The 72,089-nt window shown below is 27.8% G+C and overlaps 2 protein-coding genes across 2 annotated transcripts in view; one reads left to right on the forward strand and one right to left on the reverse strand.

Annotated features, from left to right (window-relative positions):
* The first annotated feature begins 5,429 nt into the window (after nt 1-5,429).
* LOC100162572 (potassium channel subfamily K member 1) lies at nt 5,430-46,759 on the forward strand. The gene is made up of 5 exons (XM_001943866.5): nt 5,430-5,712; nt 43,642-43,782; nt 45,763-46,161; nt 46,260-46,495; nt 46,599-46,759. The coding sequence occupies exons 1-4, from the start codon at nt 5,541-5,543 to the stop codon at nt 46,487-46,489; spliced, it is 942 nt and encodes a 313-aa protein (XP_001943901.2). The 5' UTR covers nt 5,430-5,540; the 3' UTR covers nt 46,490-46,495; nt 46,599-46,759.
* A 7,661-nt stretch (nt 46,760-54,420) lies between these two features.
* Nucleotides 54,421-72,089, reverse strand: part of LOC100160545 (prostaglandin D2 receptor) — a 29,654-nt gene continuing 11,985 nt past the window's right edge. Inside the window, exons 2-5 of the mRNA XM_001943922.5 lie at nt 63,008-63,191; nt 62,071-62,288; nt 57,898-58,118; nt 54,421-54,680 (exon numbers count right to left, since the gene is read on the reverse strand). Of these exons, the coding sequence (XP_001943957.2) occupies nt 54,644-54,680; nt 57,898-58,118; nt 62,071-62,288; nt 63,008-63,191 (660 nt within the window). The 3' untranslated portion in view covers nt 54,421-54,643. The remainder of the gene's footprint in view (nt 54,681-57,897; nt 58,119-62,070; nt 62,289-63,007; nt 63,192-72,089) is intronic.

A 72,089-nucleotide genomic window follows, 5' to 3' on the forward strand; every position in this document is an offset into this window, starting at 1 on the left:
TGTTTTTTAGTGGATAAAGTATAATATAAGCCCTATTACCCATACTGTAGTATGAAATTATCTATTGATCAATTTAAAAAAAAAATGTTGTACATATTTTAGAATCCAGACACATACTTTACTTTTATTTAAATAAACATCGTTGATTTATAAATGATGACAAGTAATTAATTAATAAATATTTATTTGTCGGAGAATCTTGCATATTTGTCATCAAAATTGAATATATTAGTAGCAGACGTGTTTTGCAAAATGTTCTTAATGAATTTTGTCAAATTAAATTACATAATAATAACTATATCATCTTAGACATATTAGTTTATACAAGTTGAACTTTCTACCAAATTCAAACCGGACAATATTTCATTCTTCGTATTTTTAAAATATTGTAAAATATTACCATTTAATATTTTATTAGATTACCTATTTATATTTTATACAACAGATCTATAAAACAAACACGAGTCTTTAGAAATATTCATTAAGAAATTGATTCTATTATTCTTCGGTATAATATATTCATAATATGCATATTAATTCTGATGAGTTTATGTATACTAATTTAAGCAGCTAATATTTATAAATGTAAAACAAGATATAGTTAAGAAATTATATATTCTAGACATTTTTTTTGTATATGAAAATATTGTGTTTTTGTGTTTCATATATTAATACCATTGTGTGTAAAATTGCAAATTATATTAAATATTACACTTCAAATATATAAATAATATATAAAACAAATAATTTTAATATATGCTTGTCTTATCTAAACGGTTTCATAATTTGTTATGAAGAGAGGTATAATAATAAGTATTAAATAGTTTTTAAATCTTAAACTTAATATAATATGCTATATGGACATATGGTACATATTATATAATATTAGAATGGAATTCATAGACTATTATATAGTTATTACCATAACCATTAAAAAAAAATTAGGTATGTTTAAATAATATAAATTACCATTTCATGAAAGTTGATCAATTGTGTTAATGCATCGTATTATGTATATGAATTACTTTTAGAATGTACACATGGTTAATTATCCAAGTTTATGAAAAATTATAAAATATGTTTACTGAAACAGTCGATTTTATTTTTCATATAGTTATATTTTAATAACAATTAGGTATGTAAAAAAAAATTACAGCTGTTTTATTTTTGTTTTGTATTAATAAATCATACATTTTGACGGAGGTCGAAGAATGAAAATTCTAAACAGCGTAATATCATGGATTCAACAATAACAATAGCAGTAGATAATAGCAGAATAAAATATTAAACGCAAAGGTTTAAGTCCACATTGTATTAGTTGTGAACATCAAAAAGATAATGTCATGTCATCGCATGAAATGTTTTGTATTATTGCAAGAAGAATAGTCTAAAAACAAGTTATTCCACTCAAAGAAAACAAGATTCCATAAAACACGTTGCCAAGTAAAATGTAATGGCTTGTAAAGCGTTAATTCATGATTAAATTCCATGATTATAATTGTAATTAAATAATTTTTAATCTTTTAAAAATAAAGCAACAATAGATATAGGTACAATTAAGTAGGTATGGATGAATAATTTTAACCATATTACCATTGTACCATATTGCCAAATTTTAATGGTACAATGATTATTGCAGCTTTTACCACAGTTCATTATAGTAATCAGTGTTTAAAATAGTCAGTGACTATATAAGATTAAAACCCAATCACGAGGGGGGGGGGGTTGTTTACTTACTATTTGATATTTATATTATAAATCTAATAATTTAACGGATGACGACATCATATTGTAATAATATTAGAAGTTTGGTAAAATGTACCCAGTAACTTAGAAGTTATACACTGCAATCAGTGGGTAAATGCAGACAAAATAAACGTTAAAGATTAAAACCAAGTATAAGGGCTAATCCTGTACTTGGAGAGTCGTGCTGTTTCTCGACAAAATTAATTGGTGAGATGCTGACAAGATGACAACTTTTGATCCCTTATAGATATCAGATACTTAGTATAATATACATATTATAGTGATATTATGTTTGTTAATATCAGTTTACTTTGTAAACAATTATTAATTTAAGTACTGCATCAAACTTCCGCTGACCACGCTAAAGTATATTCTTATAGAAGTGTGATTAATATGGTCTAAAGGAAAAATAACTATTTGTCAGTAAAATATAAAATTGAAATGATATAATTTGTGTAAGTATATATACTAATATAGAACGAGTTGGAAATATATCGGGAGTATGTTTCAGATATTACTCTCTCATAATTGACTCGAGTTATGGTATAGTACTGAATTTTATAATTATTAAGCTTTTTTTTTTAATATTTGAAATATATACTATATACTATAGTGCGTGTTCCTGCACTCTGCAGTCTGCAGGGATGTGAAATTATAATAAATCAAATGTGGAAATTGATACTGAATAAATTATTATATACATCATACAAGTCCCAAGTCACGACGGAGTGTGCGAATAAATTGATCGTCACTAATACGTTTTTTGTTCGGAAATAAAAAAAAAAAGAAAATATATATACTTAAGCACGAAACGATGACGACGAATAACTGAGTATTATCGGTTAACATATTATATAATATAATATTTTTCTCTTTCCACTTTCGGCGGGTGAAAGACACGAGTACACGACGGAAAAGCGCGCCGTAATAATCTCGTCGCCACCCGAGTAAAGGCAACAGCTAATAGATACGAATTTAACGAGTTCTCGACCGTCGCCGTTTTCCACGAGCATCATATAATATGATACCTACAACTGCAGTGCGTAGAATAAGAGCTTTTCCGGAGTTCGGAAAACCCGTTGTACCGCCGCATTGGTGTAGACACTGCGCACACGCAACTACGCGTCACCAGACCTACAAAAGTACACACAATATGAATATCTACGTGCAAAGTACTATAGGCATGTACATATATTTACATAAGTGGAGTGACTACTTCGTGAAAAAGTGACCATTTTGTGAAATATTTTCGAAGTGTAAAATATCCGTTTCCATTTCATGAAATGGTCATCTTTTCATGAAAAGATCGATTTCACGAAGTGGCTACGACATAATATACAGAGTGGGCCACGGGAATAGGGACAAGAATAGACGGGTTTTTCTCAACGTTGAATGTGAGTAGGAAGGTCTAGATAAGCTCATTCGATCCGCCAGATAATGCGTTTTATTAACTGTCGTAGTTGTTCGAAAACTATCGACCCACCTCATATAATTGTTTTCCCATGGGGAACAGTACTGCGACATCCGGCGCTGAAGTGAAGTCTAAATGCGCGCTGCACCTTAACTACCGAATCATTGTTTTTCACAAACGCGTAGTACGGTGCAGTTTGTGTAGGCTGCGAAAAATTTGGTGCTCCCAACTAAACCAATTTTACTAAACCGTTGTGAATTTTTTTTTTTGATATTTGATTTGTGTTAATAATTTTGTTGTACAAACATCTTATACATTTTTCGATCGAATAAAAAAAAACCCATAATTATCCGATTTGCATTATAATATTTTTAACATACTGGACGTAATATTATATAAACGAAAAGTAAAACGATGAACATTAAATTAAGGTACATAATGAGGGTTTTGTTTATTGTAAGTTTTAAAATGTATAGATACGTCCAACTGGCCACAGTGGCCTGACTGATGTAGGTACACAATTTTCAATTAAATGACAGTATCGGTACGAAAAATTCACGGTTTTCGCTACCGATAAAATCTAATATATCAATCTATCAGTACTTGCTGAACTCTTGTATATACTTGATCAAAAAAAAATATATAATTTATATTTTCCACCGAAAAAAAATATTGTGTAAATAAAATATCGTGTGTGGTGCCCCTAATTAATGCTCATAATTAAATCCACGGTCAATTGTGCTTCCTGCATTTTATGTAATTTGTGCCACCACTAAAATTAATTTTAGTAATTGTGTCATTTTTTAAAGTTGTAATTATTCGTGCAACATACAAGTAGATTAAACGTATATTAATTACGTGATCTGCTCAATCTTATACCTAGAAAATTGTGATTTTCTTCATTTTTCACCTAATCAAAATTGTTATTTGCCAACTTTAAAAATAAGATGCATAGTATTTTTTTTTTTTATTAATATTTTTTTTAAAAGATAATTTTAATAGATACATTTCAAGAAATTTAAAAAAAAAAAAAAAAAATGTTAACTAATAATTAGTTATTGTAGGTTACTCTGTGTATAAAATAAATGCGAGTTACATAATATTTAAGTTAATAATAAAACGTGTAAAAAGCAGGAATATTATAATTATTCATTATCTAATTGTTCATGTTACAAATAGACCATGTTGTTTATTCACGTTTAATGCCGATGTGCTGTAACTGACGCGACGAGCTCGGTAAATTTATCAGATAAATTTCTACAATTGAAATTGAACGTGTGGCGCAGATTATGTCGTTTGCCATTTCGTTTTCTGTCACGGAGCGCAGTTACCAAAATTAAATTAATATTTAGATGCGGTGCAGATTATACATTATATAACCATAAGTGCTTAGTTGTACCACCTGTCGGTTGAGCTAGATACAAGTACGAACTTTGGCGCAAATTATCATCCCTCCAAACTCTCGCAGTATAGGCTGTATAGCCAGCCACCTATAATCTATACATCTACACCATTATAATATTATATTTTTATAGTTCAATAATATTAATATCATAACAGCGACGGATACGAAAGACACGTACCCACCTACGATGATGGCTTCTGTTATATTCACAAACAGCTGACCCGCACTTAATAATTGTACCACCTGTCGCGGTCGGTGGCGCTAAATACAAGTACGAATATTAGCGCAAAACATCATCCCTCCAGACTCCCGCAGTACCTATATATAGGCAGTAGCCAACCACCTATGATCTATGCAGGTATATCTACACAATTATAATATTAGAATTTATATAGTTCAATAATATTAATATCATAACAGCGACGGACACGGAGGACACGTACCCACCTACGATGTTGGCTACTCTTATATTTATTTCAAACAGCTGGCCCGCCGACAGAGAGATCGTTCACAAATACGTGGCGCGCAATACCTACATAATGTACATCCGCACATAAAGATGCCCTCAGGAAGGTTCCGTAATTTCGTTGGCGCCATCGGACGGTGGATTGGCTGCGAGGCGTTACTTTTGGCGAATGGCGGTCGGACTATATATAATATAGGTGTATAACTATATATATATATGTATATTATATATATATACACGTGAAGAGCGGGAAAGGGTAGTGGGCCGTGTGCGTGTGTGAGTGTAGGGTGGAGGGTGTCTCGGGCGCGTGGGGGTATATACTATTATTATTATTATTATTACACACCAAAGGGCTGCTCTGCCGCCGCCGGCGTCCTCGGGGCGCGACGTCGCGCCGCCCGGCAGTCAGTCACCGGCCGACCGTGTTGCGATGACGAGACCGCCGCGCCAGTGGAGCGCGCCACGCGCCGCCCGGCACTAGCGCGGACCGCCGCACGCGTCGTGCGGTCGCCATGTGGTCGCCGGCCACCGTACGCCTGTTGGTGTTCATCGGCTTTTACGTGTCGTTCTTGGCCATTGGAGCATTCGTGTTCTCTGCCATCGAGGCGCCGGAGGAAGCTGCTCGGGTCAGGGAGCTCAAGGACCTCCGGCAAGATTTTCTCGACGGGCACACGTGTGTCGGAGGTATATACATCTCGCAGATCTACCTATTTTTCAAGACCCCCATGGGGGGGGGGGGGTTGTTGGGTCTAGAGTACCTGGTTGTGTTAGAGGCCCGTTGAAATGAATTTGTAATTTTTGAAATTTTTTAATGTTGTCAGGAATATTCATTTTTTATATTAAATAAAAATATTTTGTGATATAAATGTATATAATATATTAAGTAGAAATCGTGTATGGGACACTCGTATTGCTCGTAATTGGTTGTATTTTATTGGAAGTTATGTATAGAACCGACAAAAACGGTTAGTACAGGGGCTCATAATTTCATGTGGAGGCCTGTTTATATATACATTTTATATTACTTTTTAATTAGGAACAGTGCAATCTGTAAGTACAATGTACAAATGACGTTTGTACATAAAATAAGAAAAAATAAATTGGCTAAATTTTATAAAGACCACGGGTCTTGGGTACAGAAGAAGCCATTCACTGATGGTACTTCATGAAGTGAAGTAGTGGGAGTTAGTCAATCAGTTGGTCAAGACACAATAATGTTCATTTTAGGCGCGTTCTGGGGCCACCTTGAATTGTGGGAACGGACAGTTTTGGGTTGCGATAGTTGTGAAGATTAGAATGAAGATGTATTTAATATTTCTTGGCAGAGTTTCGTACTACTGGGATAAAAAAATCTCTATGGATAGTATATAATTTGAAACAGTACGGATCTTTGGTCATTTGACAAAGACATGGTTTGCAATGTTTGGATTTCAATAATGTTGGTGGATTTAGCAGATTCCCGTAGCTTAATACCATGAGTCCATATTGGTTTATATAGGAGAAGTTTATTTTTGAGATAAACGTGTTTAGTTGTGAGAAGAAGAAGTAGTTGGCGAGAACGGTTTTAAGGTAGCGCGTTCAATATGGATATGGATTTCCGTGGTTATAGTCTACGGTTTAAGTGCAGTAAACGAACGTTTTATATAAACATAATATATTAAAATATTATTATCATATTGTATACAATATACATATTACGCACTTAAACATATCGTTCGTATATTCATGTTGATTGCCATGATTATGTATGTACCGCAGCTACCAGTTCACATGGATAATAATAATGTTATACGTTACAATTGTTTGCAGTTTTGTAAATGATATGGTTATGTGTTAGCTCTATGACATATGCTATTATCTAGTGGTGCCATTTGAGTTTTTTATTAAGGGGTGTCAAAGTTTTTTGACGCCAATTTTTTTCTTCGTCGAGCCACTTATTCTTCATCATAATAATATAGTAAATCACACGTACTTATTTCATGTTCGTGCGGAGTATGTACGCGGGAGTCGAAGGGTTATATATTTCGTAATTTAACGAACTAAACACATTTGAAGGTCGGGAAGCTGGAAATAGATTTTGTCATGCATACCAATATAGATGTATACATTATATACATCCATATAAATAATAAATATACATTACCTCCACACATATAATGTTATACCTATATTATATAGGGACGCATTATGGTTTTCATAATATATTTTAACTTTTACGTATCGGACATCAGCGCGTTTACATATTTTACGGCACGCCAATAAGATGTGGAAAAGTACATGCCAGAGTACACCCTGCCCCCCACCCACCCCAAAATGGAGCCCTCTCCATTATGTATGTAGGTAATATTATACTTTGGAACGTTCTGAAAGCGAACGTCCGACGGACCCATATTATGTACATCGTACAACTTTCGGTTATTATACTTATTACAAGAGAGTATAAGTATGTCTCTATAGGCGCCGTTGAGAACTACTGTGTAAACTAATCATTTATTTTTAATAATTTATTTAATATATTATGTTTATTACGTATACACATTATATTCTAATTATATTCTTGTTAATTGTATTTTGTTTTCTGTAATTATTAATATAATATATAATGTTTGGGTCCCTCAGGTTTATTTGAATAATTATGTGAATCATTATTTTATCAATTGCAATAATTGTTTATTCTGTTTTGCCAGATTTTTTTAAACGGATCGTGATAAAAAAAAAAATGGTTATTATTCACGTTTCCGGTGTTGAAACTGAACAAAATTCGTATTGACGGATTCAAAAGAATGTATCATATAACAATATAATTATTGACTTTGACCGTTACAAGAGGTTGTATCGTTTTTTAATATCATATTAGCACGATATATTGCGTGTACCTATATATTGTATACCGCGGGTGATTATTTTATCAAACAACACTCATTATTTCAAAAAGTGTAAATTTTTTTGAAAATATTTTTTTATATAGTTTCAAGTCACTTATAAGACAACGTTTTTGTTAAAAAGTTATATTTTTAAATATTTTTTATCCTTATAGTCTTTTAATTTTTTTACTTTTTTGAAAGACAATATAGGTTTTTAGTTTTATATTCCAAAGCAGAATATTTTTTTTAGTATTTTGATACATGAAAATCGAATTCGGGGTGAGTAGTTAATGAGTTATAAGTATTTAAAGTTTAGTTGAGCGAAGTGGTTTGGTACGGGGTTACCCCGCGAAATGTTTGTCCACTTCTCAACTCATCAAAACTTTGAATATTTATAACTCATAAACAACTCACCCCAAATTCGATTTTCATGTATCAAAATAATAAGAAAAATATTCTGCCTTGGAGTATAAAATTAAAACCCTATGTTGTCATTCAGAAAAGTAAAAAAATTAAGACTAAGGATAAAATGTTGTTTTATAAGTGACTTGAAACTATGCAAAAAATATTTTCAAAAAAATGTAAAAATAATCACTCGGTTACATTGGAATTTTTATTTTTTAAAGACACCCTCGGAATCAGTGGCAATTGGAAGGTAGTGACTAGTGGTTCACAGATATTATCATTATCATTTACATATAGATTACATGAAATACTATTGTCACCGCATTAACAAAATATACACATATTATTACACGATATTAACGACTCCGGTGATCAGTAAGTTAAGAGATACTAGGTATATAACACATACACATTATGGTATCCTATAATATATGATGTACCTACTAATGTAATATCCGTCGTAAATATATCATCGTATGTAACATGTTATGTGTCCGGATTGTCAAGTTGTACGTGATAGACTACGTTATGTGGTACGTGTATATAATAATCAGCCTTCGGCAACAATTTGGACTGTTGAGAAAAAATAGTGTATTATACGGTATTAGTGTTTGATAGGATATTGCTATAATGCGTGTAGGCGGATGTGTCGGACAAATTGTTGGTTTTAAATGCATAATAGCGCGATCGTACGATAGATTTTGAATCGTTTTTTGATAAAATGTCTGTGTGATAAAAAAGTAGACATCTTTAGAAAATGTACAATGGGGTTTTTTTTTAAGAAAATCTTGAAAAACCACTTGTAGGTTTTATAATATGTTTAATATTATCCAACCTTTTGTCTATTACAATTCATTTACATAGTAAATATTAGCTGGGTAATATTATTAATAATTATAAAAATGAGTAACTTTTTGTTCATAAATTAATGTTCTTAACGCTTCATTTCAACTATATTATATAGTCATTGTAGATTTAAAGTTTTTCTAAAAAAAAGAAATTTCAACACCACACGATACTCCTAATATGGCCTTAATAATAGTTTAAAAATTCAAGTCTCTATTTGAAAATTATAATATGGTCTTTACTAATTTATTTACTTTTTAATATATATTTTTGTATATAATCTAATCTTTTCTTAGTGAAATTTTGGTTGTTGACCATTAAGTTTATTACGAAAGTAATTTTATTATCTAATTTGGAATATATAGTAATTAGTATTGTAGAATAAAAACTCTCGCTAATGTAGTGTACTTTTTTTTTGATACTTGTAACTTGAAGGTTACCATACTACACAAGTACAGTACGGTTCTAAGTTCTAACTATATTCAACAACTTGATTATAGAGCTATATATCTTAGTATACTACATCTTAATTAACTTAACAAAGTTAATAGCTTCAAGTTACGTATAAAATAATATCTTGATATTTTGTTACCTAACTGTGTAGTGTGCATTATGTAATCCATATGCAAATCACTTCCGGTGACACCTGCTACCTAGGGTGTTTTAAAATAAAATAAAAATGCATATGTTCAAAACGTAACTGTGACTCTTACTTTATCTCAGTAAGAGTTATCAAGATTCAAAATTATTTTTTTTTGTAGAGATAATAATATAGTTTAACACGATGAACAATACAACAAAATAATGAAACGTAATGCTCAAATCCTACTTACAATAATAATATAAATATAATACGTATAATCTCTTGTCTAGAAAAATATCTTTCAATAAATTATATCAGGGTATAAGATAAAACTAAATATATAAATATTGAATTCGTTAAAGTTTTGTAAAGTTTTACAATACCTATTTATCATTGTTAATAACCTAGTGCTATGTTGGTGTAGTACGACCATACACAGTTAAATTTAAGTCAAAAGCATTTAAACTTTGCCATAATGCAGGGTTAAATATTAAATATAATACATTTTGAGTTAAGTATCCCTTTATTACGATTGACATTACTTATTCTTAGTCAAAAACAATATTTATACCAGCTACGTATATTAATAACTTGGTTTTTCTTATAGGTACTGTATATTTTAAATACTTGATCCATATAACATGAAAAAGCATGTAATAAATTATAATAAATACATCAAAGTGCTCAAAATAAATAAATGCGTAGTGGCTGATTCGTGAATATTACGCAATTTAAAAACATTCAAAGATAACAATAATATTCATTAGTATATTTTGAAAGTAAAGGATAATTTTGATTAAATATAAGTAAAAATTTGTAATTGTATGTAGTGCGTTGTTAACACTTAATGATATAGATTATTTATATTTGTACATAAATAAACAATGATAGTCATCAACTGATGTTTGAACGTATTTTAAAACAACAAAATATGAAGGTTGACACTCTATGACATAAATTTCTAGTAACTTACAAATGCAATGAAATATTAACAAATCTTTAGGTATTTATTTTTTTTCTTATAAAATGTATAATATACTATTTAAATTAGATATAAACGAATCATTATATGTAACAGGTAGGTTATAGGTATCTAATTGCAATAATATTTGTGTAATTTTCATAAATTACAATAAACTGTAATCAAAAAGCATGTTAATAAAATCTTATTGATTACATTAGAGCAAACGATTTATTTAACAATTATTGTTCTCTTGATGGTTTGCATAAATAATCACCTAACATATTTTAATGAATAAATAGTGAGCTAATTGTCCTTTAAACGTGATTTAGAAGCACATGGTTTTTCAATTAAATTTTAGTGAACCATTAAATTTATTAATTTTTTATTTTAACACTAGGCCTGGTGTACATTTGACCTCTATTTGTGTGTATAATCACTGCCATAGTTGTTTGAACTGAAACATTTAATTCGAAAATAGGTATTGAAAGTAAAATTTTAAATTAATTTTTAATTTGTTCATACAAATAGAAATTATTGCTTATAGACTTATACTTTTAATTACCTACCTATAAAATTGCATCCACCCGGAATAGATACATACAATTTGCTATACGTTATATTTATCTTATTTATACAAACTAATTTATATCGTATATTGGTACATATTGTGAGCAGTGTTCGGATTAGATAAGTATTTTTTTTTAATGGTTATACATTTTGGTATATTTTAGTTGGGCACTATTAGTTGGGTATTATTTATAAACCATAAACTTTGTCTGAGAATCTGTATAAATATTTAAAAATTTAGTACAATTTCGCGATTTTTATCAATAAAAAATGTATCTAGATGAATTTATTTAGATTAGTAAAAAAATTATCTAAGATGAACGTTTAGATACCTTGTAACTATTTATCTAGATAAGATAAAAGATGAACAAATAATTATCTAGATATTCATCTAGATAAGTCCGAACACTGCTTGTGAGACACTCAGACACCGGATGAAATGATGATTGTGACGATTGTAGTGTAAAGGATTTGCCTATCTATAACTCCATGTTAAAAATATTGAAATGGATTAAAAAAAACAACATAATAAGTTATAGATTTCGCTAAATGACCTTAATTATGGCATGAACGATAAGAGGAAAAAACCCGTCAAAAGCGTGCAATGAGACTTGGTGAATGTAAGTCAGATTTCTTATATAAGAACACTATCTTTAATTATAAAAGGAGAACAATAGATACTAGTTGGAAATAATTATTATATTTAAAGACGCCATATTTGAGGAAATGACCAGTTCATTTATTATGCTAAAAATATTTTTTTTTAATAAATGTTAGGTTTGTTTGTATAAAACATACCTATATATTTCACGTCATATAAAATAAAAATGCGCACGTTTTAATAAATAAACAACATTATGTAAATATTTTGTAGGAATATTTTTCATATTTCCTGTGAAAAAAATCGATATATTTAAAACAATAAATAATAAATACGCATAGCTGGTTATGGTTAATTATGAATTCTTGCAATAATACTCATATCAATGTCAATATAAACGTAATACTTATATTATACCTACTAACAAATTACATTGAAAGAATTTGTAAAGATAGAAAAAAATTCTATCAAATAAGTTTTATTTCTGATTATTTTTTAAAACTGTGCAGGAACAAATTATTCAATGTATTTGATTTGCATTTGGTACCTGTTGTACTACGTCTGATAAAATTATTTATAATTTTATATTATACTCATTTTATTTACCAAATATTATTTGCCATAAAATATTGCATATTAAGCAATAATAAAAGATATTAGGTAGGTATTCGTTATAATATCATGTAATGTTATACGCCAAGTGCAAGTAAAACATTATTATTATTATTATTATTATTATTATTATTTTTTGTCAAATTATAGTAGTATGGAAATCACGTATGAAATCGACTTAATTTTTCAATAAATCATTTAGGTTTAATAAAAATTAATATTTTTGCTATACTGCGCTAATTGAATATACCTAATATTGTATACCTATCCCCAAGACATTTAGCTTGATTGATTTTCATAATAGACCAATATATTTTATCTCAAATCTTTAAACAACAATACAAAAAATAAGCATTTAAGATAAATGTTAGTGAAAAAGGAAAAATACATAAACCTTCATTTATGTTTTCAAATAGTCAAAAATGAATAAAATAAGAAAAAGTAATTTCATATATTTATTTTGTGTAATATGAATCAACTTTGTAGTTGAAAGAGATTCGTTTTAGACAAGAAAAACGGAAAAAAAATCCTATAAAATACGAACTTTTATTATCAACTATCAAAATTAAATGTACATTTTACTATAAATTCAGCTGTAACAGTAGTATTTATATGATAATTTTTTTAACGATCGTATTTTAAACTATAATATGATGATTTTTATATTTTTTTTTTATGAAAAATGTTAGTTTAAATTTAATCGAATTATAATATTATATTGAACAATTTCTTCTATTCTCTTATTTTATATTCTGAATGGAAATAATATGAAGTCTTGGTTCTACAATGATGTGTTGTTTTTTTTTTGTGTTTGGAAACATAAAAAGCAGAAATAATAATGCTTCACTCTAATCTACAATATTGTATATGGTTTTTGTTAAAGAATTGTGAGGTAAAAAGTAAAAATTCCTGGTACTTTTTTCAATAATTGGAAAAATGTATTAACAAACATCGGAAAACAGGTATATTTTATGCACACCAGTTTTCCGACAAAGTCTTATTTGTTCTTCTGTGCAATTCAAAAAGAAATAGCTAAACTTGAAATTTTCACAAAAATATTTATATTAGTTTTGGCTCTTTTGAGCTATTCAAAGACATTCAAAATATTTAACTTCTTTCGGTATAAGTATATTGATCGAATTGGTATTTTTAGGTCAAAAATATACAAAATTGAATAGATATGTACAAGATTCATCAGTTGTTATTCTTAAGTAGTTAATATTTTTTTATTATAGTCGTCTGTATCTTAAACGTTGACCAATAATAATATTATATGAGCTTTATTTTAGTGTGATTCAGATACTATCATGCTTGAAATATAAGCCTTTCTCCGGTTCAAAATAGTTATCTAATATAGTAATTAGTAATATCATACTATGTCGTTGATACTTTACTGAAGTATTTCAAAACCTTTTATAATAAGTCTTGGCATAAATAATTCATCTGAAACGTAAATATATACAATTAAGATGTTTATAAATATATATAATATATATTAAAGTGGAAATAGTTTTGTCAATGTAACATACACGCGACGACTTCGGAGCAATTTGTTTTTAAACTTTTTCATTATACATTTCTACCGAAAAAAATTCATAACACGTAGCATAGAATGTTGACAAAAGAATAGTTCATTAGATATGTCTAAGAAGCCTTTTGTTAAAGGTAAGAATTATATCAAAGTTAAAACTCATTTTCTACAATACATTTCCTGACTTATTGTGTTTAAGTACATATTTTTCAAACATAATTCTTGCATTTCACAGAAAATATTAAACAATATTAAAATATTTGAATTATCAAATTAGTTTAATTTATTTAAAACTGTTTGTTTTCCGATATAAAATGCAAGGAAGTTGAAACTTATTAAAGGAATATATTTATTTATTTTGTATTCAATATTAACTACATTAGATGTATAATATCATTAAAAAATAATATATAATTCTTTATTTATAACTTTATAAAGTATAAACATTAAATATTTATGAATTAATATGATTAATGTAATGGTTTTATTAGCTCAATTAGTTGTATGATGCTTTATTATTCTGTGACCACTATACTGACCACGCTTATATAATAGTTCTAAATTTGATTAGGAAGGAGGTTATTTGGGATGCTAGGTTTTTTTAGGTTTTCGTTTAGTTTGATCTGGTATTCACTATTATCTGTAATTGATTTTGCTACCTGAGATAAAATTAGGATATTATTTATATTACGTGGGTGTGAGGCGCAGATGTAAGGCGAGGTTGACACAATATTAGTATTACGATACTATTTAATTCATTTAAGTTTTCATTTTTGCAAGGTGGTTGACGGTTGTTGTTTTCGAAGTTACTACAGGTTTTCGAAAATTTGATATCCACGGTAGTTGGTGGGGGTGATAACCATTAAATAATGAATATTTTTCGGGAAGATCACGATGAATTTTGGTACAGGTGTCAATTCTGTGTTTTTTGCCGCATTGGACGCATCTGGGTTGTTATTGCAGTATGCTCTAATGTGGCTATAGTTTTGGAAGTTTAGACATTGATATCCAAATGATGTGGTTCTTTGTTGATTCGATTTTTATTTTGGTATAGCATAAATATTAAAGCTCGAATATATTATCTCTCTTCTTTGTTGTTTAGTGCTGGTTCTAAATCCAAAAAAAAAAATATATATAGTTGTAGAGATGTTTTGGAGGTTCTTTGACGAGCGTTCGTACATCATAATGATTCTCGCCAAGAAAACTTTTTGTTCAAATTCCTCTTTATACTTAGGTAAAATCGAGTTGCGTGATGAGATGTAAATTTTTGACAACAATTCGATATGATTTATTTTTGTTTAATTGGTACGTAAAAATGTCGGCTTTTGATTCTTTTAAAAACTTTATGATTGCTCTATCTGCATTTGGTGGTGAGATAGTATTTAGTTTAGGTAGGTCAGTAGAGCTTTTACATATTTTATCAGTTGGTTCTATTTTATTTTTATTTTTTTGCCAAAACTTTTGGTACTTAATCTAGTATTTTGGTTTTGACGAATATTGAAGGGGAAGTTTTGTGATGGTTTCGTCATCCGTGTTGGTTTCTATTTCTAAATCGTCATTACGTGATAAACTTTCAAATCTATTACGACAAGAAAATTGTGCGTGCGCAGCAGTTTTAATTGATTTATATAATGGAGATAATCCTGCTAAATTTAGACGCTAATGACGTGATTTGGACATGACGACACCAGTCCAGTTGAGATCGAAGATTTCGTTTATATCTGAATCATTAGTAGGGTTTCTTCCTAGATTATTGTATGGTGTTTTGATTTATAAATTTAATAGACGGCACTAATGGCTTTTGTTTAACGGACGTTGAGTTTGGTTGGGAATTTTAGCGGATGTTTATTGTAGATATCGATGTTCGTGTTCGTGTGTTATTTTCATTAATTTCAAAATTTTGTTTTCGGGGAGTGGTTGAGCACGAATTGCTTTTAAGTTTTAGGGCAGTAATAAACTCACAAAAACCTGTTACATGTAATATATTCTGAATACATATAGGAGTATAATATAACTTTGAAAAAAAACGATCAGTTTTAAGTTCATTTTTTCTCCAAAATAGCAAGAGCGTGACAAAACCATTTATTGACTGTTGAATTAGTAAATTGACATATAATTTTAAAAGTTAATACATTTTGTTATTTATCATAATCATGATTTGCTTGTATAGCTTATACTATTTTTTAACCGTATTTTAAGTTTAACAATATGAATATTAATAATTTTTGTAAAATTTTAATATTACAGTACCTACAGTTGTTTATAAGGATTTAAAGTTTATAAGAGTGAAGAAGTAAATCAAAATGATATGCCGTACCACATCACTCACTCATATTGTATAAACTTTAAATGCCTGTAGTGAAATAGTTAGGTTCAGTATTCGATATTTTAAATCAAAACTTTTTGAAACATATTCTACTTTTAAATATATATATATAAAAAAAAAACAATTTTCCATTGTAAAAAATCGTAAAACTTACTAAACCTCGAGAGTAAAAAATTGATTTTTTTTTCGATTATATTTTGTGTTTAAATTATATTATTTACTTAAAAACAAATTTTTTTTCAGAAACGCGGAGTATGATAGTTTTTAAAAGTTGCACTTTTAATTTTACATATAGAATGTAATTTAATTTGAATTAAAAATATAATTAGTAATATCTTTCAGGTACCTATAAATCATACTTATTAATTATGAACTTTATTTGAACACTTCATTTCTAAATTATTTTATTTTCAATGTAAATATAATACTAGTATTTTGATCTGTAAAATAAAATGTGAAGTCTAGTTGGAATAACATGTGGTTTAATTTTATATTATAATTTATCATAATATTGTTGTGATATGATACAATTCAACAACCATCATAATCATAAAAACAAAATATGGAGTATTAACTAATACTTAAGTGCTGATAACAAATTTGCTGTATTAAGTTTTTGATATCATAAATAAGACGCACTAGAAGTAATAGGTATTGTAATTTGTCGTAGGTATACAAAGTAAATTATATTATTATATATTATAGGTATTGGGTATATTATATATTTATATTAGGTATTGGGTATAGATATAATATAATATAATTTTACTAAATTAAATTAAATTATTATTTTTATATATTTTAAATTAATTTTTTGTACGATTAAAGTTTGGTTGAATGTCTATAAGTGTTTTAGCTTGAACGACCACCTCAACATCTACAAAATATTATCATTCTTCTGGTGATGCTAGGGAATAGGTATGTTACATGGATTCCCAAAAGACACCACCTCTGGTGAAGTAATCAAAAGTGAAGACGGTGTGAGTATGTTTTGCTACCGTAAATTTAATTACACAACAAAATGAAACTGTAAGCCATCGCAATAGAAGAAAACCTAAAACCTTAAACCAAAAATAAATTCTCGACACTTAAGTATTGCGTTTAATAAAATATTTTCTACGAGGATTCAACCACAAGTGTTGATTTCTTCGACGTTTTTAGCGTTAGAATCGAATGTTAAAAGTTAATAATTTTCACACAAAAATATTTTAAAAACAAACAGACAGATAAAAGACCTCATGTTAGACACTCGCATTGCTTCATTTATCTCTGCTCAATACGTAGCTTCGTTTTTAATAATACATTTAAAAGTAACAATAAATCGCATTTAAAAATGAACTTTGAGCAAAGTTTGGTTGAAACTATGCCTGCTTACATTTTTTTTATTGACGTTTATCTGTAGTTCTTTTTAACACTTAAAATACAACATTACTAAAAATTAAATTATGTAAGTACTATGCTATCTGGTGTTAATAGAACAGAAAACTTTTACAAACAAATTACAAATATATTTATCGCTTGCTCAGTATCAAAAAAACAATGAAACATTTTTATTTTACCAATCATATCCGGGTATAATATATTAATGGAACTGTATCCAAGTTTTAATTGAACTGTAGAACTTGTTGAGAACGTTTTTTAATTTTTACAATTTTTAAGTGCCAAAGTTTTGTTATTAAAATTGAAGTTCGAATTTGTTTATATTTATTACATTTAAAAAACTTCTGATTTTAGAATTACAACAAAGTAAATATTTAAATAAAACTGCAAAGTTTTGATCACTAAACATTTTTCAATGCCTTTGATAAAAAATAGTACCTGATAAAATATTTAACTCCAAAGATCGTAAAATATGTATTTTTCTTTTCTTTGATGTAGATAGGTGTAATATTAATGTTTACGATTAAGATTCAAGATAAGCATTAATATTAATAAATAATATTAATTGGGCGCTACCCATAAATTTGCTGTCTCCGTCTTAAACACGTAAGACATACCAAATTTTCATTCCCTAGTTTCAATAGGGAGACGGAAAAGTTTGATTATAGGTCAATTCACTATCTCACTCTAATATCAAAACTATAAAACCATACTCTAATTGAAACCAGTGAATACAAATTTGCAAGTCGTACGTGTGTAAGATGGACATAACAAATGCAAGTGTAGCGTCCTCTTAAATTTTAGTGTGCTGACGATTTTTAATTTTAAAACAAAACACCCTCACATTTTATAATTTTTAAAATATCATTACAATTCAATCAAGTTGAAGTCATTAAAATCTATAATAGTTATTATGATGAACATAATATTATTATATTTATCCAGATGTTTTTTTGGGAGTTGTGACGATTGAATTTAATAAATAAAATTACAATTGTAGTTAGGTATGCCGTTATTTAAAATTTAAGCTATTTGCAATATGCACAGATATGTTTTAAATTCCTTTGAGTAAGTTGGATAATCTTCAAAATTAAATATTATAATCTTATTGTAAACTTACAATTTGTCGGTAAATTATTTTATTAGTATGCCTATTAATATCTTAATATAACTTAAGAATTGGATATTTTAGTTGTAATTAATATTTCATAAAGTTAATATTATAAATTATAATGCAATCGTAGATCTTTACACATTTAACATACCTATAGGTTAAAAATGTATGTGTTAAAAAATCATGTTATTAATTATTCTTAGCTTATGATCAACTTATGTATTTTGGGTTGGGGTATAGTTTATTGCCAAATTGCAAAAGGCTACCTCTAGTATAATAACTTTATATTCGATTCTGTTTTTAGGTTATACACTTGAAACCACATAAAATATATTATACATTTTGAATGAAAGAGGGACTAAGAAAGGAATCGTAGAAAAATGGTTAAAGCGAAAGATAAGTCGATAAGGTTAACGGTGGTAGTGAGTAGAAGGTATTTCTCGTGGGAATTGATGACTTATAAAAAGTGAAATAAAATATGGGAATAGAGAGAGAAAAGATATTTTTGTTAGGACATGGAGTAAACATTACAAATCGTTGTAGCACATTGCAATCCAAAATCCTAAAGCTTCAAGCGTCGAATATAAAGTGAGATGAGTCTGTAAGCACATATGAGCACAGTGGCGTATCCAGGGGAGGGGCTGAGGGGGCTGCAGCCCCCCCCCCCGAAATGTTAAAAATTATTTTAATGGTCTACGATAGTAGCTCAAAAAGTCTTAAATTGTATTTAAAATATTTAAAAATGTACAATATGTATTAACACTTTTCAGCTATCTATTTGTGCTAGTACGTATTTAATGTGTAAAAGTGTAAAAGTTGATCAGCACCTCCCGAAAAAAAATCCTGGCTACGCCACTGTATGAGCATTTTCAGATCATTTGACTATTTTAACAAAGAATCGACACTTTATCAATTGAACTAGAAATAAGTTCAACGATGATGATCAAAATTAATTTGACTTACTGTGAACTTATGTTATCATTTGTTAAATCAAAGGGTAGTAGGTACCTACTTGAATTAAATAACTATAATATGCATGTACATCACTTGAATAACGTTCAGCTGTGAGACTTAAATTATAAATTTGCTAATACATATTATATAATATTATACAATGCATCTGTCAACGATAAACGTTTAATAAATTCGTTCATAAACGAAATATTTTGAACGCATAACTTTTAATTTGATTTCATGGTTTTTTTTTACTGCATATAAAGGACTTATTACTAGGTATCCAATTTTTTGAAATGTTTAACATTTTTTTTTTTTACTTATGAACATAGAAATTAATAATTTTTCTATTATTAATTTGTCTCTTGAGTCTTGTATAGAATAAAAAACCTTGATTCAAATTCAAGGTCGTGGGCTCGAATAATTTGTTTTAACTTTATTGTTGAATATACCTTCAACTGTAGGTACATGATATACACAAATAATGAATATGTAACAAACAAACATTACCAAAAGAACATTTTTGTATCGACATATTATATTAATTATTTCATCTCTCAGATATAGTAGTTTATTACACGGTGTATTCAAGTAAAAAAAAAGGTGGGTAAGTGGATGTCGCTCTACTGTACAGTAGGTTACAAGTGAGTCATTGTATAATGGATAGTATTAAATTTGAATTCAATGATATAATATCACTGTATGAGAAAAACGATTCTGAGCGGAGACGGTATGTTAGTCTAGGTATAAGGTATCTTATATACTTATCTATGGTATTAAAAAAAAAATTGATCAATAATAGGTATCTATAATAAATTCCAAATTAATCATATCACAATATCCATTAGGTACTTATAACGCGTTATACATCAACAAAAAATCGAGGTACTATCATAGATATATAATAGTATACTTTAGAAGTTTCAATAATAGACAATCACAACAAAATAACTAAAATAGTTATTCCAGGTTTTTTAATATGTGATTTCGTCCAAATTTGAGCTTAAAATGACTATAAAAATAAATTGTGCTTATGTATTTTTTTTAGATTTTTTTGGTAACAGAATTAACTACTTAGATGGAATCTTGTTTTACATTTTTTATCCTTAGATATAAAAAATTGAACATTTTAATAAATTTTTTACCTACGAAATAATTTATTAAATTTTAAATTTGATACATTTGTCAAAATTCGATCTTAAAATGCTTATAAAAAAAAATTGTGCCGATGTATTTTTAATATTTTTCAACTGCTACTGTAACAATATATCAGGAACCTTGCATTAAATTCTCACGCTTTTTTACCCAACAAACAAAATTTTATTGATATTTATAGAAAAAAAAACTAAACAAATTGAAAACTGACAATGTCCGTAAACAGCTCAAAAAAAGTCAAAATATTTTCAAAATTGTATGGTGTATAAAAAATGAAAATATTAACATTCAGTGAAATTTTAAAATATCTACAGTCATTCGTTTTTTAATTACAATCAAATAAGAAAATCGTCACATGAGAAATCGAGTGAATATCAAATGTTGTAAAAATATGAATTTCAAACGATCATAAAAATTTAATTTGACTTTCTTATAGATATTTTTTGTTTGATAAAGGTAGATAATCTTATAAGGAATCTTGTATTACATTTTAAAATCTTAGATTTAAAAATAAAAAATTTTACGAATTCTTAACTCAAAATAATTTGCTAATTTTCGTGATTTTTCCATATTTTGTCGATTTTTGAACTTTAAATGCTTATAAAAAAAAACTGTGACTAAGGATTTTTAATATTTTTCATCTGCTTTTGAAACAATATACTAGGAGCCTTTTATTAAATTGTCAAGCTTTTTTAATCAACAAATAACATTTTACTAATATTTTAGAAAAAAAACTAAAAAAAATGAAAACTGACAATGTCCGTAAAGAGCTCAAAATAAGTCAAAAAAAATTTTGAAAATGTTATGGTGTATAGAAAATGCTAATATAAACATTCAGTCAAAATTGCATGTATCTACGGTCATTTTTTTTAAAGTTACACCAAAAACCAAATTCAATTTTGTGAATAATCGATTTTGCGTAAAAATTCCCGTTTTTCCTTAATTTTTCTTTGGTTTTTCTTGGCGCTTTTGAAAATTACTGGGAATTTTAAATTTTGACCTCCCCAACGCACCAACGATATTCACTTTCCAATCGAACAAGATACTGAAGTGGAAAATCAAAGCATTATTTCGACTACTTATCGTGTTCACAGACACAAAAAAAATAAAAAACAAACATCATTGTAAAAACAATACATTCATCGTTCCACTCATAATCTAATATAATATGTAATAATATTATTGTTAAAAATATTTAGAGGTATTTAATATATTTTATTTATACCGAGTTTATCATAAATTACATCTAAAATGCAAAACTAGTTTTTATGATTTTAAACTTCGAATTACATAATTTTAAAAATATTGTTTATAATAATTATTAATACCAAAATACATGTAATTTATATTGAAAACTAAAATAAATGAAACAATTTAAAAGTAATATAACTATACACAGTGTCTATGAATAACATTTTCTGCAAAGTTTATAATATTTTAATACGTTTTTATGGAAAAGAAGTTTAAACTTACGCTATTAAATACTAAAAACAAATTATTATAAATAAAGGTTATTATTTTTTATCAAATTCAAAAACGTTATTGGTTTGAAAGTACGACATTCTTAGACTGCAGCTAAGAGATTAAGTTTTTTAAATCATTATAATTTTTTGTAAGATGTAAAAGAGATAATTATGCGGAAATCTTCTCTAAACTTTAGATAAGATTCTCATTAAATTAAACCATAACAATAACTGTTTAATGAAAAAAAAAAATATTATATTAAAACAAACTCTTTTTTTTATTGTTTTAATAGTGTAAGGTAAGAGACAAATTTTAATTCTGTCTAAAATAATAGTGAACATTGGTCAATTAGACGATGAGGATTAAACACAAATGGATCATTAATTTGAAAAGGTCTACCTTAGAAATATTTTTTTTGGCTTAAAATAATAATGAAAAAAAAAACTATATTCAACGACATTAAACCAAAAATGCCAACTTCATTAGTCGATATACATAGATATTTTAGTGATTATAGGTGAGTTTGGCTAACCCGACCTGTACAATGATCACTTTTGCAAGTTATTTCCCCGATAAAAGTGTCTATCCAAACATAGTTATTTTCATTCATCAATTTTTGTATGTTTGATGATTTTGTTTCTTAATTTTTCATAATAATTTATACATATATTTCGTTCTATAAAATAAAATACATATTATAGAAAGTATTTAGTATGTGTAGAAAAATTATTAATATTGCATATTTAAATTCCAAGTGGCATAAATCAAATCAAAAGATTATACGAAAATAATAATACTATAGGTAGGCACTTCAATAAATTATTATAAATTCAATTCAATAAATGGTTATACATAAATTTATCTACCACCAATATGGGCTTTTGACACAACTGAACTGAAATTACCTTATCATCGTATTATATATTTCGAAAGAAGGTAAACTATTTCCTCAGGACATAGCATTCACTAAGAAATATGACTCCATCTCGGAAAGTACAAAAGCACAAATGTCACAACTTTTGTCAAAAACCTACATAAGCGATTCACAAAAATGGCTGTTGGTTACGTTGGGTTCCAGGGAAATTGTTATATTTTATTCTATCGAATATTGGGCAATTTGTTTTTCAAAAAAATTTGATTTCAAATAAAATGTAGATTATCAATGACAGTTTGTTACGGTATAGGTTTTTAGGAATCAAATAATTCAATTGTTCAAGGTACATCTGCAGAATACTGGTATTCAAAAATGTTTATATAAAATAATATATCATTGAATTAAAGCCGCAAACATTTTAGTCAAATTTAAATTTCGCATTTTTCAAAATCTAATCTTCTCTATTATATAAAAATAACTCAAACGACTAGGTAGCATACTTGCATTGGTATTTATTTAAATTTAAAATTGCTGCTGGATAGAATTTTTACGAATGTTTACCCATGAATTTACGATGTTGTAACAGTGACCACGGTATATATATAAATTTGAAATCCAAAAGCGTGCCAAATTGCGCCTCTTACTCTGCAATACCTACAGACAACTCAAGCATAGAGGAACTTAAAAAGTAAATTTGTTTGTATTAGATTTTTCTATTATTTCTTCTTTTCATCTGGAAAAAGACATAATGTTTTATTTTATTATTTTATGTGTAGGTGTTAAGAAACTTGATGTGTGTAATGTACCTATGTCCTAAACAAAATATAATTGGTGGTTCAGGTTCCTATGACATTTATATTGCATTATTTTAAAAATGTATTATTATTATTTTAAGATTAAACTATATTTTGTTACGTACCTATATAATTATAACACGTAATTTAAATTTCAGATCGCTAGAGTTATAATAAGAAAAAGAATGGTGACAAAAATGATAAATGTTCAAGTAATTATTTATAAATTAGAAGTACCTTCTAACGAACCCTAAAGGACCCTCATCCACCATCGGTTGCGACGACGTATAATACCTACACAATTACATTTTTTAAGTAACAAAAACTATTTAAGTTTACACGCATGTAGGAATGCTTTATTTTATCTTTGCCATTTTGTGTCACTTTAAGATATATGCCTATATTTCACTACCACCGTGTTCCGCGTGTAAGTAAACCGTGTGGTTAACAAATTATCGTAATAATATAGAGACCTACCAAATTGTTGTAAATACTTGGTAACTACTTTACCATGTGGCTAGGCAGTTATTAGACGTGGTTTATTAATGAATGAAGGATGATTAGGTGGTGAAATCATTTTACCTTAATAGGAGTATAATATAATTTAACTTGGTGAGAAAAAAGAACATTTAGAAACACGCGACGTCTAGTGTCTCGGTGGTAGTGGAATTGAAGTACCTACCTATACTTACCTTAAGAAATTAAGTCTAAAAAACTTTTATTTATTTAAAACGATTCAAATTAATGTTACACTATGTGCGGTGCATTATAATCCTTCACTAAAAAAAAAAAATGAGTATTTTGGAATAAAGTAGGTATATTTTTAGTCGTTATTTTACGACTATACACTGAAATTCAGTACAATTCAATTTTTATAATTTATAGTTTGTTATTTTTTTTTTTTGTGTTGAAAAACTTTTGTTACCTATACAAAAAAAAAGCATTCCGCGCCATGTTACGGTTATTCAAATTTCGATACATATTATTATTATTTCAAGTTTTATTTTTTGTTGCTATTTTGATTCATTTATTCTCGTTATGTACGTTTCGTTACACCACTACCAGATAAATATTATGCTTTTACCACAGTCTACCCGCTGATCTGGTAATAAAACTCGCGCAAACATAACTTACCGTGTAATTTCTTCACATACCACTTGAAAATATGCGGCGTTTCAAAATCACCGGAGCGTTTAGCTAATCGTATAACGAGCGTTATACCTGCACGAATTTGAGGTACCAAAACTACCAACGTAGGTATAATTTTCTGTTCGGTGTTTACTCTGTGCGTTTGAAGTGATAACAATACGTGTCGCCAATACATATTATCGCGATGAAGAGGTTGTAAAGTGCAAATAAAGTTGACCCGGCGGCTATACTTATACTTATCTATCGGAAAGAACCTAGGTGCATTGTATTTTTGCACAGCACGCCGTGATAAAACAATTTTTTTATCGGTGCATTTATAATTGTACTTTTAATGTCACGGACAACTCATTAAAATCCGACATTATCGAATAATTCGTATTATAATAATGCATCTTTGTTGCGAAGAATAGAATAAAACAAATTGAATGTACGCGACCTTCGACGATGTTCAAATGTAAAGTCTTACACGTCATGCAATAGTTATGGGGTACGAAATTTGAAATCTATCGGTCGTATATGTAAATATATTGAATAGAAAATCAAAAAACGTCTCCTATGTCGAAAACCATTAAATAAAAAGTCAAAAATAACCGAGTTTGACAACCACCACTGTGATGTCAAGGGTTTACACTTAGATTATAGTTTCTGATTCGTAATATAAAAACATGTTTTGTTGGAAAAATGCATATAAATATATTATATATGTTTTTAAAAAACACAATTATGCGAATGAATAAATTTAAATTGCCATAATGTTGTCAATCACGTCTTCGTTATAACGATCAAAACTTTCTGACATTATAATTGCTTACAAATTAAACACACAAAAAATTCTCTCAATATATTTTATTTCTATTTTATTTCATAAATCATAAACCTGTATAATATGTTTTATAAATTATTATTAATGTTAATCACAATTTAAAATCATGGGTTTTATTACCTACCTTTTAATTTTATTTCCATAAACTATTCAAAACTGTCTGATGAATGAATTAACATATTCTATAGTCGAATAAACATTACTTTAAATCATATTATCAATTGGTTATTTTATATATATATATATATATATATATATATGTATATAAGATAATATACTATAATAATTGTAATAAATAATCCAAATATGAAATAAAAACTTACACTTAAATATATTTTATTTTGTCGCATATTTCCCTCGCGGGACGCATCAATTTTATTCCTACAATCTTGCGAATATACTATATAGTATAATATACAAAATTTGACTAGGTACCAAAATGGCTGCAGTAGTAGGTAGCAAAAATGTTTAAAATATATTTATTTTGTTTTTCATTTGATTATAAAAATGACAGAAACCTTACAGTTGAATCAATTTTCAAGGAAAAAATTACCATAGTACTATTGGATGGATGATATCGAAAAAAGAAAAACCAAAATTTTTCTTTTGATGTCAAAGATCAGTAAAATGTATTTATAATATTATATGAGGGTAATACTATTAAATTAATAGGTATATATTTTAAATAATTATTATCTGTGATTTTATATTTTTTAATGATAAAATATTTCAAATATTTTCATGTATAATAATACAATGAATAATATTATTATTCAAGAATACATATATATAACTATGCTGATACCATTAGGCAAAATATTTTGAATTAGTATAATAATTATTATAATCGTACCTACATATTAAAATATTATGTAATGTTATTAACGCAGAATTAATTTTTGTAATTTTGGTACACGTTTAATTAAATTTGACAATTTAATTAGATATAATATCACGTGATATAACAAAATACGCTTATTCAAATTTACGTTCAACATTTTAATTCATTCCAACTAATCATGCTACATTAGGTATTCATGTATTCGAATGGTTTTACGGTGAAGATCCCTAACTGCAATAGGTGTTTATTACCTGGCCTCGGATTTATATCTACGGGTAAATTGATTCTAGAAGCTTATATTATCTTGGATGATATTTCATTGCTATCGAACTTTTTCCTTTTGGCAGGAGTTTTCATCATATTTTATGCGTATCAGAGATGTTATATTGGATTTGGGTGGATAACAAGTGTTTGTCCAAACAATATGCTCAACAATACGTTCGTACCCTTAATTCTCGTGAGCACCATGGTTCAAGTATGAAATTTAATCAAAATTATGATTTATTTTTGCACCTCATAGTAAATCATTAAAATAATAAAATCAAAGAAATGTTTACAGCATTTATAATCGAAGTTATTATTTTAAATCTTTTGTAATCGCGAAAATTAGGAGAGGGGATACGTTTTTAGTTCTGCAACCTTCTATCTATCAAAGTAACCCCTTAAGTTTCGGAATCTTGGCTGATAATGTAATTCATAAAGTATAGTCACAATAATACACCGTAACTGTAAAATGTAATTAAGGTCGAATTTCCATTAAGATCCGAACTCCATAGCAACATCATGTATCACAAAGACCAATTAATTTTCCTTAAATATAACACGATATTAGATTTCGACGGGACTGATGTCTAATTCCATTCAATTAACAATTTTAAATTGATTCTAAAAGCAATAATTTTTTTTGAGTTATTAGCAAATAATAAATTGTACTGTTGAAAATTCATAAAACTTTCAATTTTGGTAAGGTAGTTAGGTTTGAAAATGTAATATAAAGTTCCGCATAAATTGCTCTTACATCAACTCAAGAATATCGAAAGTACATATTATGCACAATGTTTGTTTTTAGATATTATTTCAAGTTAAACTTTTTCAACAGATATTGAAACGAAAAATAACCATTTTAGTTATTTTTTTGTAATTCAAAAAATATCATCGTAGGGACTTTTTACCATTACGTAGGTACATAAACTATAATATTATACTAAACTGTAGTATACACCATACTTCAAAACATTATTAGGCATTTAAAACTTATATTTAACTATAAACACTTGTAGGTAGTCGGTTATAATTAATCAGTTTGATTTTATTTTATTATATATTTACTGCGTAGCCGTTGTTTTTATTAATATAATTCAAAATATTAATTTATAAGGCGAAACAAAAACAACAATTCATACGAACCTACTTTATTTCAAAAATATAAAGGATTAAAGGATTATACATGTTGATTACACAAGTTTTCGTTTAGGGTACTCAAAAGAATACGTGACGTATTAAAAAAGAATTCCTCGCGGCTTCGCCAAGTTTTGACCCCGACTGTTAATAGAGCCAATTTCTGTTTTATGTCTGTAATGTTCCTAAGAGACTAATCCCAGGTGTTCTATGTAGTTGGTGGGAAAAAAAAACATTCATCATAAATTATAATATAATACAAAAGACTCATTTATTCCATTTGTTTGGTTTGCCATGTGCCCATATTATTTACGAACCATATAATAATATATAATGCAAACGTGGTGTAGGTATACTATTCCGTATTTCAATACATACATATCATGATAAACAATGTGCCACTCCAATACCGCTGATTAAACTTAGATATTCAAATCCCACTGTATATACTTTAAATAGAATGACAAATGACTTGTAATAGATAGTAAATATAAATAAATTATACGCTGCCACGAAATCATCATTGAAATCTCACTGTTATTATTATGTTGTGTTTTGATTATTCCTCGCACGGTGAAATATTTACATAGAGTAGTGAAAAATCAAGTTAAATAATAAATATGCAAAATATTTTTTTTATTAAATGGGCTGATTAATAGGAACGTTACACCCTTCGCTCGGTCTCAGTCTTAATAACGCGCAATACACGTCAAATTGAACGTTCGGAAGAATGTGTTCTACTCTATTCTATTTTATTTTTATTTTTTAATATTAGAGTTAATTGACCAAATTTAAAGGTGATAAATTATCTAGGGCACCTTTCAATAAATTCCACGATGACAGAATTAAATACGTATTTTAAATTTGAATATAATATGTTACGTCACCTACTTATCTATACTCAGGAATTTTTGTTAAAACATACAATTTTATGCTGGAAAATTTTCATTTATACTTAGATCCTGTAATACTTAATTAAATTAGTAATACGAATTAAACGGCAGCCGAAACTTAAATTTTCCAAAATGTAAGCACTTAAAAATTAGAATAAGATAACGAATTGTAAGTAATAGTTCGACAGGAGTGAAGATTTTTCTTATAGATAAGTTTTAATTGTTTTTCTCACTCAAATCTCAAAATGATAATAAATTAAGGTAAAACTGTTAAAAAGATATGTAATACACAAATAGTATAATATTGCAATGTTTGTCAAGCCTTATCAACTCTAGATTAAATTCCTCTAAATCCCATGATTTATTTGTTTAAATTTTTAATTATCTCAAGTCATCGACAATAACTGATTTCATTGATTGTATTCTTTATAAAAGATTTAATTGCAAATTCTTATCCCTAAATTTGTTCTTGAAATATCTTAAAAAGTTTCAACAATGATTTCAGGACCTACCTACTTAATGTTAATCTAACCAACAAAATGAATTACCCAATATATATATGTTATGTAAAATATAAGCTAAGTTGAGGTTATTTGTTTATAGAATCCTCTTAATATATAGTATTATATTAAAATAAAAACTAAAATAGTAATAGGTATTCATGTAGACAAAAAAACGATCAAAAAAAAAAAAAACATTGAACAAAATCAATATGAAATAAATAGATACCAAATATTTGAAAATATTATACATAATGAATAAATCTCATGGCAAAGTATTCGTATTTAATTGCGTTTTCCCGTAATTAATTGCCCTGTTACACTCGATAATAATAAACTTTAAACACCATCTATGTTTTCAATGTACCAATAATAATATGCTGTATTCATTATACAAGATACTTATATCTTTATAGTGGGTGTAATAAATATTGCAACATAAAAATTTGCAATTAATTAAATACATCAATCAAAAGAAAAATTATCAAGATAGATATACTACCTATATAATATAGGGATTCAAATTATGAAATCTGATATTGAAAAAAAAAATATATGGCACTATGCTTAAAAATAATACTTGAAGTTTTATTTGTTACTATAGTAGACCTTATTATAACTGGCAAAGGAATAATAACATTTTCATAATATTGTTTTACACACTCATAAAAATAACCGTATAAGAAATAAATACATTGCATAATATATATCAACTGTCTGCAAGACAAAACTAGATACCTACACAATTTTATTTTGCATCTAAATATATATTTTGCATTTTTGCTTTTTATACATAATATTTCTTCTATTTTTTAAGCTTTTTTTTTGCATATTTCATGAATTTAAAAAAACTAACATTTTTATATTATTAATTTATGGAAATCGTTAAAAATTAATTTAAACTTTTAAGTGTGTCTTGTTAAGTTTTGAACTTTTGAAGTGCGCGTTATATGCATGTATATATTGTGATATCTTAGAGCTGAAAGTCATCTTGCTGCCATAACAATTATCTAATCATCAAGCATTTAAGTTAACCCCAGTTTTGAGTCAACAATAAAATAAATTTATCCTGTTTTAAATCGTGGGATGAAACAATGAGAAATTGTGCGTTTGAAGTTGCAATTGTTTTTTTTTGTGGAATGGTGACAAAAATGTTAGCTTGGGAGGAGGAATTTAAACCAAAGTGGTAAGCATGCGTTGACAGTCAGTTATGACGGAATTCATTAGTTCAATTACTTGAATTCATATCAAAATATATTATAATATTATCACCACAAACAAAATTTAACATTCATTTGGTTAACATTTGGTTAGAACTTTCGATAATTAAAAGCATAAAATGTTAAATGAAAATTAATTAACAGTATTATACAGCGTATATAGGTATAGGTAGGTATACACGTCAAATTAATTACTTAAATAATTTTAATAAAAGTTTTATTAAGATCGATTGGAATTAAACATCTTACTGAAAAGTTTTTACAGTCCAAGTTTTATCTGTTTTAATTTATCGTACCTTCTTTTTAAAAAAAAAAAAAGAAAATCGTACACCAAAATGTGTAATTAAATTAGTTTAGGACGCCTAACCAATAAACATTTTATATTTTTTCTCATTTCAACCGCAAGAATGGTTATTGCGTTATTTCTCACTGTAACCAAGCGGTCCAATAAAATTAGGGTTTACCGAGTTTAGCGAAACAATTTCGGCACCGCTATTATGACGATATCGTTTCGGCAAGTTGATATTTGAGCAATATATATATATTATAATGTATAGAGTTGAGTACAGTACTGATTGGTGATTCAACAGATGGAATTATAGACTTTGATTAATAAGCTGATTGATAGCAACAAACATAGGGTTATACAGAATAGTAATGATGGTTTGTTATACAATGTGCCAGTTAGTACCTACTTACAATGCGCATGATGTTACGTTGAATATAATATATTAGTTTCCTTAACGTGTATATATTTATTTTTATCCAAATAATATACCCACTTAATTATCATTTTGTATCGAATTAAATCTTCATGGCTTATATAGATAATGGATAACGAAATGAATATATTTTTTGAGGGCATTTTTTCAATTCAAAATATTTAATTTTCCATTAAATAAGCAAGAAATTAATTTACATATTATTTAAAATATTAATTAATAAAATTGCAGTTGAAATTAAATTTATGCTAATATTTTTTTAGACAACGGAATGATTAACAACTAAAAAAGTGAACGGTTATTATATTAAGGCAGAATTACGACCGCCGCGATGTATCTTAAAATCATAATATATTTTGTATATAAGTATTGATTCTATTCTAATATCTTACTCATTTAACAACCTGAAAGTTATAAATAAACAAAATAATATATTATAATTGTGTTTATTAGCTTGAAAAAGGATTTTTAAAAGTCTTCAATATTTCGAGTACATTTTGTGTCTCATAACAATTTTAAATAATTTTAAATCATAACTGTGTTCATTAAATATGAATGTGAATAGTAAATCTATATTAATTTTCATAAACACTGTATAAACATAATATTATGTAAGAAACGCAATTATTAATGGAATTTTACATAGGCAGGTACTATATTATATTTAATCTAATATTTGTTTCAGGCATTAAAAACTTTATTTAAAAAAAGCTCACAATACTGAGAGCATAATAAAAGATTTAGATTAAAATTTTAAAAATGTATATATTCATAATGAAAGCTACTACCTATGATGTTGTTTTTTATCGCTCAAAGGTTCAACACTATACTACTGTACTTTATTACTATATTATAGTCAATAACTACTAAATAAAATGAAAATCAACTATATTGATTTGTATTCAAACCATTAAACACCAACTAAAAACTGAGTTTAAAGATAATAGTCTATTTGAATAAGAACACAACGGTTCAGTAAATAATTCAAATAATACTTGAAACTTTATAAATTTTTGGATGCATGAATATGAGGAAATTTAAATATATAATACATAATATTATTAGGTATTTGATAAGACATGTATATTATGCAATATCTTATTTGAAAAACCATCTCTGGTAATAAGATAAATAATATTTGTATATAAATGTAAAATTTTTTTATATGAATTGTAAAACTATAGTGGTAAATAAATAACTGTTATTATTATTTATGAACTTTTAAACTAATCATAAAATATATACATATACATGCGCAATGCACATAGAACATAATATATATAACTCATTAATTATATTCATATTTAAAATTATCTGATAATAAAATTTGCATACATATTGTAGTTATATGAAACTAAAAAAAAATAGTTAAATGTAAGTAATTGTAAAAAAACTATTGTGGCCTAAGAAATCGAAGTACAGTTTTTATATTATGAAATAAGATAAAACTCATTAAAAATTTAAAAATTACATATACCTATATATGTAATTTTAAGATATACTTTTTTAGGCAGAAATGTAAATTAAAAACTGTAAGTAGACGAAGCTATCAATTTGAAATGATATATTCTTGGTAACTAAGAGTAATTTTTTTTTTACTTTCTCAGTAGTCTTAAACTTAAAAAAATGGTAGAAAACTATAAAAAATGACAAAATATTTGTATGTAGTTTTTAACATAGATTTTGTACATTTTTCTATATACCTACCTATATAAATAAATTCTACCATAATATTTTATAAAACATTTATTTTTTCACATTTAAATTTGATTTATTGATATATTTAAAAGGCATTATGAATACATAAAGATATTTTGAAACACTCAAATAATAATAATAAAAAGAAACAGATTTAAATCTATTTTAATGTAATAATTATTTTTAACACATTTAAATAGTGTCTAATAAAAACCATAATTTAAAAATAATATATACCTTTGCAATGATCTATAGTCAATGTTTCTGCTTTCATTATTTTGATGTATTAGTTTTTTAAATATTTACCTCCTAGATGTCATTGCAAACAAGATTTTTGAAAAATGTTTACTTTTTTTACAATTTTTATCGGTATCGTTTTCATGGTTTTTTACTTTTTTAAATGTCAACATATGCATGTACATTTTTAATTTCATATTCTAAAGCAGAATATTTTCGAAGTATTTTTGTATAGAAATTTAATTTTGAACGAGTATTTAATTAACTTATTGTTAGTAAAGTATTAATAAAGTTTGAGTGGCACCTCGAAAAATGTTGGCCCACATCTCCCCTCATAAAAACTTTAAATACTATTATAACTAAATAGCTAATTTTTCGAAATTGATTTATATGTATCAAAATACTCTGAAAAATATTCTTAGGAATATGTAATCAAAAATGTACTCTGTAATTCAAAACGATAAAGATTGTAAATAATATAATTTTTCTCAAAAATATTGTTTTTCAATGATATTAAATTATGCCAAATTACTTTTAAATAAAAAATTAAAATATAGTCCTTAAAAATACTTCAAGAAGTAGAATAAGTTCGTTATTAAAGAAAAAAATCGAGATTAAGATGTTAGATGAATAAAATTACTCTGTATATATTATACGTATACCCATCTGTATAATAGTATTTTTTTATTCAAAAATTTATTATATAATTGTAAATTATTTTTTGTGTACATTAATAATTGTTTAATATACTAATATTTATTACAAGTATAATTTTTAACCTTAAATTGTCAAATGTAACGATTTTAAGTTTAATTAAAGGCATTCAGTGAATTTTCAAGTAACCTTCTGTAATAGTACAAAGCCATTAAATGTATTTATATATGGGAAATGTCTACGCAGGAATTCAGACAATTCAATTTCTCATGACTAGATGTAAATTCTTTCTCCTTGACAACATGTAATATTTGACAGACGTATTATTATTTCTATGAGTTTTAATAATTTTCTAGAGTTCTTTCAGTTACGTACATCATGACATTATAATTATTGGTAATTCGTAAATTACTTTTATAACATTAAAAAATGTTATAACACCATGTTATTTATTGGTATTTCCCCAAATGTTGGGGGTTTCATTTTATTTTTAAAATTAATTTTATCATAAATTAATTTAAAATAATACTAATATTAATAATTATAAAATATTATTATCCTTAATTTACATAATAAACCGATTAGAAACACAATCCATAATATTATTATTTAACATATCGTTTTGGTGACACTTTGACATATACGGTTCTCTATACATATTTTCAAATAAAGTCATTATAGTTCATAATCTATATAACGCAGGAAACCTGTTAGTTGTTACTTTACTTTTGATTAATAATATTATTCATCAATAGTAAATAATATGTGAACCCTTCTCTTAAAAGAGTTTCGAGTTTTTGACACAGCCGCAATAAGTAGGTACTATAAATACAAAAAAAAAATAAAAATGTGGCAATAGTTCTGTGTGTTACGAATGAATGCTCAACAGACAACAACTGACTGGTTTGTTCCCCCCCCCCCACACTACCCAATAGAATAATAAAATATTTATTAGTTGATAGATCCAATAATATTATTAAAAAAAAAAGAATTAATCAATAGGTACAAATAGCATATTATATTATGAGGATTGAGGGTGTTTATTTCAAAACCGTGATTTGGCACACGCAAGCCCACACATATCACGTATGATTACCAGTATTTAAATTTAGTAGGTATGGAAGTATGATCAATATAACAATATAATATTATTTTATAATATTTCCAGTAATTCTAACAAAGTTAAAAACTGCGTATCCATACGTACATTCTACATGGTCAGTGATCGCGTGAAAGTCGAGAAACGGTAAATTCATAGGTGACTAGTGTGGCAGTGTTGTTATTTAAAACTAAAAGTTAATCTTAAATCATACGTTTTAGAGTTTTGGACTATGATAATGAATGTTCTAATAATCTAACGAGAATAATTTAATGCATAACTCAATTTACAATATTTTTTTCATAAAACGTTTATAACATTAAAGAAAAAACTTGAAGTAGTTATACTCATTAATAAAATATGTAGGCACCTATTACAATTCATAACGGTTTTTTACATTTTCTTGAGAATAATTTTTTTCCAAAATTTGATAATAATATTTAAGATCTGTCGAGATTAAATATAAATGTATTACAATTTAAATAATGAATTTTTTTTATTTATATAATTTACCTGTACCTATATTTAGAGCAGTCACACCAGTACGTCACCATGCTAAAAAGTAAAATTGTATTGTAATTAACTATTTAAGAACAGAAAATTGATCATTAGACTTTTACATACTATCGTAACAAGATATCATAACCGTTTAAATTTTTATTTGATAGAACTTTGTTCAAAATACTATTACGCAAGACAGACATATTATGAAGTTATAAAGAAGGCTTATGACATCCCAATCCTGCTATTAAAGTTTAATTTACCATTTCAAATATTTTAAGATTAAATGCAGGAACGCCAAATCATTTACAACACGTGTGTTTATTTTGTCAGAAGTTTAATGTAGGGTAATTAATATTGAGCGGAATACAAGAAGAAATATAAATAACGTTAATTTTAATTACTAAAACCTCATTGCTATTATATCATTTATATAATTTTACTTGGTATAAAGATATATAAATCAAATTCTTCGCAAAAATATGATAGGCAATACGACAAAATATGATACATTTTTTTTATATAGAGAAGTCCATTGTTTGTATTTAACGCGTATCTTAATATCATAATTAATACACGACTACAATTTGTCATTATTAAAACAGTTGAAATTCACAAATTGTAAAATGTAAATTGACTAAAATTAATTTAAAAAATTTAGAAAAAAAAATCAACGCTTTGTTATTCGATATTGGAATGAGTAAGTACAGAGTGAAAAATTATTAAATGCTCGTCCGATTAATTAATAATATTCAATATTGTATTATATACTCAATCGAATTATTATTGTACATCAAACAAAAATTTAAAATTATTTTAACCGTATAGGTGAGTGCAGTTTTAGGTCAGCTAACATTTTTACAGTCCTCTATTTACCATGCACCACTTCGTTATAAGTTTTAATTTAATCAAATATTAAAATCGTATAACAACAAACAATGAAAAATGTATATATTTTCAATTTTGTGTCCGGCGCGTGCGTCGTGTAAAGTGATAAAAAGGGATTTTACGATTTATTTTCACATTGAAATGTATAAGGCTATACAAAATATGATTGACCTGTAACGTTTAATTATTGGTTTAAAATTACAAATCGCATAATGTACGATATTAATATTTATGGTGGAAATTATTATTTCCACGTAATATGGGCATCGTGTTAAACATTAAAATGTCAACTGTGCGACAGTTCACTCAAATCCAATCATTTATGGGTCCACTGCAGCATGCCGCCCAATCAAACCCTGCCCGGACCCGAGTGAAGTCGACGCGGTCAGGTGCAGTAGACCTTAATATGGCTCGTGCTGTTTTGCTAATAATCCACCGATCCTCTTAACATATTTCCGTCTACCGAATACATCCGAGTATTCAAGCGTATATAAGGTATATTACATAGGTGCCCATGCCATTAGAAATGTTGGGATGCTCCGACGATTATCTATATTAGTGTTTTCAATCTCGTCTATACTGCAGTTCGTAGGAATGCATAGGATGCTTCAATGATTGTCTATTAGCCGTTATAATTGTGTGTCTGATTTGCGTGTATAAAAACGGTAATGCATAATAATATAATATAATACAGCGTAGAAGTCAGAGCACTATTTGTTTTCTCTCTGGCCGACGCTTACGCAGAATCGTTTTTTCCATGTTTTTAAGTAATCTTAGAGTAAAATCACCCATTACGAAAAATGATAGAGAATAATATTTTAGAGGGAATGACATATCGATTTTATATTTTTTGTTATTTGATTTTGTATTCGACTTAAGAAATATTGTAAATTTAAATTGTTTTGGAACCATATTTAGACAAATAGATATGTCATTCCCTCAAAAATATTATTTTCTATCTTTTTTTTTAATGGGTGATTTTACGCTAAGATTACTAAAAAACATAGAAAAAACGATTCTGCGCAAATGCATTTTGTGTATGTTGCGCATGGGTCAGTGAGAGAAAACAAATAGTGCGCTAACATCCTCTTAGTAATTGCGTTCAGGGTAGTATGTAGCGTACGGCCATTTGAATAAACCTCTAAAAGAGTGCTTCTTGAGAATAGTAAAATACTTATCACATGATACTAACTGCAGCGTTGAAAGTATTTATTCGTATAGACATAATATTATACAAGAGCTAAACGTTTTATTACAATAGTTGTTTATATGGTAGAATATATATGGAGAAAAAAAATATAATATCCAATTGTAATTTGATTTAATTCTTAATAAATTCAAGATAAAGCGAGAAATCGAATTGTACATTCTTATTGTATTATATATATATATTGTAGTTGTTGTGATAATCATATTTAATATAATAGAAAAACCAATTATACGTTATATTTCATGATTGAAAAGAAAGAATTTTCTTTGAATTTTCTAGAAATGATAGATTTAAAATATGATTGTAAAATATTAAAATAAATACTACGTGAGTGTTAAGTATTCAATTAAAAACAACACTTCTTGCGATGAATTGATATATATTTTATTTATTTTAAAGCTTTAGTTCACGTCCTAACAAAATTACCAAATACTGGGAACTCAATAAATTGATATTAGATTTTAATATATTTAATATAAACATACTATGTTTAATGTATATAGATTAAATTGGATATTGGAAGATAAAAGTAAATAATCAAAGACAGATAATAACCATATTATAATTGTATATCAAATTATAAAAATTAAAAGGTTTATAAGTTTCGTTTCAATGAGTGCGTGTTTTACAGAAATGATTATAAGTTTTAACTATAGACGTCGCATATGGTAACTTAATAGTAATTTCTTACTATTTTTGAAACGATTCAGTATAAGCATTTTACAAGCAAATACAAAAAAAAACACATTACAATTATTTGTATTCACCCATAAATCCATGGAATTGGGCTTGGATTAATTAAATTAAACAAGCAATTTCATTCCGTTATACCTATAAAAAATAACTAATATTACGGTACGTAAAAAAAAAATCCTCGTAAAAACTACCAGCTTGTGTGTGTTTAGAAAGGACGAAGCTTTTAACTAATCATACATTTCTATTTAATAACGGTCTGTCAATACAAATCTACCACCACAGCTGTTCAAATATAATGGATAAATATTATGATACGTATCTAGAATATAAAATATCAAAAGTTAATAAATATAAAACGGACAATGGTTTATTCATTTATGGTATTTAAACCGCCTTTTTATTTTAAAGTAATTGCCAGAAAATTAAATGGTAGAAATAACTTTAGAACTTCTCATTTATATTACATCTAAATCATCGATAGGAAAAAGTAAAATCGAATAAGCCTGTCAGTTTTTATAATGAATTGAAAGCATTTTAATTTGATTTCGATTCGGGTTCTATGCTTGCTATAAAATAAAACTTTGTATGCATCAAGTACACCTACCTATGCCTACCATAAAAACCAAAAGTATTTCATTTTATACATACCTACACTGTTGTACGATGTATAATACATTATAAACATTATATTATTATTGCAGCGTAAAAAAAGGTAAATATTATATAAACAATTAAAACGATTGTGAATAAACATTTTATTACGACTAAAATAACCATAGTTTATGTTTTAAAAAATAGCATAGAAATAATAATGATGAAATTTTGTTGAAAATACCGTTTGCGGTAAATTATGCATACCATTTGTCACATTTAACGATGTATGTATATTTTATGATTTATTGAAATCGTTATTTCAAAAATTAAAACGTGTATTAATATTTTTTTTTTGTTAACGTTTAGTATAATATTGTAATTGCCAATAGCTAAAATGAAAGAAAAAATTATATTTTTTAATATTATATCTAAATATATTTCAATTCAATGTTCTAAATAATATGTATAAAAATATATTAATTAAAGGATTTACATCAGTGTTTAGAACATTTTTATAAAGAGTTAATCTATTTTCATTTTCTTCAATTTAAAATATGAACGTGTTTCTTGTTCATATTGTACTTAAGGAGTGGGACTAGTAGTTGATTTCCTCTGCAACCTTTCCACCAAAAGGAAATGGTTTGTCAATGAAATTTTTTTTCATTTATTATAGATTTAATTAGTATTATGTAGATTTCCAATACTCAGTACCTAAATACTATATGACATTAGTCGGTTATTTTCAAAACGATATTATTTACACAAATACATACAACATTTTTATAATAAAAGAACACACAAGCAACTTTTCAGCAAGCTTATAATGTATATAAGTACCTACCTAGTTAAAGATTCTCTTAATTTTATTTATAAATAAATAAAGCTTGTTTAAAGCATTGTACCATAAAATTAAAACAATTCAGTTAAAAAACAAAATAATGATTTAAGTTACCTACCAAAAAAATTCTCCTAACTCTTAGTAAAAGAGAACATTGTTCCAGCTTTGTTCTTGTTATAAAAAATAATTTTGAACCTTAGATATTCCTACAAAAGGAACCTAATCGTATAAACTATAGTTTTTTCAATTTTCCAAACACAATGGCTTAAGTAATTCAATTATTGCATTTTGTATAGTACCTACGTCTATTGACTATTTTCCATTAACACTTTTTTGGGTCTTAGAGCTTTAGTGCTACACTCTAAGAGTTCCATATAAATATATAGCTACCTATTTAAATTATAAGTACCTGTACCAGGTTTGCAAATATTATTTTTTGTATTTACGAAAAACTTTTAAAACTACATAGATAAAACCGAATATTTTATATTTTATAAAAATGTATTGTTGTACCTAATCAAATAATTTAATATAATTTTTACTAAACATTATTTTAGGTTACCTCACGGACATCACTATTGATTATATTGAAATGCCTTTTATTTCACATTAATGATTATATGCTTATTTATTCGATAAAAAAATCTGAGCAACAGCAATTGAAGTACCTACAAACGATTTCTGCAAATATACCCCTTTAAATATATAACTTATTTGTCTTGTCAAATTATGTAAATATTCAACTGTACTCAGCTGTATAGTAAAAAATTGAACAATTTATTCATTTATTTTGAAGATTTTAATATTATAACTTATCCAAAAATACATAACCACTGAGCCATTAAATAATAAATATCGAGATTATGATGAAAAAATAAACAGATGTGAACTTTAGACCAATTCAATTACTGAGAAAATAAATGATTAATGATTACCAACCATAAAAAATAAGAATTTCTAAAATTATTTCCTAAAATGTCTTATTTGCTTGTAAATTTAGAATTTTAAGTAAATTAAAAAATATTAATCATTATTATACATTATGCGTTAGTTTAATGAACTTATTTTGACAATTTAATTCAGTCCTTTAAGTCTTAACGTTTAAGAACCTAATATAGCTTGGTAGCTTAAAAAGATGAAAAAGAAAAATTATATCCATGAAATAATAAAATAATACCATTATATTATTCATTAGCTTATAATTATTCAAACTACACGGCAGACAAGCGCTGCCTGCTACTACTTTAAAACGTTAAAATACCATTGTCTCTAGGTAAACACATTTTTATTGCGTATTAATACAATTTATTTTTTATTTTTTTTCATAATTATATTTAAAAAAAATGAAATAGTACTACCACGAGAATATCTTTTCTTTTTACTGTCAATAACGTTGAATTTATACGTTTTTTCCGTTGCCTATTCTTTTATTTATTATTCTGATTGTTCAAATCTTCTTTTTGATTTTCTTTTTCACATTTTTCTTCTCTTTCACATTTTTTTGCCTTTTCTGATATCTTTTCTAATAGTATTTTGTCCTAAAAATGTATGTTATATTTTCGCAGTGCATTCATTAACGTATACTGTGCATAATCATAATATTGTTTACTTTTTTGTTAAAATAATCTTTTTCTAAAACACCTCCGCGGTCTCCAATTTTTCCACCGGCTCCTCTTATGGTACCATCGTATCCACTACCTGTTCTGCAGACAGCATTCAAATTTGGTCGTTTAGCTGTGCTATTTAATTTAAACATTTACTGTAACTATTTAAACAATTCAATCAATATTATTTGTAATTTTATATTATGCGTACCATACAACACGTCTCAAATTGGTTATCAAAAACATGGTCTGTATTTTAGAATTCCGTACTTATTTTTTAAGCAAATTCAATAATTTATTACATTAATCAATGCGGTTGTTGTTTTAAATGGTTACTTAGCAATTATATATAATATATATTATATAGTTTTAAATGTGTGCAATGTATGGTGATGTGTGCGTGTGTGTGTGTGTGTGTGAGGGGGGCAATCAATCTAAAACCAAGTGAATCGCAATCATGGTTCTGAAATTATGTACATAGGTAATCTCGAGGATGTACATTTTGAAGTCAATATTTTAATTTTGCATTTTATTGTTTATGTAGGGTTGCCATTGGTTACATAAAATAAAATATTTATTATAATTGTATATAATTATTTAGACCTGTATTTTATTTATATTCAGTTAAAATCACCCAAATAACTGTGTTAAAAATATGTGTAGTTCTCATTTAATGGAGTGTAGGACAGGGTAATTCCATTGGCATTATTTAATTTGTCACAGGCTAATGCCGTGCGGGATCAGTTATAACTTTGATTAATAAATATAATATTAATATATATATATTATCTACTATATAAAAAACTAAAAAGCTGGAACGGATGACCATTGACCCCTATCCATAGTTTTTGACTGGTTTTCATAAAATGTTCGTCAATAGATCCAGCATGTCCTTAGTGTCATATGCTACTTTTTATTACTTACTTTTCACTTTTCAACACTTGAATGTTGAATATAGCTGACTCACGGAAAACAGTTATTATTTTATTTATATTGTTGCCATTGGTTACTGAAAATAATATTATAGTTATTAGAGTTTAAGAAGTTGTAAATTCGTGGGCGTTTAATTTGTCACAGGTAACACTAGGGATCAGCTAGTTAATTTATACAACTAATAATAGGTAGGTATGATTTATTTATTGTAAACATATGTTATGAATATTATAATAACAAAAATCAAAATATTGTATTCGGTAACGAACTTAGTTCACTTAGCTAATTGTATACAAATATTGACTACAGACTTCGAATCATAATGGTCTATTCTTAGTCTAGGTCTATTCATAGTTACATGGTAATTGATTGTATACTATTGTACCTACATAATAATATAATATATTATAGTATTTTATAAGATAATAGGCACTTGAAGTGCGGTAGAAGGAGGTGTAAACATTATTATAGTGTATAGTAATTAGTAACTAATAAAAAGATATTTTAATAAAACTGTTTTGTGTAATACAATTATTAGTACAATTTTACTTGTGTTTTACACGCATTGTATGTCATATAGGTACTGTGATGTATTTTAACAGACCTTAGGCTTTTAAAATATACCGGGAAAACGGACTTACACACAAAATTTAATTATTGAAATGCATTAACAAATTATTAAATTTACCTATTAGTCGTACTGTTATACCGAGACAATTTGACCGCACAAATGCAGTGTAGGTACCTTTCTATAATCCATCATTTTTGTATTTCCAAAGTCTTAACTGCCGATATTATAACTTAATATTATCATTCAAATTATAATTTTGTAAGATACAACACCGTTGTAATTCTGGAGCATTGATGTACGTTTACAGAGTTTTTACATTCAGTTTGTTAAACTTTTTCCTCGTAGCTTAATGGAATTTCTTTAGTCGATACAGTCAATATTATACGCAGTTCCTAACCTACTCTTCTCACTTGAAAAAAAAATAAAAAAAAAACGTGGGACCTAATAATAATATATATAGTTGTGAAGTATTCAAATGGCTTTATTTAATCAATTTGTTGTTCCTTTCAGATGACTCAATGGAGAATTTTATTAAAGAAGTTTTATCTGCTAGTAACAGAGGCGTATCAGCAGCTAAAAATGTTTCGGGCGAACCAAACTGGAGTTTTGGCCAATCTTTATTTTTCGCTTGCACCGTAATAACAACTATAGGTGAGTATATATAATAGAATATCGATAACTCTGAGAAAAATGAATTTCTTTTCAAAACGTTTTTTCTGTTAAAACATATTTTGTTACTCGTTTTCTAAAATTTAAGTTTCGAAAATAATAACTGTGATTGGCAGTTATGTTTTACTTTGAATTGATCTTAATCCATTTATTACATTGATATCACATAATATGGGTTATATTTTGTTATATTATATTATTAAACTCATTATTTCGAAAACGATTGAAGTTTTTGAAAATATTATTTATTATACTCGTATCTTAAAGTCAATATCATACAATATATTTGGAAAAAATATTTTTACATTTTTTTGTTATCATTTTTTAAGATATTTTTGTATGACATCTTACATTTTAAAATTTTTAATTATTACAAATAACAATATGTACTATTATACTGCATATGCAAAATGTTTTACTATATTATGATACATACAAATCTAATTTCTAATGAATTGTTAATTTGTTATAAATTTATAACTTACAAGTGTTTAAAATTTAGATGAGGAAAATGGTGTGGCCAAAGCTAATTTCCGCAAAATTATGGTTTACTATAACTCTATTCATCTGAAGTTTAAATACTTCCTATAACTAATTAAATACTCGTTTGAAATTTAATATTTATGTATCGAAATGCCCCAAGATAAATTTATTAAATACTTAACAGTTTGTTTCGGAATATGAAATTAAATTATATGTTTTAAATCCAAAATGTATAACACATAGTAAATAGAAAAAATAAAACAATATTCATTTTTAAAAATATTGTTTTGCAGTAAATTATTACTGAAAATTATGAAAAAAATATATTCAAGAAGCATTATATTGAATCAATAAAGATGTGTTCAATTTATAATTTAAATGTGTTCACATTAAAATAATAACCAAAAATGTATAATATATTAAAATACATGTTTTATGTTAGTTTTGCTTGATAATGTAATTCATATTAATATTATATAGAGTAGGTACCTATATCAGAAATAACTAACAAATATAACGTGTATTATAACTTAAATTGATAGATATATGTAATAAATTGTGTTCGTATATCAATATAATTTTTTTTATACATAAATACGAGTATGTACCTATATGAGATTCATAATAATTAAATTTAAAAAAAAAAAAAAATGTTTTTTTTTTTTTTAATCGATCAGAATATTGGTAAGTATTTATGTCTGGAGGCCGGAATTATATGCATTTGCATAATTTTCCAACTGAGTGTATGCACGGCATCGAGGATTTGAAATGTGGGCGTTTCAAATCAAACTGAGTTCATAGAAGAAGGCATATTTTATTAGTTAAGGCATAATTTGTTATTCGAGCAAATAATTTGCATATTTTGCTCACGCTTGATAAATAAACGAACTCTCTCCTCTTTACGATAAAGACAAGAATTAAAATGTCGATCAACAATTAATTTGAAATTATCACGGAAAAGTGTTTGGCAATCGAAAAATATAATATTTATTAATATACGAAAAACATTTTTTTATTGCTTTTATTGGTTTCAAAGGAAAGAAATATCAATTAATTGTCAGGCTATTATAACATTTGGATGAGAGCTAATAAAAACATAAAAAAAAAATAATATTATTCGTTGCTTCTACCGCATGAATTTTATGATCTGCCTTTGGACACACCCGGTTTACTTCTTTTGATATCATGAATGTCCACTTATTCATTTCGTTCACATTTTTTAGTGCACATATTTCGAAAGTTTTCGTGCATAATATTGTTAAACGCTGTAGATTTGCATCATACATTTAGGACATTTATAGTACGTAATATAATAGGTACCGGTCTTGACTACTACAGTTAACAGCACAATTATAATTACTCGTGTCAGTTGTTTCTCGTTATATTATTTTCTAGTACCTCCATACAATATACATTATATTATTATGTAGGCATCGGTACATAATAATATTATTGCGCTGAAAATCTTATATCTTTCAGGTTACGGTCACGTCACTCCGCTGTCTCAAGAAGGCAAGTTGTTCTGCATGCTCTACGCACTTTTCGGTATACCCTTGACACTGGTGCTGTTGACTGCACTGGTCGATCGGTTGATGATACCCACGACCAAGTATCTGCACTTCCTCAATAGCCGTCTCGGACATCTATATCCGCCGTTCACCATCCGGTTGTTGCATTTCGGCACTATACTGGGCACGTTGATATTTCTGTTTCTATTGCTGCCCGCGGCGATGTTCACGTACTTGGAACCCGAGTGGAACTACATGGATTCACTGTACTACTGTTTTATATCACTCACGACCATTGGTCTCGGAGATTACATTCCGGGTGACGCTCCAGACCAGAAGTACAGACCTCTCTACAAGCTAATGATAACCGGTAAGAATGTCATAAAAAAATGTATCATAAAATTTATCCTATCATCTTTATATAAACCGTACATGTAATTACATTTCTATCCGTATACAATAATATAGGCTACCTGGTCGTGGGACTTGTCTGTGTGATGTTAACGCTATCTATTTACTACGACATCCGGCAGTTAAACTTCGGCGTGCTTTTCATGTTGGAAAACGACGAAACCCGTTCGATTGACCCGGAAAAAATGCATTTACAAGAACCTGGAACAAACAGAACCAAGTACACAAATGAAAAAGATTCACCCACAAGCTTGGAGGACACCACTCCGATACACAGCATTCCTTAAAATTAGGTACCTATATTATACCTGGCTATAAAATATACCACTACAATAAATTAGTTGTTAAAAGTTATAATAATATGTGCACATATAATTTTTGTTTTCTGTTTTTAAGGTTGAAATAATAATTATAACCAATGATTTCTGCTGTATACAGTGATGACAGTTACCTATATTCGACCAAAACCAAAATCTCTATCCAAAAACTAATTATTATAATAATTATTAATTATATTATATTAATATATTATTATTGTTATTACCTTTAGATTATAAATTAATAGATTTAAAAGATATATTGTTACTTATATTATTGATTTTACTGAATGAAATTATTAATCCAGCCACAAGAATATAATATTTACAGAATATGTAGTTATATACAGTTATTAGTTTGAAAAGACAATACCGTTAGTAGTTAAGTACTATATAATCTAATTAGATAAATAAAAATAAATTCAGCGAAGACTAAAAAAGGTAAAAGTTGTATTTTTTTTCGTATCACAATTAATGTAATATATATAACTATTTATGCCATGTTCTGCTATGAGAATAGCATTAGTTTAACATGTCATATTATATTTTACATGGTTAAGTACTCTCATAACATATTTTTCAATACATTTATAATATTTGGATTTCCAAAAAAGAATCAATTATTTATCAAATAAAAATTAAAGCGTTGATCATAAATTATGGTATAATTATTATTATAATGTTAAAAACATGAGGATTTTATATTTTAAGTTTTGCACTATATTTTGTGTTTTCACACTATCAAAAAAATTAGATAATTTTAATAATAAGTATAACTAGGTAAAATTCTATATATAACTATATAACTTATACTAACTCGCTTCTAAACTGAAAGTTCAGATATAAAATAGAACTTTCTCACTCGTAGCTGAAAACGTATTACTGCAATTGAGTATAGATTTTATGCTACAGTGAGTAAATAATATATTGCATGAAACTTTTGTTGTTTTCTCAATTATTTTACAATATATATTACATATTCTGCTCTATATAAATAAATATATATATAAGGGAAGACAAAAGTATTTTGCATCCTGGGGTAGGTTTATTTTTATTCGTTTAAATCATAAATGATAATTTAAATACAAAAAACATAAAACATATATGATAATAATATTATACTAGGTAATAAATACTGAATGAACTAAATTAATTTTTCTTCAAAATAATGATTATTGCAATATTCTATAACAGACAAAGTAATATTCAAAATAATAATATTATTGTTAAATTTCTCACCATTGTATAAAAAAAGTTTTTGAAATATTATAAAATGTTATTTAATTGACACGTTAACCAAAAAAAAAAAAAATAATAATAATAATAAATATTGATATAAAAAAGCATTTTAATTTAAACTTTAAAGTTCCTAGGAGGTTGTTAAAATTCAACTGGCCAACCGGCGAGCACTATAGAATAATATATTACTTTGATAAAAACAAAAAAACAACCATATTCAAACCAATGATTTATAATATTATGAATATAAATCAATTATAATTTAAATGTACCGTTAGAAATTTTACAAATATTCACTCATTATATTATAAAATATAATCACGGGGGACGGAGTGGCCAAGCGGACTAAGGCGTCGGTTTCGACGCACACCGACGCCAGTTCGATACCTCGGCCATGGGTGGCATTTTTCTTAGGGCAAGTCACGATGTCCAGAAAAGTGCTGCCATCCCCCACCCTCGCGTGGCAGATACCTACGGGTGCCCAAATTAAAAATTCTGCCAAAACAAACACACACGTATACCTCCCCCTACTAACAAAAACCTATAAGCAAACCAAAAGTAGCTAATGGCCTAAGTTTCCATTCTTAAGCTTGATAAAAAAAAAAAATATATATATATAATTAAATTTGTTTTTTCAAATCAATTGTTTTCTAGAATTTGTTGTTTTGAAAATTAGTTAGTGCATTCGACTCATCAGATATAGTTTCTAACAAAGAGTTTTCAATATTTAGAATAGGAAATAATTGAATTGTTCTTAGGTACAATTGAAGAATGTAAATAACTCTTGAAAATTATCTTTCGTCAGAAACTCAGGACCACTAGCTGAATAAAATATTCAAAACTATATCTTTACGAAAATGTCTCTACAGTTTATATTGCAAATATAACTGGATACAAAATAATATAGAAAAAGCTAGACATTCAATAATTGAACACAAATACAGTCACGAGATCCCTCAACGCGGGCCCAAGAAATTGAAAAAAAAAGAATATTAATTTAGGAAATACGTATTGAATATTCAGAGCAGTTGTTACGCCGTGGCTGTACGTATAATCTATATAATATTGATAATATATTTATGTCGATTGTAAAGCTAATAATTAAAAAAGCAAGAAAAAATCCAGGTCTGTGTGTCAGCGTCTATTTCTAAGGATATCATAAAACGTATTTATATTACAATTAATGGTAATTTATTCATCTCTATGAAAAATACGGTGGATTGAACTAATTTTTGATTATTATAATGATAATAATAATAATAATAGTATATTATGCAGATCAAAGAAACTTGTATATAAAATTTGGTTAATGGTATATCTATAAGATAAAATACAAAGATTTGGAACTCCCCTATAAGCATAGCTTGTGATGGGTAGTTTTATTTGAATTATTTGAATTCAATTATTGACAATTTAATACATATTTCTAAAAAAATTTACAAAACTACATCATATGTTATTAATCGATAATCTTATTGGTATCTATTTGTGTAAAATCAACATTTTTTAATACAATTTAAAATCTTTTACATTTTTAAATTATGTATATTTATTTTAAGTATTCTACATAATCAATGCATAATATTATAATAATTATTATCATATTATATCATATATGATTGTTGTCAACTATTAATGAGTCAATATAACTTTTTACGACGTGTACGACGCGACGTACCTGTACTGTACAACAGTGTGATGGGTTCTTACTTCGTGGTGTTACTTGGTAATGACGAAAAGTTTCAAGTCTTAACGATTAACATTTCTTGAATTCCAGCAGATAGGGAACTAACATCATTAAAGGGATAATAAAATCGCTATTTTTCATAAAAACGCAATTTTGTAAATATTTTAATTTATTTAAAAACAATTTATGAAGCTCGCGTCTTTGAGACTTTGTATTATATTTTCAAATGTTAGCTACCTACATATATTATTATTGTGATTTTAACGTATTTGTAAACATTTGAACTTCAATCGCGTAGTTTACAGTGTAATTTTTAAGACACAATTTAGGTACGGTGTAAAATAATACGACGATCATAAAGAATAATTTACTGATTTTTAATTTAAAAGACTCCTATAAATGGTTAAATACAAAAAATATATACTTAAATATTATTATCACGTATTAATAGTCATATTATATTATATATTATATAAATAATCTTTTTTATTTCAATAACTAAACAAAATAAATACTGAAGGTATATCGTATAGATAAAAAAGATAAAAAAGAAACTTAGTACTTACGTCAACAACTTCAAGTCGGAGTCTATATATCATCCAGACCATCGCTAATGAATTTAGGCGAGGACATAATTTTTTTTTAAATTAGGTACAAAGGAATTGAGAATGTAAAGACTATAATATCTTTTCCCTTGAAGATCAAAAAGTGAAGTAACACGACAGGCTAAATGCACCCGTATATATGCTAAATAAAATGGGGGTGCCTGTGTTTTTAAATCAGCATTGACCCGCACCGCCGATGCCGATGCCAAAGATTAGTTGCAGCAGCCATCGCGTAGAATCCCATTCAAATAAACCGTCAACGTCTGACAATATTTTCTACAAAATAGCCTTTGGGTTAAGTACAAACATTTTTAAGCCCTAAGCAGAACCTTGGGCCAAGGTTGTGTTGAAAGGATGATTAACTATACTGTGATTCGTGTGCTCGACCGGTAGGTATTCGAAAATGTTATGACATTAAATTATGATGACTATACTGTTGAGGTAGCCTATTTTACCCACTATGAGAACCAGTGAAACCTAAGATTATTTAAACGACTGTGTCTCACTCGTTACAATTGTTTGAGAAAATTAGATCATCGTCATTAAAATATGTATTATAAATTTATCATGTAAATTGTAACTGCAGTAGATTAGTGTGTACATCCAACTATATAGCCAGTCAGACACATCGACCTGTGAGAGAAATCTATTTATTTATTTATGGAATAAATATTTCAATTTCAAAGATGGTTAGAATGGATACGGTTGATATAAGAGAAAAAATATGAGTACCTATTCACATATTCAGTAAAAACAGTAGGAAAAAGAAAAATGAAAATACAATAATAATATTGAATTAATTATTTTTTTAGGTTTCTGTACAATTTATAATATTTATATATTATTATATATATTCTCAAATACTGTTTAGTAGTTTTAACTAATAACAATATATATATATATATAATTATATAACAACCGTATAGAAACAAAAACACATTTTAAAATATATTTATAGTTTTGATTAAAAAAAAAAAAATTTAAAAGACAACTAATTATTATTAAAGACAGACAAATATCAAAAGAGTTTCCCCAAATTACGAGTACGTTTTCTGATAAAATTATTATGTAATTTGTTGTATCCAAACATTGGTGGTACTTTGCAGACTTGTGTCAAGTTTATTGACAATCCACGGCCGGTATTAGTTAGTGACTAACAGTAAAGTTGTAGATTTAAAACCAGACGACTGTCGTATTGTCAACATTTACCAGTGTTGGTCAAATATACCAATCATGTTAACCTTATTTCCTGCCTCATCGACGTCAACACCACCAGCCATGAAAACCCACGGACCACGTGGAAGCACGGTCATCGGTATTCAAGCACCTTCTTTGAAAAAATACGAAGCCACTTCTAGGTGTCGCATCCCAAATCCTTCCACCGCATACTTCTGCGATTCTCCATCCTAATAATATTCTATTGACTTTGTCACCGCATTCTGCCTCACGCCTTGAGCGCCTCGCAAAAAAAAATCGTGACTCTAAATTGCCTACTCGAAGCGCCGTCCTTTTATTTGTATTTATTTTATTACTTTGTATTAAAAGTTTTATAATTTCGTTGTCCTATTACAATATAATGTCATTTTTTCATCTTAACATACTTCTTGTTTTCTTGTAATGGTTTTATAATATGTATCGTTTAAATAATTACGTATTATATTAAATAGTGATGTAAATTATAAATAATAAGAAACTACATTTAAGTATTCTTTTGATGTTGATGTTCTAGTTTTTCTGAACTATTTTATTTTACATTTTAGTATGCTACATAAAAATTACTCCTAAGCATGGATCGCTTAATGAAGTGTTGATATCTATTGCAAAATATAGGTATAAGGATATAACAATGATTTCGATTTTTGTATTGATGTATTTAAGGTTATCTCATGCTACACATTTTAAACAGATCATTTGGGAACTTAAATTTTTCATTATCTTTTAGTGGCTTCTACCGTTTACCCGATTCGAATAAGACTTGTTAAATTAAAGACCGTTTGAAATAAATATTTTAATGGTATTAAATTTGAGATACTTTGACGATGTTAACTGACTTTTAAAATACTAATATAGTTTAGTACCTATATCTGTAAAATATATGTCATTGCATCAATCGGATTGATCCAAATTCAATATAAAAAATGTACTTTTTCTGTTGAAATTGTAGCACGTCTGCGTAGATAGGTACTAAAGAACACATATCTGTAAAATTGACGTCATACACTTTTATTACATTAATTATAAATGTAATCAAAGTCATCGGTTACGATCTAATAAAGTAGAACTAGTCAACCAATTTATGTTGCCGGTAGCTTTTACGTGTTTGATCATTTATTTATTTAGATTAAATTTGTTTGGTGTGCCATAATATGATAAATTAATATTATACTTGCGATTTTTCTTTTTATAGAAACGCGAGAATGCGAGATTGAGTACTAGTCATTTCGTGAAACAGATACAATGTAAACCATGTTCGTGCACTTTTCCATCACCGTACTCCCTGCAGATATAAATGTAAAATGATGTTAATGAGAATTTACTGTTCTCTATATGTTTTAAGTTTGTTTCCTTTATTTATATACGATATACTATCTAATACCAAAGTACTTAATGTTCAACAGAATAATATATTATCACCGGATTAAAAATATCAATGTAGCTCTTATAAATTATAATGCTTTCCAAAATGTTGCAAGCTCAATTGTTATTGTTATTGTATATTGTTTTAAACATGTATGGAGTGTATTCCTGAAGTAAATAGTGAAATATATTTCTTTTGTAACTAAAAATAATACTCTTACTTTCATAAATAATGAAAGGAAAATAAAATTAATATGAATTGGATACATTCAATTTAATTGCCCATTTTCCCGTTAGACCTATACAATCTAACGTCACGGGACGTGGATTAATAATTAATATTATAAATGTATATATTATTTATTTAATATATCAAATCTATTTAAACAATTAAGAAGTTTAGAACTTAGTAGTGATTTATTTAGACTAGTATTATTGATATTTATTGCCTTCGATGTATATAGTTCGTAAAATATGTTTAATACATTTTTGTTAATTCAATAAAACTGATCTAATTTACACGACTTCAGATAATAAACACTGTGAAAATATTTATAAATTCGAGGATATTGTTCAACTCCTAGAATATTGTAGGTTGGTATTATAGTGTAATACACACAAATTCGTTCATAAATCGAAATAGTTGAAATTTATTAGTATGATAAAATATTACACTGTGAAACAACAATTTAATATGATTTGCATAATGATTCAACTTTGGCCCCAAAAAATACCAGAAAAAGTGTAACAAAAACTAGACGTTGTACATCCATTTCCTAACATCGACTAGGACATGTCATCAATTACTTGTTCCTTAGAAACATACTAAACATTTGTCGAGTGGAGGTAATTAAATGGCTAGGCAGCCACTCTAATTATTATTCCTCATTATTACACATGCTCGAAATGGTACAGTTCTCTCATGAGACAAAGTATACAATACTTTACACTATGTCTACAACAGTTTCTAATACATAGTATAGTAATGACTAAATACACGTGTACGATGTAGGTACCTACCATATATTATGTACGGGTAAGTACAAATTCAGTGGTGCAACTAGAAAATAATTTCCGTCGGGGGGAGGGGTTACATTAAAATTCCTCCCCCTGATTACGCCACTGAGTAAAATACACGTTCATAAATATTATTTTATTATTTTATCTTTACTGTTTCACAAAAACAAAATATATACCCTCGAATCCAACAATCTATATTTTATATATTTTAGTGAACACGTTATCAGTTTGAGTGCTAATCATGTACCTACCTATCTAAGAATTCCATGAATCATACATATTTGTTCACGTTTTGTCGATTACGTTTAGGTACCGTGACTGAATTGTATTTTATTTATTTTTTATTTTTATAAGCCACTAGATATAGATAGGTCCATGCCATTATTACCAAAGTATTTGTATCGTCATTTCCTACAATAATATATCATGAAATATTTTTCATACCAACAACATTTTAATCAAGAAAAAAACTGAAATAAACCGAACCATTTACTTATGAAAGTTTGTAGAATTTTTATTTATCCATTTTGATAAAAAAAAAAAGATTTAAATATGAAAAAGAATCATCTTTTCGTGAAAATGTTTGGTCCTGGTGGATTGAGATTATACATAATGTATGTATACTAGCTGGTTCACTTTTAAAACTATATTTTTTTGTAAATCAACCAAGAAAGCATGAAAGTCGTCATACTAATCATGGATTGACGAAATGTGGTTATTATGAATCAACGTAAAAATGATGGGTTTTTGTGACATTTAAGAAAAAAATACAATTTTAATTAAATTATTTTATATATTTTGTTCAACCTCGTTATCTATAATAATTATTAAGTACTAATGAGAAAGGTTCCACACATTTGTTGAAGTAAAATTAAAATAATAGATACATATTAAAATATAAACTTTATCACAGGTATAATAAAATGTTATGATATATGAAGTAATTATAAGGTGGTCAGTGTCCACAACAATACGATAAATTTGAGATTTTTTTATTCAATGAAACACTGGCCAAGTGAACCACGAAAAACATCTATAAACAGATAAAATGTATATATAAGTAAAGTTATAACAACACACAAATCAAATATATATTTTTTACTTTTTTATGGCATTAGCATTGAAGCTACCTTCACTTATTGTATTTTAACACATTCGCTAAGCTTAATAGATATAACCCACATTCGATCGTTTGACAAATTTGTTAAAAACATTGAAATACCTATATAAGTTACATATTCAAATGATAGTGATAGTGTGATACCCATTTTTATGGGAATAACACATTTTTTCTAGGTTTCTTCATGTGAATAAAATAAAATTATAAAGCTTTGTTTAAAATATGCAGTGAATGTGTTAGAACATCTAGAAATTTGTATGATTATTGATTTACCTACCTGTAACATAACATTTTCTATAACGTTTGTCAGTAAAAGCAAGAACAGTGGTTAATTTTAATTATTGCAAAATTAAAACTTGACAAATAGCATTCAAAACCACTAATATATTAAATTAAAAAAGATTTGCTTTACTTTTGATTGTAATGCATAGACAAAAAATTAATGCTAATCTATAATTCAAAAAGTAATTCATATTATTGACAACTAAGTGTATTTGTTGTTATATTTAAAGAAAAATAAAATCACATGTATGATGACTATGACAAATAAATTAATAATAAAAGTAGTAAAAGACATTCATAATAATTCCAATTTTATTTAGAACATACATATTATATAAATAATAATTAATAAAGCAAACAAAATATTTAAATAACATAACACTAATAAGTAGAAGCCTGTAAGGCTTGAAAAGCAAAATGTATAAATAAAAAAAATATATAATATTAAACATAATATTATGAAGGAAATAAATTGCCAAGAATAATACTGGATAAAATAAACATATAGTAATAACAGCATGCCTGAATGAATAATGATGTTATAATATATGGGGACATAGGGTTTGTTATAAAATGTACGTCTACGGTTATTAATAAGGGTGCGAAATGTGCTAGTCATATACAATTTCCATTTATTAATGTTTTTTACTGAATAAAGTAAAATTGATCTGTATTATATTTATTATCTTATTAAATTTTTTTAGACTGATTTATTGTTAATAGTTATTTTAAGTTCAATAGTAGATTTTAAGTTTTATAGTTTGATAGGTATTTTGAAATGTCTCTTATAAGTAAACAAATAGATACCAATATAAATAATGGATTTTCCTGACGCAATAGTATCCCTACCTACTTAAGTATGTTAATTGCGTAATATTTACATTATTTTGTGAATACGAAATGGATTGTTTGAAATTGATATTGTTAAAACAGCAAAATAAAAATTTCCTGAACCTATACAATATAATTTATTGTTTGGTATTAATTTTTTTTTTTGAATTTTGTATAACAATATTTTAGATTTTAGTCTAGTAGGTGCACGTTTTTTGTTGTAGGTTTACATTTTTTTTTTAATCTTTAATTTGTACTTAAAAAGGTTTTTTTTCTTCTGATAAAAAAAAAACTGTAAATATTGTGTTTACTATCTCATATTACAAAAAACGATTACAATGTAAAAGAAAAATATATGCATCAAATTTTATTTCAAATGGTTGAAATCAATGACAACACTATTTTATTTTCTAAACGCGCATGCATTTTAATATATAACTATTGATTTTGAGTGGGTGATTATTTATTTATTATTATTATCCGAGAATTATTCGAGTTAAGAAAATAAAAAGAAAACTGATAGATAACTTAAGTAGTTCCACTGACACAAACAACATTTAAAACAATATTGTAACTTGTAAGTTATTAATAGGAAATTCATAAAATCTAAATAATTTATACATTTTATAATTTCGTACCTATCTATCTTCATACATTGTCTTAGCTAGAGTATATAGAGGTATGTATATTCTAATAGGTAAACTTGCCATAAAGTTAATATTTTGTATTAAATACATATTTAAAGTTAAAAACGAACATTTATACCAAACTATAATTTTGAACACATATAATACATGATGAAATTGGTATTGATTTGGGTATGTTTTAAATGTAAAACCCTTAAGTAAGTTGAATTTTTTTTCGTAATTTTAGAAAATTTTAAGCTAAAAAAATTCTTATGGTTGTTAGATCCATGTTTACATCAGTATTTGTTACAAATATTTCTAAACTCCCCAAACAGGTAACAAATTCAACGTGTTTTTTTTTTTAAATCATAACATTCCAGTTATTTTAATGTTTTAATAAATGCCAATTCAAAGCAGGTATAAAAAAGACTATTAATATTTCTCTATAACTACATTAATTTTATATGATAAGAAGGTAAATTTAAATGATCAAAAATTGATGTTTAATAGGTATTTAATATTTATGTACGTTGTACATAATATTATTATAAGAATTATATAAATATACAAATACAAGCTTGTTTTATAATTTTATTATCTACATCTCGAATCTCGTCGTACTAAAGTACAAATGAGTATATGTTTTAAATTCTGATCGTTTAAACACATTTAATAACAGCCTAAACAAAAAAACATTTTTTTTTTTTTTCACAAGATTTTATTTTTATGAATTTCCACACGGTTTTCGTAAAAATAATGTGTAGGTTGAGTTATCTATGGCCAAATCCAATATGGATAGTCGCGTGTCTGCGTACGTTAACAATAATATTATTTCTACGGGGAAAAAAATAGCACAGCCAGGTTAGGTATTACTGTTTTTTTTATTTAAAATGTATATTTTGTATGACTAACCCATATGTAACGGTATGCGTAATTTCGTTCCTTCCCGCCGCCGTCGGTTCGGGGAGCATAAATGAGATATTTATATATAGCGATAGCTATACACACATACATACATACAGTATATAATATTTATGTACAATATATAATGTATGCGATATAATATTATGCATATAACATATGTATTATATTATATATATTATGTACATATTATTATATACTATATAACGGACAATAATCACTGGCACATTCGCTGGTATAGTTTTCCGAAAAAAAAAAAAAAAAATAATAATGAAAAATAATAATACAATATATCATCGTCGTGAGTATGACACACTGACACATATTGTACGCATTATAATATTATATTATTATTATATTATTATTATTGTACGGTCATGCCCAAACACACTCATCGTGCAGCAGCGGACTTGCAGCCGTCGTACATAATACATCGCAATCAGAGCGGCTGCTGCGAGAATACTTCGTACGTTGTGCGCATGGAACTGCTGCGGCTCACGCTCGTGCTGCCGCCGTTCGCGTTCTTCTTGTTCTGCGGCCGCATGCATATGGACTTGACCAGCGTCCAGTGCTGGAGCACGTACAGGTACGGGTCAAGCGCGAAGTGCATGGCCAGCAGCATGTCCGCGGCGATGTAGAACGGCCGGATCTTCGTCTCGTCCATCATGAACCTGGACAGCGGTATCGATATCTACAGGTGGACCGCGTAAATAATTTTTTAATAACAATCTTCGAGACATAATAATATTATATTAATATTATAAAACGAATTAAATTGAAAGTGAAATGATTTTTTTTTTTTTGTCAATCTCTGCAGGAACTATACACTGCAGGACCGATTTCGATAAGAGTTAAATATAGATAATAGACGATAAGAGTCTCCTCGAGACTAGTTTGTACGAGGGTGTTTAGCGTTTGTTTTTTCAACCCGCATATATAGGTCGCTATGCGGGATGAATTTCGTTTCGACTATCGAAATCGAATATTTTTCTGCTTTTTTATGTATACGATTGCTAACCATAATTTGATCAGGTAGGTATAGGAAGAAAATGTAAAAAAAAATAGGTTTAAACTAACCGAACCCGCCATCATGCGTCGTAAATAAGGACTTTATTTTTTACATAAAATAAAATCATATTTAATTTCTAGTTTTTTGTTCAAATAGAATTAGTTCACTAAGCAAGATACGCCAATGCTCATTTTCCCTTGATCTTGGGTATACATACACCGATATAGCACCGTATTTCATGTTTGTTCAATTGTTTCCCTGACAAAGTCGTGTTGTACATCTAAGTACCTATCAATTATCTTATACATAATAATACAGGCTGCTTACAGCAGAAGGATGGAATTTACAAGAATCGTATAGCGTGGGAAGTAAGAAAGCTAAACGAGACCGGCCCCTATCGTTGTGTAGGGGTAGTTTAGGATTTTTTTTCAGTTACCGTTAGATGGCTCTTGGTATACCAAACCTGTGACGGGTAGAAACACTTTCGTTTTTATCAGTTCCTAGCAACAAAACCTCAAAGAGGGTGTTTTGGGTAACCGAATATGCATCGTTAGGGTGTCTGTCGGGGTCAAATCGAATATTTTTAGATACGCACATATTATCTATTTGGTATCCAAAATAAATGTCCAAGTCTCTTCGCATATATCTCGTTTTTAAAAAAATGTTCGATACTCCTAGCGCTAACACAAATTATTTACAAAATGAGCCTCTAAGACGTATCATTATGTCACTCGGCAAAGAGGACCCCCTCATTTGATGATGGTTTGTTTTAATGTTTTATTATTTTGATATTAGTTAATAATAGTTATTGTAATATACATATTATTATTATAATAGATTTCGAATGTCCTACTATTACATATATTCATTGTCATTGTACTATTAAAAGAGTAATCTTATACGTTATACTACATTTAATAATAAATAAATAAATGTGTTATACTTATAACCGAATAAACACCCTAAAATCTCTTATATACAATATGACTATTAATAGACGGTTTCTTGTGAGATAATTTTTTAAATATTTAAGGTTTTTCAAAATTTCCGGCGTCATTTGTAAACACTGTACACTGTATAATGCAATATTGAGATAGAATTGTGTATGCTGAATTTACGTACTGTAGAAACTGTAATCTGACCTTGCAATAAGGGAGTTATGGTGAACGAGATGTGTAGCCGGATGTCTCCGGGGCGGAATTAAACATTTTGATCGAATTCCTCAACCAGCCCAATAATTACGCATTTTCGAATAAGAATTTAACGTACGCCCATCGTTAATTTTGGAACTATCCAACTTTTTTTTATAAATTATAACTAATTTATTTATTTAAACTTCAAATTCGAGAAACATAGTCGATGCATACACATTTTTCACGCGTCTCGTCGATACAAAAGAATGTCTGAAAGTTACAGAAATTACAGAAACAATGTCTACAATTTTCAATCTCCAACAAATATTTGGATTAATATTATGTATGATTCAATCTAAAAAACTCGAAATAAATTTTAACAACTCATAGGTACTATTATTTACTTAAATTTCCGATTTTAACGCAGTATTAAGATCAGTTTTTGCAACATCCTATTAATCTGATAAAATAAGTAAACCTCTACCATGGTTTTATGCTTTTATGGTGTGTTAAATCTGTAAAAAATGCCCAGAATTAACTTAAATATAGGACGCCCTCCCAACTTTTAATCTGGTTTCGTTTAAAATATCAAAACTAATTAGCTATAAGTTATAATTAATATACACATTTTTGGGAATGCATTTCTCAATTATATAATCAATATAATATTTAAACTATCTGAAAGTTATCAAAACGTGGAGATAATATTATTATCGGAACAAAAATGCACCTATTGTTTAATATTCAGGGTCTAGATGAACAGCGCAATTCTCGACGATTAAAATTGTATTTAACGTGACATTAACACTCTTGTATTTGTTGTAAACATACACACACACAATTAATTATATTAATCTACATTATTAGAAGTAAAAACGAAATAATTTTTAAATAATATTATAACGCCAAAAAAAAAACAATTGCGTAGTTTCAAATTTTCAGAATGCAATTTTTACTAGAAAAATTCATGGAAATGAGATAAAAGTTATCTTATAAAAATTAATGATTTATAAGGAATATAATAATATAAAATCATGTTATTCCAAAGAACATAAAAATAATAACTTGCACACAAATAATGTCAAATACAGTGTAGTTCTTCTGTCCTCTCCGTAAAAAAAATGTTGGAGTGAAAAAATATCTAGTAGCATACTTTTTTTTTGTAGACGCGTAGAAGCACAATAAATTAATACTTATAAGTTATATAGAATTTTTCGTGTATGTGTGTGCAAGCACATAGAATAAAAATAAAGTATAATAATATATCTGATGTCATAAACATAACATTTTTCAGCCATCAAAACAAAATCTATTAAATTGAATTTCTTTATCCAATTGTATTATTTATAATCGCAAAATAATAACACGGGTACTGCATATTACATAAGGTGGATAGTCTGACAGACACCATGTATTCATTAATCAATTCCATCACAGAGCTTGACTACAAATTAGCTGGCCTCTCGGGTAGGATAAAAATACAACATAAAATATTTGATTGAAATTCAACAGTTATGAACCGCACGGTTGCATAATATTTGCGAGGCGAGTATATAATAATATGGTAGAACTATTAGTAAGAATATAGTAGGAATAATATACAAGGCTAGTATAATATCATCTATCGAAAAATAAGATGTTTTTCACGCTCTATTGCATTGATTTATAATAATATATAGCTACATAAATAATGTATTTATTAAATATTTAATCGAAGCCATTCTATCGTGTTTTCGATATTTTCCCCATATTAACTTTAAATCATCGAGTTAAATGTATGACTTGTAAACTGTTAAGGGGCCTGCACGTGACATGTTTTTTTGCTCAAAAACATGACTTACGGAAAAAACTCTCGCCTCGTAAAATGTTCCGATTTCGATATTTTTTTTTTTTAGAAAGAGAGAAATACTTCTTACTTGGACTTGTATTAATTCTATTTATAAACTATAAAATAGAATTTTGAATATGAACAATTTTCACAAGATTTTGTTATTTTTATTATATTTGTTCTAAGCAACTATATTAAATCGGTATCCAATGCGCCCAGTAGAAAATTCTCCTCTTTTTAACGAAAAAAAAATTAATCAAATTTGATCACTCATGCGTGAGAACTTTTCCTGTAAAACGTTATTTCAGCAAAAAATCATGCGTTTTATTTTTAATTGGCGGTGCCGTTGACATGTACGTGTGTAGATAGCCCGGTACCCACATACAATCACACTCACACTAATCATCATTGACGACTAACACAAATGCCATAGGCGGCGGCAACGAAATTGCATATTGCCTAAATATTGCCCCTTATTAAAGACACACGAGCAGGCCCGTGTACTTACTTCTAAGTTATCGATCTCGCGAGAACACGACGAGTGTACTCACTTCTCTTAACTAGAGTCAATTTATTATTTTCATTAAATTTTTTAAGTTTGGGATGATACCTAGTACATAGCAGTAAACATATTTTATATTGACGTATGGTATAATAATATTATCGCATTTACCATTTGCGGGACCCAACACGTGACAAACGCGACGCACAGCAAAAACATAAGCCAACCGAACGCTCTTTCCTCTTTGGTAGCCGCGTTGCAAGTCAACGACGATCCTCGGCTGATGCGTCTCATTAACACGTTGTGCTTGTTGTGAGGACTGTCCTTCATGCACAGAGCTTTCATAACGGCCAAGTTTGTGTAGACTATTGCAAAGCATAAAAACACACCTATATGGTAAAAAAAAAAAAAACGGAAAATTTATATTTGGCCTACATGCCTTACTTATTTATACACATTATTATAATATTATATCATAACAGCGTGTGTACAACACCAAATTCCACTCTTCTATAGAATAATTTTTGAATTTCGGGAGTTTTTTTTACTGATTTTTGATCAAAGGCCTGGCTAGTCTTATTAATCTAAAAAATGTTAACGTTTGCTCTGATATGGTGGGTTTTTAAGTAAAATGTAAAAAAACTACTTCAAACTATTTATTTGATTTAAACGTTCAGCTTAATCTGTCATCGATAATTTATTGATATTTACTTTATTTGTTTTTGTTTGTGTTCCAATATGTTTTTAAATTTTCTCAGTCATATTTCTAATAAGACCTACGATCCAAATTAAACATCATATAAAAATGTTTTGTATTAATTTTGATAAGGTATTAACTTTGGACACACAGTAAACTGCAATATATTTGTATATTATCGCTATTGTATACAATAAATCATTAGATTATAATCTTGCGTATGATTTAGACGTGGAATTTGTTTTAAAACGATATAGGTACCTATATTATATAGTACCTACCTATATTATACCTATACAAATGAGGAAGTGGATTAATTTTCCTTTCAATAATTCCTTTTTTTTTTATGCTTTTATATTTTTAAATTATCGCATTATCTATGACTTGTAGATTAGGTTAACACCTACTTACCATGACCGAAATATAAGTAAGCGTATAACACGTCCAAAGGCTTCTTGGCATTCCGGTAACGCACACACGTCGATGTTGTCTCATCCCAGTAAAGACCGAATCCAAAATATGGTGCGCACACCAAACACAGAACTCCTAGCCAAAGTATAACCATCATTCGCTTAAGTAGACGAAGGCTAATGTGCTGAAATTGAATGGATTATACAATTAGTTTTGATTTAGGTGAATATAAATTATCCGATAGAAAAATAGTACAATGGTAGTACAATTTTAAATAATTTATTTGGGCGTACCGATTATAACTTATAAGCCTATGTTCTCGGTAGAAAATGCGAAAAATGTATACATTTTTTGGTCAGTCACTCATAAATTATTAGGTATAATATAGTTTGAAGAGAGTCCTGATTATTTATATGACTGTTGAATTAAACCGATTTAAAAAAATAAACACCATTGTAAGATCACTATAGATCCCTCAGAATCTAAAATATTATAATTTCTGTTGCCTATATCGACTATATACTATGATCATAGGATCTTAGGATCATATATTATGTATTATCTGCATAATTAAACGATTTTATTATTTATATAATTAAAGGTATATGGATTAACATTGTTATCGATAATTGGGATTCAGCCTAGTGTTGTGTCCAAGTTGTGCGGTTTGGCGATGCTGGCGAGGTCGTGGGTATATTATAGTGGCATTATTTTATTATGCGTGTGTTTGACTGTAATTTGTAAGTATCTTACCACACATTTTACATGTTGGTTGGTAATTTTTTGCCATTAGGAATCCACGAGTTAATCTTTTATGACCAATACGAAGTCTGCAGTTTATGAGTATAAGGATTTTAACTGACCAATTAGTAGTGAGGCACACAAACCTAAATACTTTTATACTTAAATGCGACAAATGTTATAATGTTTACTGTACTTATAAATTACATGTTGGCCTAAACTCACATAATACACCAGCTATGTATACACAGGTATACTAATTATCCTCAAACATAATCATAATAATATAAACGGGCAGGTCACTTCGTCGTACACAATATGTAAATTGCAGTAAATACAACGAACTCGTTCAATACAGGCAAAACAGTCGGCGTTTGATGTTTATTATACGACCATAATAGACTATTATATACTTCATAATATAGCGCAACAAACGCACATTAAACATTAAGCTAAACAAATATTTGCAATAATATAATAGATCATACAACACGCGGGACGTCCCGCACGAAAATCAAAAGATATATTAACAGTAATACGCGCATTCCTTTACAATTGCCTGTCCAATTTATGTATAGGTTACACCTCAATGGCTGGTACACGGTACAGCTAGTCAATGTCCCGTAGGTATAATATTATTATGTGCCTTTGAAAACAATATAGGTAACTATTAGTAAAACGCGCTGCTGATAAATCGATCTGACTTGTCCATATAGCAATGAGCATAATGCGAATATTACTAATATAATATTATAGGTATTATACTCGTATTTTGGTTGGAACGGAAACAGATTTTCAAAGTCAAAGGCAAATACGAAATCGTGTATGATATTATGGGTTAGGCGCATATTCATAGTATTCGATTATATTATAATATTATATCATATTATACGAACTAATATAACAAATATATATCGAAAAATCCACAGCTTTTATAGGAAATTATAGGGCAAACATGCTTCGTTGAAATTGTTTTTTGTTATTTATTAATTAGAAAAATAATATCTATAGGCCCTGCATATGATAATTATGTATAAAGTGGAAAGAAACACGTCTCAATACTGAAACTGTCAAATCTGCCAGTGTCTAAAAACGCGTATATTTTGCATTTTTTTAACTTAAGCACGAGCTGTACATCATGTCAATGCTGTCGTTTAAACATGTTGCGAGGATGCGCGTAAATATTTTTCAAATGAAAAATGAGTCTTATATTTATGTTATAGTTTTGGACGAAATGGAAATACCAGTTAGGATAAGTATAAACTCTTGTAAAAAAGATATTGTTCTAAGTAGCGACATTTACGGTATTCGTAAAATGAAAAACTGTAGTCCTATACTATTCGCTAAAATTGCCTACCAAAAAAAGCAATGCATGTAGACTAAAGTTACGTATATTACCTACTTCCAACCACAGTGTATTCTACCCGTCTGGTGCGGTGACTCAGCAGCCGCCAACTCGACCTGATGACTTCGATAAGTGATAACTATAGTGTCGGTGATGCAACAAACGGCGTCTCGTGATATAACTATACCAAGGTAACTACCTATATATTATTATAATAATATAACATATATTTTATACAAAATTGCTCATCACAGCCAACGAGTCTACGTGATCGACGCCACATATATATAAAATAGATTAAATCCGCCGCTGCAGCAGTGCAGGCGAACTTAACTATTCCGGCAAAGCGTTTCCGCCTCGCATTAAAATATCGATACTATAGAGTAATATTGGCATCATACTATAATTATTATTATTGTTTTAATTATTTTTATTAGGTACTGCAAAAGCAAACAACATATTATAAACGTTCGCTTGTGCGTGAGTAATTAAAACGTTTCGCAGATATTATATTATTAAACACACAACGTAAAACACGTGTCGTTTTCCCCTTATCGGGTTCGTAATGGAGCACAACATATTCATATAGGTAAAGATAGTACAATATATGTTAACCTCGTACAATAATAATAATATAATATTATTGTGTATATTATTATTATACAGGCGCTGTATCACTGTATACATTCATATACACCTACGATAACATTATATTATATTTATATCTATTCGCATAACTCGACGGTATATTACTATGTCGCCCGAGTCGCCAATACTAACGAGACTGTCATATTCGCACCGTGAATATAAAACACGAATAAAAGTCGCACACATTTATTATTTTTATTATTATTATTATTATTATTATTATGATTTGTTAGAGTTTTTCTGGCGCAAAAATAAAAAACTTTCATAGTTCATCGCGGGTAAGCTATGTCGAATGGGAACTTTCGACACTCCTCCGTGTGACCACAATTATAATGGTGTGTATTATGGTAGCCAACAATAAGCTCGACTATTATTCGGCCATAATTGAACACAATAGTAATTATTATCATTTACTTATAAAACACAATATTATTACGCAGTCAGAGGAGTGGCGTAGTCAGGGGCTAAGGGGGCTATAGCACCCCCCACATTGACTGTGTTGACCTTAGAATTTTATCAAGATTAAAACAAAAAGTGTAAATAAAAGACATATTGACATATTATTGTATTTGTATACTTAGCCCCCCCCCCCCCATACAAAATTCCGGATTACGCCACCGAGTCAGAGTATGTACGTATAGCGGATTGTGGATACACGGAATAAGGTTTGGAAATGAAACTTTATTCGCTAAAAATTAAACGACTGATCGTGTGGATTTGGACAGTAGGTAATCATTATTATATTATGAAAGTAAAACGTCATTACAAAGTTCGGTGTGAGAAATACTATACTTCTGTCTAAGTAAATCTAATTTTCATGGAAGTCGAACGCCAAAAACATACTTATAGAATTTAATATTATATATTTTTAAATAATAATAATATGTGCTACGACTGTAATGAGTTTATTGTCAAATTCGATAACAAAAATACGCGTATAGTATAATATAATAAATTAATAACATAAGTGTCGTGACGAATTCATTATATTATATATTATAGTTCCTTCTTCCTGCCACGGTAAACGGAAAAGAAAAGATTTCTGTGCATGCGTATTATATATATACACAGCATATATTATATACACCTACTATTAAGCATATTTTGTTTTTACTAACGACCTTCGGTGTCATTAATCCAAGACTTTGCAGTTTGCTTGTAGTGTCACAAACAGAATAATAATTTTTAATCGGCAAAAATAGAATATAATAATAATTGCGTTGTTTGTTTTCATCACCTAATGCATCTATATATAATGCATGTCATGTTTTCATCAACAGACTTACATTTTCTCGAAAAAAACTAACACGCCGAACACTGTTTTTATTTTTATCTGCTTTTCCACACTCGCGGTCTATATATATTATATTATATAGACCGATCAAAGGTCGTACATATAGAGACTCAAATGCATCAAAACTTATCTCAAGACATTCGAGATATTTTTTTAGCAGCTCCCGTCCATTGCTTTTTCAATTAATCCCCCGCGGGTTATATTTACCAATTTCAAAAAAAAAATAAGCCAATTGATTCGATAATAAGGTCAAATGAAACCAAACTCTGTTATTCTATGATAGGTATATATATAATGTACAGTGTCATATAAATAACTGATAAAATATTGAAAAATGTAAACAAAATATTAAATAATATTGATCACATCGTGGTTTATTACGAATAATAAATAATAATATAATTATTTGTTACTGTACCTAGTAATTATGTCACAATACTTTTATTATTTATTCATAGATTATGTAATATATAATAGATATTATGCGTAAATATTCTATACGATTAAATTAATTAATAATAAATTATTAAATTGTTTTAATAACACGCACGCAGTATAGGATGTAGACACCTACAATGTCTATAGATTTCAATAACTTACTTATTGTATATATTTATATTAGTTTATAGGTAAGATAAAACATAGGTACCTACTTGTGGTTTAGTGATACTCTTTTTGTATGTTATCTTTAATAACTATTACAGTATTATGAGATAAAGTCAATAAACCTGTAGAGAATTAGAAGCTCACAAAGTAAATGTAATACGACCATTAAAAAAACCTAATGTAAAAAACCCTTAAAGATATAATTGATCATATCGGTTTTCATATTCGAATTTCCACGAAAAGAAAACATGGGCGTCTAAAAAATTATGGATAAAAAAAAATAATTGGAACTTAAGAAATATATATTTTAATGGTGTCTATATAACAAACATCCAATAATTTCGACGGAAAGTTTTTTCATCTCAAGTGATCCCAACGAGCATTTTACAACATTAAATATTTACTATAATATTATTAAGCCTAGGCAGCTTTGTATATTAATGTAATTTCTAAAATATTGTATAATATTAGCTGTATTATACTATATACTTAGTAATAAATTCATTATTTAAATATATTCTAATAAACCTTGTACTATACGAGTAAATCAGTTTGAATATGCTCAATCTTTTCTTATATTTACTGAGATACTAGTTAACCGATTCATTAAAATTAAAAATAATTAACACGGAATTGTACAAACACAATAATTATGGGTAATACATTTTATTATTTTGGATTATAAATGAAGCAAAAAAATAATTTATTGGCTTATTGTACCAATTGGTAATATTATCTTTTTTCTGAGACCTCTATTTTCGGATAGACGCGGGAGTGTTCTACAAGTTTCAAGTAGCCCTATTGATTGTAAATCGAGACTAGTTGGTCATTTTTTATTTTTCCAGCAATTCAACTATGAGGAAGAACTACAAATAAGTTATGAATAAATTTAAGCAGGCTAGGTTTTAACCGACAATTCATTTTTTGGACGCGACGATTTATCATCAATTTCAAATTTAATATAACAAATGTTACACATTCTTTTCAACAGTACTTTACCAATTGATTATCGGAACTTATTTTTCGAAAGTGATTGGTTTAAAATTGTTCGTGATATTTTTTCACACTTATTAAAAAATAGAATAATCTATACGATTATCAAAAAATAGTCAAAGCTTCTTTCATAGCGTTTGTTGTTAATAACCATTACAAAATATTCACTGTTCTATCAAACGCATCATACACAACTTGAATAATAGAAGTCCACTATAGAAGGCGGTGTACTTTTCAAATCTCAGATATGTTTTTTGAAGTTAGGAATTACTAATTGAATTATTGTAGCCTTATGCAATGAATATTTTAACGAGCCATGAAGTAAAATGTATGTAAATGTACGCTAAACAATTCTACGAAAAATTAAAAATTAATCGGTTTAATATGAATAACCGGTAAAACCATTTTAACGCAACCATCTAAACTCTGTAGACGAGCGTGTATTTCATTATGTTAATATAAAAAATAAAAATAATAGTATGATGCGTTTGAACATATTTTGAAGAAGACGTATAGTCGATAAAAAAAAACCATCAGTGACTAATTTGCGTTTCTATGTAATTGATGAATATTAGAACATCATATTATTAAATTATTATATTTAATACCATTTAAATGATAAAGGTTTTATGATAAAATTATGAATACATTTGTTTTTCGATCGAATATTGTGAAATTCAATTACTTTTAGCATTCTGTGTTTGTTTTTTTTCACTTATCTCAGCAAAGCGAAATAAAGCTGTACGTCATACACTTTGCCAAGGTTTTTTAGCGTACGTCTTATTATTATAGAGTTCCTACACTAATGTTCGGAGACAAAATCTGTTTCCGTACTGATTTTAGAAATTCGATTCCTATCCGATCCACTGTGCATCGGCAACCTTTAGAGTAACTCAATGAATGTGCTTCACTGCTTCCTACAACCTACTTTATACAATATTATAATAAGTATGCTATTCAGACATAATAAAGTATCCCCTTCAATCACCATTATTCAATGAAGGTAGATAGTATGATAATCATATATCTTACACACAGACACGGGATACCAATAGAATAATATTATGTACAGTAAACATTCGATTATCCGCTTGGAGAATAATATTATCCGTTTGCTTAAATTTTGTACAATACTAAAAAATAGTATTAATGTACAATATAAATTAATTTGAAAAAAATATGTATATAAAAATTACGTTATATATTATATTACCTATATGAATGTTTAAATAAAAGTACGATGCGTACTTTTCTAATTTTCTTTAAATACTATATAATATATATCTCATATAACATAATATAATAATAACATCAATTGCGCATCATTGTTTCAATTTGTATTTTTCGGATTGACCACGCAATTCACTTGTCCATGCACCCTATTTCACGGATAATAATTTAGAGTTTACTGTATAAGTAACTATAACCACAAAACTAGACTTCGCCCGAGAAAAAAAATGAATAAATATGAAATACAGCGCCGTATAGGTGTATCTAGGTTTTAGTGAAGGTAACCTACTACCATTGATTATAAATAGTCAGAGGTAGTATTTGGAAAAAAATGTTTGTCATTTTATAAAGCAATATATGGGGTGAAATGTGCATACGCGTAGGTAAAATTACAGACGTACATCCCAGTCACTATGATGCCCCTATAAAACGTGATCAGTACTACAAATTACGTACACTAATTTTCATTTACTTTCAACACATACACAAGACCCAGATAAACAGAAATATAAAATGCCTAGTTTTTACTCCTTAGAATTTGATTACGATCCAGCCCCCTTAATTGCTTTTAATAAAAAATAGGTATATACAATAAAATATGAATTGGTCAAAATCATAATATTATAATATAGTTAATTAGCCCATAATCCGTATCGACTAACCTATATCGTGTCCGTTTTTTCCAGTGCCAAACTCATCCAAATCATTCTAAATCAAAATAGTAATAAATATAATATAGGTACGTCGTGACGGGCGACGATAAAAACCAGTTATACCCGCACCTCGCTCCACCATAGTTACGGCGGCTGTTATAAAATACAAAATTATTAGTATTATAGGTTCTTATCGCCATCTAGTATCTACCGAGGGTAATAATTGTACGCCACCGAAAAACAGGCCAGTGAGCAATCTATAGTATTTATAATCAATGCTACTACCTACCTAACCTCAGTTCACGGGAAAATGTGCTTCGGTAGCTTTGTGAACTAAATCAACAGATATGAATGCGATCTATTGGTTATAGCACTTGGTATATTTTCAACCGTGGTTAGAACGCTCTCCAGACACCTCTTAAGAACAATCTCTGAATTATTATTCGTCGAAATTACTCGAGTAGTTCTATATATTATTAAGCTACAAACATACGTTAATTTATTTGTATTGGTATATAAGTCTCAATTATTTATGTAACCAATGTCAACCACAATCCTGTATAATAACTAAAAATAAAAATCAATTTTCGTGAGTCATAACGAAATCCCGGTAACGTTGCCACCCCGTAGCCACCTGTACGAGTAATCGAAGCTTTAAACACTACCCGAGTATCAATATAGGGATACGTGTGCACAGTTTACTGCCAATCGATTCCTAGATTACCGGATACTAACAAGCGTGCAATCATTTTTATATTATAATATAGAGAATATATTATTTTAGGTATAATTGTCAGTGTTCGGCTTGTTGTTGTACATAATATAGGCCTGTCGAAATTAATATCTCCTGCCACCACCCTCCCCCGAAGACGTGTGCTGGTCACGGAATTAACTACTGAACACGGACATTGGACGACGTACGTTTATAAATTAAAATATATACCTAGGCACCTAATATGATAATATATTACAAGAAGTATTTAATAATATTTTTATAATCCTGCGCGTGTGTCGAGTAGGTTGTCCGTCGAGGAAACGACGACGCGTTTGCGTTAATATTCCGGCGGGCACGCGGTGGCCAGTTGCGAATTCTTCGCCCATTACATTCCGCGAGCGACAGCAATAATAATACAACGACAATAATAATAATGTATAATTAATGGAAATAAAAAATATCATCGACGAGACGTGGGACCGCGTGATTGTGCGCAGATTTAGCAAAACATGCTCGGCGAATATTGTAAGGTATATAATAATAATAATAATATAATATTATACACCTCTACACGATATCGCCACGTGTTGTTGAATTATTACTATTATTATTATCATCATATTATTGCCATTGTCCACGAGCGTCGTGTCAAACGCGCACACACTCGTTCGGCGTGGCTACACAATGCGAACGGGATCCGTGTCAGGACACTCAGGATACGCGAATTTACCCGGAAATGGGACACTACGTATGCGTTCCGAAAGGGCCTGCAAATATTTGTTCGTTTACCTATGTATGCGATTTCATAAAAAAAATTTAAAAATACGATAAATACATATATCATTTTTTACAACTAA

The sequence above is a fragment of the Acyrthosiphon pisum genome, chromosome A2 (genome assembly GCF_005508785.2).
Source record: "Acyrthosiphon pisum isolate AL4f chromosome A2, pea_aphid_22Mar2018_4r6ur, whole genome shotgun sequence".
NCBI classification, from domain to species: domain Eukaryota; kingdom Metazoa; phylum Arthropoda; class Insecta; order Hemiptera; family Aphididae; genus Acyrthosiphon; species Acyrthosiphon pisum.

What these genes read in the sequence shown, in the direction of transcription:
- LOC100162572 (XM_001943866.5), top strand. Translation starts at nt 5,541, where the DNA reads ATGTGGTCGCCGGCCACCGTACGCCTGTTGGTGTTCATCGGCTTTTAC. An exon ending in CGGGCACACGTGTGTCGGAG is followed by an intron (nt 5,713 to 43,641) that starts GTATATACATCT and finishes TGTTCCTTTCAG; the next exon opens with ATGACTCAATGGAGAATTTT. An exon ending in CACCGTAATAACAACTATAG is followed by an intron (nt 43,783 to 45,762) that starts GTGAGTATATAT and finishes TATATCTTTCAG; the next exon opens with GTTACGGTCACGTCACTCCG.